The sequence below is a fragment of the Acartia tonsa genome, chromosome 15 (assembly GCF_053477335.1).
Source record: "Acartia tonsa isolate MP-2025a chromosome 15, ASM5347733v1, whole genome shotgun sequence".
Classification (NCBI taxonomy): domain Eukaryota; kingdom Metazoa; phylum Arthropoda; class Copepoda; order Calanoida; family Acartiidae; genus Acartia; species Acartia tonsa.
In genome coordinates, this window is record NC_137274.1 from 16,000,550 (window position 1) to 16,065,549 (window position 65,000).

General features: G+C 31.0%; 4 protein-coding genes and 1 long non-coding RNA gene across 5 annotated transcripts; 4 read left to right on the top strand and 1 right to left on the bottom strand.

Annotated features, from left to right (window-relative positions):
- Positions 1–3,677: 3,677 nt before the first annotated feature.
- LOC145307092 (eukaryotic translation initiation factor 4E type 3-A-like) lies at positions 3,678–5,681 on the bottom strand. The gene is made up of 5 exons (XM_080149427.1): positions 5,590–5,681; positions 5,074–5,221; positions 4,612–4,734; positions 3,946–4,081; positions 3,678–3,763 (listed from the first exon to the last, which is right to left on the bottom strand). Exons 1-5 carry the CDS (start codon positions 5,652–5,654, stop codon positions 3,747–3,749), a joined length of 489 nt encoding a protein of 162 aa, XP_080005553.1. The 5' UTR covers positions 5,655–5,681; the 3' UTR covers positions 3,678–3,746.
- A 12,389-nt stretch (positions 5,682–18,070) lies between these two features.
- LOC145306948 (uncharacterized) lies at positions 18,071–28,157 on the top strand. Its single transcript, XM_080149287.1, has 11 exons — positions 18,071–18,129; positions 18,221–18,336; positions 19,073–19,135; positions 21,271–21,533; positions 22,070–22,396; positions 22,712–22,899; positions 23,184–23,223; positions 23,489–23,526; positions 23,951–24,092; positions 25,824–25,874; positions 28,115–28,157. The coding sequence occupies exons 1-11, from the start codon at positions 18,102–18,104 to the stop codon at positions 28,155–28,157; spliced, it is 1,299 nt and encodes a 432-aa protein (XP_080005413.1). The 5' UTR covers positions 18,071–18,101.
- A 1,612-nt stretch (positions 28,158–29,769) lies between these two features.
- Positions 29,770–30,681, top strand: LOC145307641 (uncharacterized). Its single transcript, XR_013875539.1, has 3 exons — positions 29,770–29,861; positions 30,438–30,530; positions 30,655–30,681. It is a non-coding gene; the product is annotated as an uncharacterized LOC145307641 (long non-coding RNA).
- Positions 30,682–31,131: 450 nt separating this feature from the next.
- On the top strand, positions 31,132–56,622 carry LOC145306949 (ankyrin repeat and MYND domain-containing protein 2-like). The gene is made up of 4 exons (XM_080149289.1): positions 31,132–31,135; positions 32,416–32,508; positions 56,276–56,374; positions 56,519–56,622. The coding sequence occupies exons 1-4, from the start codon at positions 31,132–31,134 to the stop codon at positions 56,620–56,622; spliced, it is 300 nt and encodes a 99-aa protein (XP_080005415.1).
- A 162-nt stretch (positions 56,623–56,784) lies between these two features.
- Positions 56,785–59,288, top strand: LOC145307115 (protein phosphatase 1 regulatory subunit 27-like). Its single transcript, XM_080149448.1, has 5 exons — positions 56,785–56,876; positions 57,044–57,142; positions 57,781–57,849; positions 58,574–58,615; positions 59,157–59,288. The coding sequence occupies exons 1-4, from the start codon at positions 56,864–56,866 to the stop codon at positions 58,597–58,599; spliced, it is 207 nt and encodes a 68-aa protein (XP_080005574.1). The 5' UTR covers positions 56,785–56,863; the 3' UTR covers positions 58,600–58,615; positions 59,157–59,288.
- The last annotated feature ends 5,712 nt before the right edge of the window (positions 59,289–65,000 follow it).

Below are 65,000 nucleotides of genomic sequence, written 5' to 3' on the forward strand. Positions count from 1 at the left end.
CCATTAATTTGACATTTTTCACCTATTTATAGCCACCCATAGGTGGCTAACTCTCCAAGGCACTTCTACCCCTTTAATTACCTAATCGAGGAGCTTAACTCTGCGGGTCATTTATAACCTTTATAAACTAACGTTACCTAAAAGCCTAAACTGTCTAAATATTCTTAGTTATGGGCAATGTGTAACGGTCGACCGGGTCTACCAAATAGTTTTTCAAAAGTCTTAAAACAGAAAAAAAATAACAGTTTTAAATTTTATTAAACATAAATAATTGTATATACATAACAACTACAAACTTTAAAAAAGGCTATATAATTTCACAAATCATGGTGAAAACAAGGATGACAACATCCATAAAATCGAAGCTCTAAACGGCAGGTATAACAAAACTGATTTTAAGCTTTTAATTTTCATTATCTACAGAAAGCTGACTATAATACAATGCAATATATGACTATTAATATACAAAAAATACAACATTTTATACTTTATCACAATAAAAAAAAAATAATTATAAACAACATTAACTAGATTTTGAAAATTAAATAAAAAAGGGATAAAAAAGTAAAGCTTTTGATTATGTAAGGTATATTTTTTGTTTTCATCTTTGGGAACTTTTCTTTAGTTTTTTAAAATGAAAAGTTTGATTTGTCCATGTTTTCTAATTAGTTTTTATGTAAAAAAGTAAATGCAATGTTTACATACCCTGAGACAAATAGTAAAAAAGGTTTGACTGTTTTTTTAACATTTATATAAACAACTATTTCATTATGTAAAACATCAAAAATTAACTCTTTTCATATGAAAATAAGGGTAAAATGATATTTCCATTCCACTTTTTTAAACAAACAATTGAAATTGTACAAAAAAAAAACCAAAAAGATATGCATAATTTATATTTTTAGACTAGCAATTATTTTAAACAAACTGGTATATAATCTAAAAGTTCTAAAATTAATTTTATCAAGTAAGGTTACTCTTTTTTGTTTTTGTGATAATTAATCATTTATATAGTTGATATTCTATACATGAGTTTTGTGGTGTGACTTTAACGGATTGGACCAGGTTCATTAAAATTTCACTAAGGGGGGGGGGGGTTAATGCAACCATCTCGTAATCAGTGAGCAAATGGCACTTAGAATTCGAATTTCGATCTGAACTTTTGCATGAGTAATCCTTGGTAGGTATATTTTTTCCTAAATAGAACAAAAAGTTGGAAAAGTAACGGCTGGCGGCTCAGCCGTTCAGTCGTTTTTTTGCGTATTTTCAGGGTAAATCCATCATCAATTATGTAGGAATCAACTTTTTAAACATATTTTTGGTTTAATTCATGTTAAATGATAGCAATAACCATTTTTAAAACTTCTAGTACCAACAGCTACCGTCTAGAACCGTTTAATAGCGTTTTGGATTGGAAAAGAGTATTATGTGGAGATAAGTTTCATGACTAATTTGCAATATAGATATCCAAAAAATGGCAAAACGGCTATCCGCAAGCTGTTAGCCGTTACTTTTCCAACTTTTTGTTCGATTTAGGGAAAATAGACCTATCAAGGATTTGCTCATACAAAAGTTAAGATCGCAATTCGAATTCTAAGTACCATTTGCTCACTGATTACGAGATGGTTGCATTAACCCCCCTCCCCCTTATAGACGGCGGTGTTTTTAACTGTTGTCCGGTTACTAAACACTTCCGCATTTTTTCCAGCGTACTGCATGTCACAAAAACGGCTTCTAAATGCGGCGTTGAATGTTACACTGCCGCCTCCACCGTTACCACCATGACCGCTACAACATGCGCAGTTGTAGGACACTCCCACGGCCTCTGGTTGGCTTTTCTGAAAAAAAATATTAACTATTAATGAATTTTGATTGGTTGGTTCATTAAGTAGAGTTTTTAAACGTTTCAACCAATAATTGTATTCTATAAAAGTGTTAATTTTGTGTCTTAACATTTGGGATGTACATCAATTTATCCGTCATTGTCTTATCCCTTTTAGATCCCTAAGTTTTATATATTATTTATATCAACGTATTATAGACAGCTTTCCTCGGATATTATGCAGATAGTATGACTGAAAACTGGTTCTAATCCAGCGGATATACCATCTCCTTCCTCAACCTTAAATCATATCCTTATAATAAAGTAACAAGATGTCTGTCTGATTATACCAAAGGATCTCGCTAACCCCTGAACTGATATGGTTCTCTTTTACAGGATAGCATCTAAGGACCTAAGGTTCTTTTTTTAGGGGAGGGAAAAGAAAGTAGAAAGGAAAGAGAAAGCGCCCCTAGGACCCGCCCCCCCCCAAAAAAAAAAAAAAAATATTAGGTCATTAGGCTGTTTATTACACTAGTCCCCAATATTTTATAATTACGTTTTCTTATTTCATGGTATAACAAAGGGGGGAGAGAGAAAGAATATTTACCCCCATCCACTTACAGTTTTAATTTCTTTTAAACTTTCGACGGAAATTTTTGGAGAGTGAATTAACAGGTATCTAGAGGGATGAGACAATGGATGAAAAATTGATGTACAACCCCAATAATATTATAATGATACTCAAAATTTCCCCTTCTTTAGATTAAAATTACTTGTTAAAATGTTTGATCACTCAACTTAATGAATCAATGAATCAAATTGACTAACATCCTCAAAGTTTTTAAGTCAACAAATAAGAAAACTTCGGGGACTAGTGTAATAAACAGCTCATTGTCCCCTATTTCTTACTGATTTTTACTGGTACCCAAACTTTTATATAGATATACACAGACAGTCATTTACCCTGTTACTTTTATATGAAGTGAAACTTGTAGCTGGCTGAAATAACAATTCTCCCCATCCCCTCCCCTCCAACTGGAAAAATTAACTAATAAAGTAAAACTTGTAGCTGGATTAAATAACAATTCTCCCCATTCCTCCCCTCCAACTGGATAAATGAACTAATAAAGTGAAAATTGTAGCTGGCTAAAATAAAATCCCATCCCATCCCACTGGATGAACGAACTTACTAATAAAAGATGTTCATGTTAGCAAACTAATTTTCTCCTGTCATAATATCCACTTATATCCTATTATCATAATCAGGGATCCTAAGGGATAAGACAATAAAGGATTAATTGATATACGCCTTTTATTTATTGATTTACAGCTTGCACACGCTGCTATTTTGTACTACCCTATCAAGAATTATTTAAACGAGATGGTTCCATTAAACCCCCCCCCTTACTTCAGATTTTTTTTACGTTTTTTATGTAAAATTTGCTTTAAAATATTATTAGATCCTTGTCTTGGAGTAAATAGAGGTTTAATTTGTAAAGGGGTAGTTTCACGAAGGGCATATGAAATTAATTTAGTGAACCGCATATTTGTTCCTGGTTAATTAGTTAAACTACATTTATATGGCATATATTTGAAAGAATTTCAATTTTCTACCACGTAGTTTTTAAGATATCAAGACTTGAAAATCGTCTTTTTAAATTGCATATTATGAAAAGAAGATTTTTAAGTTTTAATATTTTCAAAACTACGTGGTACAAAATTGAAATTCTTTCAAACATATGCCATACAAATAAAGTTTAACAAATTAACTAGTAAAAAATATGCTGTTAGCTAAATTAAATTCAAATGTTTAGACACCCCCCCCCTCCTCAGGAAGGTTTATAACTGACCTAACCTGAAACTGGATCCCTAACTGGCTTCTCAGGGAACCAATGGTCTCTGTACCTCTGGCGCAACACATCGATCAGGGCATCGTGGAACCTGTAAGTTAAACACAATTTTTTCATGGGACACGGAATAAATAACAATTAAATAACATTAACAAATGAACGGTGTCTTAATCTAAGAAATATACTTGAAATAGAATGCATATGATGTTATGGAGGAACAACGGAATATTAATGAAGTTTGTGCACTAGGTACTATACAAGCTTCTTCCATACCTGTGTCCATTTGTTGTGGTTGTGATGTCAACATGGTGGGTTGTGGTAGGCCAACAAAATTGCCAGCTTCGGTGGTTTTTGATAAGGCTGTGGCAGCGTTGTTTAGGGATTCCATAATGGCCGCACTTAACCCATCCTAAAATTGAATAAAAAGATTTTTAAGAATACATACAAGTTTAATTGTCATTTTTTGGAATTAATGTCAATTTGACATTTACTTAAGTATAGCTTTAAAATTTATCCGGTGGATTAGAACCGGTTCTAAGCAATACTAAAATTTATGTAGACAATTTTCTATAAATAATGAAATAAAATCATAATTGGAATTAATCTTATAAATTTTCATTTTAGTATCCGCGGAAAGATGTCTCAAATTCTAGACCAATATGCTCGCAATTTATTTTTTGGCTATATTAATCATATTCTATGAATAATAAAATAAAATCATAATTGGAAATAATCTTACAAATTTTCATTTTATTATCTGTGGAAAGATGTCTCAAATAACTAGACCAATATTCTTCGCCAAATATTTTTACGCAAATGTGTCAAAACTTCCCCCCCCCCCCTTGACCCAAAGTGTTTTATTTTATGTTTTTATACTATACAATTGTTAGCAATTCAAATTTTTTCAGGGGTATAAAGAACCCTAATAGTTTATCAGACCTGTATAAGATCATCCCTGGGGCGAGGGGAAACAGAGAGCCCCGCAATATTGTCTCCAGGGGCCAGGGAGGAGTCAAATTGTTCTCCAATGGCGGCCAATAGAAGCTCCTTCCAGACACGAACCTAAAAATGCAACAGGGTGATTTTTTCTGTAAAACGTATCTATTTCTTTTATTTGGATTCGTTGATAACACATAGAATGACTATTTGTTTTAACAACAACTTGATGAAAATCATGTGAAAAGCGCTTAATTTTGGCAGATTAATGCAAAAAAAAAGAAAAAGATCCAAAGGGTAGGTATGTATAACGTTGATCTAAAATATTAAAATTTTTCCTTGTCTATTATGTTCTCCAACAATTTACAGGAGGCCTACATCGTTATTTGTCCCCGGCGAAAATTACTCAGCTTGTCAAAAATTCGCCAACATCACCCTATTCATAATGACAAACATCTAACTTACAGTGTCCTTCTTGTAGCACTTGAGCCTCCAGGTGCCACCCTTGGAGATGACGGGGTCCTCCCACAGGGGCTGTCTCTCCTCCCTCATCAGGTGATAATAACTTCTGATTGGAAGATCATGACATGCGGGGATATGATTAAACACAGACCTAAAGTAAAGAAAAGTCTAATTTAGAATAAACTAAAATGCTAGTATGTATAATAATCCCCCTTTGTCTGGTCGATTTAGTTTTAAAAATTAGTAATACAGACCAATCTTTTTTTCATTAAACTATTATAAAGCCCATGTAAAATATCCTTGTAAAGGACAATTATTATACTATAGACGCTCAGTATACTGATTGAAAAAAAAATATTAAAAATCAACATTCAACCAAAAAAATAAAAAAATATGAGAATGAATAAAACTCTCGGTTTTTCTTTTGACTTCAAAATCAAATAACCTAACTTATTTGTCTTCGAATATTTTTATTTTGCCCAAAAATTTATTATGTTGCAATGCTTAACAAATACTTACCAAAAACCCTGTGCAGTAGAGAATGTATAAATTTTCTTGAGACTAGCAGTATACTCGGCAGCCATAGACCCCTTGTTTGCTCTAAATATTATATAATAATATAATATAGGAATAAAAATAATGTTTTTTCTTGATGTAAACACAATAATTGGCATAAAATCTATCATCCTAAATGTAAAAATCAGATATAGACTCCTTTTTAGAGCGAATATAGAGCAAAAAGTAACCAAGACATTTTTGCAAAGTTTGAAAATCTAAAGAAAATAGTTCTTTTTGCTTTTGATATACATATCAGATAAATGTTTAAAAAATTAGTGATCAAAAACTATAAAACAAGTTATAACTTTTTTCAACCCTATCATTGATTAAAATGCACTTTTAGGTTTACTCATTACCAAAGTTGCACATAAAAACTCTTTTTTTAAAAGTTATTAAACAAAATAAATTCAAATCAACAATAAGGCGTTTTTTGTAATGCAGTAGGCCATTTTGTAGTTGTTGTTTTGGCATTTATTTTGTTTAATTACTACATAAAAAGAGTTTTTATGCACTACTTTGGCAATTCTTAAACCTAAAAGTGCAATTTAATCAATGACAGTGTTGAAAAAACTTATAACATGTTTTATAGTTTTTGATCACTAATTTTATATACATTTATCTGATATGTATATCAAAAGAAAAAAGAACTATTTTCTTTAGATTTTCATACTATGAAAAAATGTCTTGGTTACTTTTTGCACTATATTGACAATAAAAATGATTCTATATCTGATTTTTACATTTAGGATAATATATTTTATGCTAATTATTGTGTTTACTTAAAAAAAACATATACCTATAACTTTTTTTATCACTAGCGGCTTCGCCCCTAGCCTCTAGGGGCTTTGCCCTATATAGTTTTGGGAAGTCAACCCTCCTTAATAGAAATATTCAAAAAAATATTCTTTGTTTAATTACTCTGTGGTAAAATTAAACCCAGGTTGTGCGCTTTATGCACAAAAATTTTAATTTGTACAAATTAAACCCAGGTTGTTTGCCGTATACACAAAAATTTCAATTCGTAAAAATTAGACCTAAGTTGTTCACATACACAAAAATTAAAATTCAAAAAAAAATATTTAGATTTTTTTTTTGGGGGGGGGGGGATTCATGGGGGCTTCACCCCATGTTGCAGTGGGGTTCCCCCACCCCAATTACTGGTTTTTGTTTTAAAAAAATTTAAAAAAAAAATTGGGAAGTGGGGATTTTTTTATTTTTGGGGGGGTTGGGGTGTCCCACCCCCCAAGAAAATAGCTTAAAACCACCAGAGGACCAGTAGGTATATTCCTAGAAGGGTAGAGCCCAATTTGATCATGCAGCAGTTACTGAGATTTTACAAAAAAATGTAAAAAAAAATTTTGGGGGTTGGATTTTTTTTATTTTTTGGGGGGTTAGGGGTGTCCCACCCCCCAAGAAAATAGCCTAAAACCTCCACAGGACCAGTAGGTATATTCCCTGAAGAGTAGAATCCGATCGGTTCAGTGGTTACTGAGATCTTAAGGGACAGACAGACAGACGGACAGACAGACGGACAGACGGACAGACATCAAGCTACTTTGTATTATAGATAAATAAATTGTGAGAAACTGCTTTTTTCCTATATAAGGTGAAAAAAGTAACACTAAAGAAATTTTTTTGCCTTAATTATGTTCTAAACTTATAGATAAACATGTTTCATAAAAAGATTTTATTCTAAATCTGTCATTTAAGGCAAATATGGCGGTTCCACGGCTACTGGCTCCACAATGCTATATTTATGAAATCGCCCAGATGGGAGGAGGGAGGGGGGGGGGGTTGGTTGGCAACTTTACTGTAAATATAAATGTTGATTGCAGTATCTAAACTTTTCAACAAATATTTCTAATCAAGAGATTTTGTATTTTGGTTTTCATCATAGGTGATGATATACATCCATTATATCTCTAATGTTACCTGTATTTTGGATTGAAGCTTGTTCTGGAGTTTTGAACTTTGCAGCAAGTTCCTAATATAGTTTATAAGTTTATAAGCATCTTCAAAAAAATACAGAAGATAATTTAACCTTCCCCTCCCCCTCCCCCACACAAAATTTTTATTATGGGTGGAGGGGGATGTTATAAAATCTCAGCAGGAAGGATGAATAACCCCATTAAAAAAATTAGGGGGGTGGGGGAGATAAAACAATCATTTTGAAATAAATTACTAAAAATTTACCTAATATGTAAAACTGATTTTAAATATTTCTTTAGTGTATGACATTAAGCATGACAACATCTGTAAGAGCAAAGCACAAAAAATCATGAATAAGAATACAGACAAGAAGATTTCAAGAGCATTTGTTGAAATAAATATATTTTTAGGAAGAAAAAGTCACAAATCCTTTTTCATATGTGTTGTGTGATGACAGTCAAGTAAATTAAAAACTGGATGCTCGGAACAATGAGAAATTTTATTTTTTTGATATTATAATCAACTACAAAAATTTCGTACCATAAAAAACAAAGATATAAAGAACTATGTTAAAATAAAAAAAATACTTGTCCTTTCATCTACAGATATAAAAATCTCTTAGAAATATGCTAGACTTCAGGGTATAGTCTCTTTTGTGGCAACGCCTCTTAAGGGGCATTTTGTCGTATTTTCACAGTAGCTTTTAATAGATTATTAAAGCTTAAATTAGATTAGGTTATTTCCTCGCAAGGTTAGGCTATTGGCCCCGCAGTGGCTATAAACAGGGGAAAGGCTACTGTGAAAATACGACAAAACGCCCCTTAAGAGGCATTGTCACGAAAGGGACTGTATCCAAAATTTGATTTTGATACCCGTATCTAAAAAAATTTTGTAAAGTGGACCAAACAATGGGGGAATTGTGAAAGATACAAAAATAGCACAAAAACGTCCTGAAAAGTAGTCCGACCTCCATGAATTTTTAAAAGCCAAGCTTTTCTATAATTAGGGTCGGTCTGTCCGTATGTCCGTCCGTCCATAATGGATAGCTTTTTCCGTTAATTTAGGCATGTTAGAATTGTCCTATCAATTTCAAACTTTGCACGGTGATTCCTGTAGTAGTTAGGTACGATTTGGAAAGCGTAGCAACTCTATAATCATTACCAAAATGTCTGTACATTCATTTTAAACATGTTGTTTTTTTTTACTTTTTTAACAAATTTTTATATGATTTAATTATCCGATCGATCTGATTTTTTGTATACTGATTCCTGGGACATCAAAGTACAATATTATAAGCGAAGCAACTCTACAATTAATTCCTAAAAATGTAAGTATGTCCATAAACATTATTCTGTATCAAGCAGTTTTTAAACAAATTTACTTACGATTTTGCATCGACTCTTATGCATTTATATTCTGATTATTCAGTTCTGACATTATACAAGTGTTAATGTCCGTTTGTCCTACCGTTTCAGTGCTTCGCTTTAATGGATGTTGTCATCCTTGTTAATAGTTAATTATACTCCATAATGATGGGAATGTTAACATTAAGTTTTAGCTTTCTATCTTTAATTGCAGTTGAGAAAATCATATTTCCCCCCTTACAAACAGACAGCCATATTGAGATATATCAACGTATCCTACCCTCTTCAAATGGCACTTTAAAATCTGTCAATGTTTCATAAAGTGGTATTTCCAAGGATTTATTAGGGCAGTGCGCAAAGCGCACTTAAAAATATTCACTCCCCCTTTGAACTAAAAACAATTAAAGACAACAAGAGTGGCGTATTTTATCAAGAAATATAGAGATGAGTTAGTTTCAAGGGTTTTTAATGAAAATTGCCAGAAACAAAACATGTTTTTTTTTGTAAGGACAAGTACACAAAAAAAGATAAACTTCTCCTGAATATCATTTAACATCATATACAGCATGACCCTCGAAAAAGTATTTTTAAGCATCTGCAGCCCTTATTTCTCAATGAATTATAAAAAAAATGCTTATGTCCTTGTTCTCCATAGTATTCCACATAAGTAGATATAAAAATATTTTTTTTACCTCCATTAACACCAGAGATTTTTAGAGCTAAAGTTTTGAAAAAGAATTTTTTTTTGTTTCTCTTATTTTTTGGATGGTTATATTATGTTTTTCTGGCAACTGAATAATGATACACAAAGAAAAACAAGTTATCTAATTATTTCTTTTTTATTCCACCAAAAAATATAAATTTTTAATGGCAAAAAATACTACTGAATGAATTGATTATTTGCAAATTTTAGGTTATTTACTAACCCTTATTTGAGAAAAGGATTAATTATGACAGTTTTCTGACATCTCAATAATTTAATAGGGGGTTAATAAAGCTTTTTAGACAAAAAAATCATTATGTTTTAATTTTATTTTCTTTATAACTTTTTTGTTATTAAAGTTAGGATTGTGAAACAAAAACAATTTTCGTGCTATATTCATAAAGATTTATTTGGTTTTTTAATCTTAAACAATTTTGCCTAATAAGTAAGTTTTTCAAAATATCATTAAACTAAAAAGACTCCAGAAATATGTGTAAAAAATGCTTTTTACTCAAAAACTAAATTTTTTATTTCATTTTTGTATAAAGTTTCTGCTAGTAACAAAAATAAAAGGATTTCTACCTTAATTTTGCTAAAAAAGTCGTTTCATGTTAAAAGTTACTTTTTCCTCAGTCACTTTTTCAAAACTTTAGCTCTAAAAATCTCCGGTGTTAATGAAGGTAAAAAATAATATTTTTATATCTACTTATGTGGAATACTATGGAGAACAAGGACATATGCACTTTTTTATAATTCATTGAGAAATAAGGGCTGCAGATGCTTAAAAAATACTTTTTCGAGGGTCATGCTGTATAGTTATTCAATTAGACAGACATACAGTGTTGAGAAAAAGGCTAAGTTAAATATCAATGCTGTATTTTTTTATATAGAATAACTTTTTGATTAAATATTTGATGTTTAACAAGGATCACAACATCCATAAAAGCCAAGCGCTGAAACGGTAGGACAAACGGACATTAACACTTGTATAGTGTCAGAACTGAATAATCAAAATATAAATGTATAAAAGTCAATGCAAAATTGTAAGTAAATTTGTTGAAAAACTGCTTGATACAGAATAATGTTTATGGACATACTTACATTTTTAGACTTAATTATAGAGTTGCTTTGCTTATAATATTGTACTTTGATGTACCAGGAACCAGTATACAAAAAATCAAAGTGCAAAGCGTAGCAAATTTTTTTGGGGTATTTCTTGATCTTTTGGAAACTGTGATAAATTTGCTTTCTGGAGGGTAGGGGGCAAAAAGGGGCATTTTTGTTTACCAGAGGGGGACAAAACAGGACATTTTTCAACATTTAGTGGGGGCATGGGGGACAGTGGCTAGGGGGGGGGCAGGGGGGCGTTTTGGTCGCTAGTGGGGGCGATTGCCCCAAATGCCCCCTTCAGTTCGTCACACTTCATTAGTATTATTTTAAAATCCTTAATATGTTTGAACATAAGTTTAGGCTATTATCTTGGAAGACTTTAAAAAAGTTAAAGGGATAGTTCTACGAAGTGTATTTAAAGAGTTAAGGTACTTAGAGTAGTGAACTTTTTATATGTCTTAGTTGAATATATTAGGCATTGGATAGATATGATTAAAGAATTTTTAACATTGACCAGTCCAAACTTTTTTTATTTGACAATATCTAAAAAAGTTAAAGTGATTTGCCACATAAATTACATGAGAATGGTCTATTTTTTTCCAAATATGTATAGCCAAAACACCAATATCAGAGAATTTTTTTCCACATATTTCACAAGAGTTATAAAAAAAATTGAACAGGGGTTCCCCTTGGGACAAGTTACTTAAAAAACATAAAAAATAACGTCCGGTTAATTATAGGACAGGTTTTCTATAGATTCTTTTTAAAAAAATAAAGAAAACCGTCCGGTTTACAATATACACATTATCTCACGTGGAAATACCAACTAATCATACAACATATATATATATATATGGTGCATTATTTGCCAAATGTACCACTTTTCTGCACTACCTCTCCGATTTTGTTAATACTCTATATTTTGGTCTGTTGGGTCATTCAAGGATGCTGGATGGCGAAAAAAAAGTTTCAGAGTCCCTGGATGTCTAGATATCTAGCTATTTCTTCATTTTTGTAGAACTTTTCACGACACATTATTTGTTATTTATGCAAAAACCGCAAAAACCGAACCGTTTTGCCGTTATTCACCGCCAAAGGCAGAATTTTTTACGTTTTTTGCCGTTCCCGAGGTTCTAATGGGCATTTGTGGTAAGAAGACGTTGATTTATCAAGATAACTGTGAAATACTTTTATTTAGGCATTTTAATTTACTAAATTTCATGTGAAGTAAATTTTTTTGTAAATCCAACCGATTTTTGTCAAAAGGAATTTCAAATGCACATGATTTATGTTTCTTTTATCACTTATGTTATAGCAATTATTTATGTTATATTCACTTCATTTTCTTGTTTTAACAATTGAAATTTATCTCGACGAAAAACGGTTAGCTGCACAAAAAATTTTACTTAATATGAAATTTAGTAAATTATATTACCTAAATAAAAGTATTTAAGAGGGATCTCGATAAATCAACGTTTTCTTACCACAAATGCCCATTACAACCTCCAGAACGGCAAAAACGTAAAAAAATTCCGCCTTTGGCAGTGAATAACGGCAAAACGGTTCGGTTTTTGCGGTTTTGTATAAATAACAAATGATGAGTCGTGAAAAGTTCTACAAAAATGAAGAAATAGTCTATGGCCCTAAAACGACTCCTACCCCCAAAAAATGGGCAAAAACCATCATTTTTCAAAAACATGCAGAGGGTGTCCCAAAAGTGTAAAAATTTGTAAAATAGGCAAATATTATTGTTATTAGTCAAAATCTGTATCTATATGACAGTTTTAAGTAACTTAAAAATAGAAAAAAAATTTAAAAAAAAAAAAATTTTTCTCTTTTTTTGAAAATACAGGGTGTCCAAAAAATATGAAAATATTGATCTGGTCAGAAAACACTATGGCCAAACATACTAAGACACATATTAGAGTAATTTGAAAAAAATAGCCAATTTGGACCAAGTTTTAGCTCTACAGATACAAAAATCACATTTACAGGGTGTCCCAAAGTGAAATTTGACAACCTTATAGTCCTGGGTGGTCCGAATTATTATATACCACATATGCACACAGATAAAACACAGGATTTAAGCAAAAAAAAAAAATGATTTTTTTCGGACAGGTATTTTGGGTATTACGCTAGATATCCAAAATACACTTTTTGTTGGACACCCTGTAAAATTAGAGTTTTGGCCAAAATAGCATTATGTGCGCTTTTTACATGAATAAAAGATCATTTTGATGTATAGAATGTATAGATTGGATGTAAGATTGATGAAAAAATTAATTTTTAAAATTGTGGAAAAATGGGTGTTTTTTTACATTTTTGTTACCTACCTTCATAGATAGCTAGATATCTAGACATCCAGGGACTCTGAAACTTTTTTTTCGCCATCCAGCATCCTTGAATGACCCAACAGACCAAAATATAGAGTATTAACAAAATGGGAGAGGAAGTGCAGAAAAGTGGTACATTTGGCAAATAATGCACCATATATATATATAATAAGACCATTCTCATGTAATTTATGTTGCAAATCACTAACTTTTTTTGGATATTGTCAAATAAAAAAAGTTTGGTCTGGTTAATGTTAGAATTCTTTATCACAATCATATCTATCTAATGCCTAATATATTTAATATATATTTTAAGACATATAAAAAGATCACTACTCCAAGTACTATACTAAATATTTTATTGGTCATTCTTTGTTGTTATGTGTATTTCGTTGTATAAAAAGTTTGAAGTTCTATTAACTAGTTAATGCTATCTAAAGTTGTAATTATGACAAAAAAGTTTTTGCCATATAACATGCAACGAAGTTAAAAATAAAAATGAAAAACTCATTTTTTAAGGAAAATCCCTGGTCAAATCTTTTAATTTTAATCAATAACTTTATATTATGCACTACTACGTTATTTAAAATAGAAAAAACTTACAGTTCACTATTTTGTTTTAAATGCACTTTGTGAAACTATCCCTTTAATCCTAACATACCATGAAGAGTAAGTTTCCTTCTTTCTCTCTTCTTTTTAGCTCAAGCACTTTATTTATCAATGAATATTTTACCATTGTTCTAAGTTCTGCAATAAGATATTTTATGCTGATACTGTAATTAATTTCTGTACACTAGGCACGTAATGGGAATCCCCCTTCCCTTTAATACTTTAAACTAGGGGGAAAGGTCATCCCCTCTCATCCAATACCCCACCATTTATTTTTGGCCGCAGAAAACACATTAAGAGATAAAGGCTTTCAGTAACCCCCTTCCCCGACGCTCTGCTCACTTGACCTTCCCCCGTACACTGGAGAGAGTACCTCTTGTGTACAATGGTTTTCACCAAAAGCCCCGCCAATTTATGGGTTCTTTCCCTTATTTCCGCTGTCAAAAACTAATCGTTACAAACAGACAGACGGCAAGACCATATGATTAAATAATTATGAGAACAATCACTTTTCTTAAAACTAGCGTTTACGCCCCTAGCATCTAGGGCCTAGGGGCTCTATATTCGAAGTGATATGGAAGGGGAGAAAAATAGCTTAAAACCATACCCAGGCTTATTTATAAAAATAAAATAGTCAAAAACCACCTCAGGGCCTATAAGAAGCTTCCCTCTAAAGGAGAACCATATCGGTTCAGTGTTAAGCGAGATCCTTCGCTACAAACAAAAAAGCTTAGTACTTTATAATATAGGACTAGCGGCTACGCCCCTAGAGGCCTCTAGTGGCGTAGTTTGTTAAAGGTAATTTTTTATGTACGATACCACCTTATTTGACGCTGAAGTCACCCAGATTTTAAGAAATTTTTAAATTTTTTTGTCATTTCTTTTGGGAGGTTGGTAGTACCCTCCCCCAAAATAGTTAAAAACCTTCCAAGGACATATGAGAATCTACCCTGTTAAGGAGAACCCGATCGGTTTAGCGGTTAGCGAGATCCTTTGGTACACACAGACAGACACACAGACAGACAAACATCCTGTTACTTTAGTATTAAAATATCTAAATAATGCATTTCTAAAATAATTTTAATATTTACAACAAATTTTAAAATTGTTATGAAAATTATAACACGCCCCTTTAACTATAAAAACAAAAATAAAAATAAAGATCAGCTGTTGATCTTTGATCAGCAATGAAAATTGAAGATTTAATTTATTTAAAAAGTAGCAAAAAAAATAATTTTGTTACAAACGAAGGAAGCAAATACATTTTTTTTAAATTATTGATTGTTTTTATGATTTTTAAAGTTTTTTAAAGCATTAAAATTGGTAATTTTAAAATAAGTTGTTAATTTTATTACTATCAACTCTTACTATTTATATGACGTAATTAGAACTTGTTCCACAAAAATTATACAAAATTGTGACAGTTTCCTTCTCGTCGGAAAGTTGAATGGTAGATTACGTTTTTTAGAGGGTCATAACCGTAATCATAGATTATATTTCTGCTTCTATAAAAATGGATTCAACTCCCTAACTGTTCAACCCTTTATTTCAGCTGACTTTTTTGTTTGTTTTGTATTGGTTAGGCCTACTATTAAAAATGTAGCGCAAGTGTAAATATGTTTAAAATGTCAAAAAATTGTATAGGTATGTGTTTTTACTATTATAAATTATAAAGATTTAATTTTAATCAGCAGTTTTACCTACCCAACATTTTATAATGATGCGATGCATCTCTACGATTCATTAAATCAAAGAAAAAAAGAAATATTAACCCTTAACAGTAGGGCCCCTTGCCGCACCTTAATCAGTTGGGGGGGGGGGGGCCGTTCAACGCCCCCCCATATTATCTCAGTTCCTATTAGAGCTAGAGGGCTAATTTTTTTTGTACAAATCCCCTGTGTTATGATAAATTTCCGACCTTAAGTAAGTCAAAGTCAATTTTCGCTTCCTTCACCCTTTTATTTAACAACCTTTGTTTTTAGGTCCTTTTTTACTTAAAAATTTCACACGGCTGTAATTTTCTTATTTTTGAAGCTTAGAAGAACAATTTTTTTGCAGAAAATGTTTATCTTTATGTAAATTTTATATTTGAAATGTCAAAATATAAATTTCAGCGGCCGCAGCTGTACTTGGCAGCTGCCAGCCACCGCAGTCGGCGGTCGGCGGGAAAACGGCGGTGGATCTTTATGAAATTTTAAAACGTTATGTAGAAGATTTCTGGAGACCTGGAGGATCAGGACCTGCAGGATCATACCTGGAACCTGTAATTGACTTGAACACCTGTATTTCATATAAGGATGTACTACTAGAGGATATTTTAGTATTTTGGCAAGATAAAATACTTTGTTTAAGTCAAAAAAATATTTTTGCTCTTTACCTGGATGAAATGTCAAAATATAAATTTCAGCGGCCGCAGCTGTTCTTGGCAGCTGCCAGCCGCCGCAGTCGGCGGTCGGCGGGAAAACGGCGGTGATCTTTATGAAATTTTAAAACGTCATGTAGACATGAAAGAAAAGCTTAAGTTTAAAATTTGAAGTCTCTAAGTCAAAAATTGAGGCTACAGGAGCCTTTTAAAGATTTCTGGAGACCTGGAGGATCAGGACCTGCAGGATCATACCTGGAACCTGAAATTGACTTGAACACCTGTATTTCATATAAGGATGTACTACTAGAGGATATTTTAGTATTTTGGCAAGATAAAATGCTTTGTTTTAGTCAAAAAAATATTTTTGCTCTTGGATGACCCTGCCAGGTTTGCTGGCATCCTGTGCCCACCAGGATGGAGATATTCAAAAAATTCCAACTCTCAGTTATGTGTCATACCCAAACTTAAAAAGTCACGCAGTTTGGGCTCTTTATCTTTCACACACAGAAAATGAGATAGAAAAAACCGGATGGGGGGGCGTTCAACGCCCCCCCCCCCCCTCCGACCGTTAAGGGTTAAATATCTGATTCAGATTTTTCAAAAATATACTTTTTTCCTTTACAGGACGATTGAGAATGAAAACTTTTGTTTTTGAAATATATATTTGGCCTGTACAAAGATGTTAGTTTGATAAGGTATTCTTGGGTTAAGATGGATTAATAGATTTTAAAACTATTCTAAAGGAATAATGCATTGGGACGATACATTGATATACAATTATATCTCCAATGATGATAAACAGTATTACTGATTTGGTAATTTAAAAATAATGGTTTAAAAGTTTATACACAACTCTTTTGGAAACAACAAACCAAAATGCAATAAAAATACCCACAGGTATACACTTTTGGGTACCAGTGTAATTTACAGCCCATGTCCCCTCCCTCCCTGTTAGTTATAGAGTCGCTGCGCATATAGAGAATGCCCAAAATTCATGGCGAATTTAACCAATTTTTACGTACCCTAAAAATATTTAATATCCTTTTGGGGGCATATTAAGCCCTCCCCCCCACCATTCTGTAAAGGTTAAGCTTTAAAATTTTGCTATAATTAGGGTTGGTCTGTCCGTCCGTCTGGGACAGTTAACTCTTTTCTTTAATTTAAACAGGTTAGAATTGAATACTGATTCCTATTACCACAAGGAATAATGTTATTAGCAAAGCATCTCTATATTCAAGTCCTGAAAATGTAAGTATGTCCTTATACAGTATCCTGTATTTAAGAAGTTTGAACAAATTTGCTTCCAATTTTGTTTAGACTTATATATTAATTTTCTGCTTATTCAGTTATGACACTCTACAAGTGTTAATTTTTGTTTGCCTTACTATTTCAAGGTTTCGCTTTTATGGATGATGTTATCCCTAAATGAAAATTGATTAGAAATGAAGCAGCTTATTTTTTGTTCTACTTTATACATACCCCCCCCCCCCCCCAATGTGTGATCAAGATGCCTCTGGAGATATATATAAGCCAACTTATCTTAGCATAATATTCCCCTTCCCCCACCTCCCCCATCCCCTGAATAATTATGGTTTATTTGTGCAATTGTGTTTCAATTTTTAGTGTCATGCAGTAGTGTTCAATCCGAATCGTGCAGTACTGAACAAAAAAAAAACTTTTTTGTCTTACATATTATCAAAAAACTTATTTTGAGACTTGTTTAAGTTTGATAAAAACTAAGAAACCCTGAAAATTTCACAAAAATCGGATCACGGGAAGTAGAATTGTCACTAATGGGTTAAATACCCTAAAAATTTTCAGAATCTTATATATAATATTTATTTTGATACTGACAATAGTCAATTTATACTTACATTATAAAATTATGTTTATAGATAAAACCCTCAATAAATAAAACCATAGAGTAATGCAGGAGCAAATAAGTTGATTAAACAAAAGTGACACAACAAAATAAGATTTCTTAATTATCTTGATTGTTAACTTGACATACAGCTGTAGCCAACTACACATACAGATATACAAAGTTTGGACAAGAACAGATGAATTCCATTGGATTTATTGCATCAGGTGCTAGATAAATTGGCGTATTTTTTTATGAAGTATATTTGTCCAAGTTAAAACTTTTTTTGACAATTTTTTGATTTGTATCTATTTTTAGTGATCATACTACTTCTCCCAAGTATATCACTCATTCTGGACCTTGTGTTGGAGAAAACATGGAATAGCAAGAAGCTTCTGATGGCATTTGCTTATCAGCCAGTGATGGTGTACAAGGTAAATATGTAAAAATGGATTGTATTTATATAGCAAGAACCCCAAAAAAGTATCTATTAGGGTGATAAAAAATTTAGGTTTTAAGTTAAAATCTTTTTGTAACATGGTGCTCATTTTAACTGGCTGCCAGAATTTGAACTTTTGGCTGAACTTTTATAACTAGAAAACATCCATACAAAATAATCATGAAAGTCCATTAACAGATTAAGTTTTTGTTTTGGCCCAGGGCAATCAAATTACATGTTGTAAAAATTGTTTACATTTCAGCCGTGCATATATCGTAACTTGATATAAACAACATAAAATATCCATCAAAAAATTATGAGAAACAAAAAAAATATTTTTCTCTGTCAATTTTTCAAATTAAAATTTTTATTTATGCTTGTGTGGAAATGTACAGAGAACACGGATATATGTTAATTTTGATGATACATTAGGAAATGAGGGCTCTAAACCTTAAAAATACTTCTTTGAGGGTCTTACTGCATAAAGGTACCAGGATGATTGTCTGTCTTTGTGTTCCTAATGACTCACAAACAGCTGAACCAATAAACTGTACTTACAAATTTTTTCAACAAATTTACTTATAATTTGTTTCAATTATATACATTTATATTCTGATTATTCAGTTCTTTCACTCTACAAGTATTAAAGTTTGTTTGTCCTCCCATTTCAGTGCTTCGCTTTTATGGATGTTGTCATCCTTGTTTCATTCTAATAATATTTAATTACTAAGGGATTATGTTGTTTCTTGAATCCACATGATGATGACCAGAAGAAAAGATATCAAGAGCGAAAAGTGAGATTTTGAAGCTTTTAGAATAATCTATGAAATTTCTTCCTGTGAACAAAATAATTCTAAATAGGAGATTAGCTCTTCCAAGTACTAGAATTATATCAGTTCTACATAAAATGAAAATATAATTTCTTGACTTTGGAGGATAAAATTGAAGAAAAAAATTCCTAAGAGGATAATGCCAACAAGTTAAATATACCTAGATACATTTTAATACATAAAAATGTTTAGATTTTTCTTGTTTTTTTTTCAGTTTTCCCTCCCAAAATACCACAAAATCAAGGCATAAATACTCAATATTTTGGTTGATGTTTTTTGTTGATTATTATAGTGAAAGGTGCTTAGTTAATATGATGAGATTTTTACATACACACTCCTTTAAAAAAAAAAAAAAACTCTGATTATAAGATTAAGGGCTATTAACCCTTAACGGTCGGGGGGGGGGGGCGTTGAACGCCCCCCCATCCGGTTTTTTCTATCTCATTTTCTGTGTGTGAAAGATAAAGAGCCCAAACTGCTTGACTTTTTAAGTATGGGTATGACACACAACTGAGAGTTGGAATTTTTTGAATATCTCCATCCTGGCGGGCACAGGATGCCAGCAAACCTGGCATGGTCATCCAGGTAAAGAGCAAAAATATTTTTTTGACTAAAACAAAGCATTTTATCATACCAAAATACTAAAAAATCCTCTAGTAGTACATCTTTATATAAAATACAGGTGTTCAAGTCACTTTCAGGTTCAAGGTATGATCCTGCAGGTCCTGATCCTCCAGGTCTCCAGAAATCTTTAAAAGGCTCCTGTGGCCTCAATTTTTGACTTAGAGACTTCAAATTTTAAACTTAAGCTTTTCTTACATGTCTACATAACGTATTAAAATTTCATGAAGATCCGTATGTAAAATTTACATAAAAAAAACATTTTCTGGGAAAAAATTTTTCTTCTAGCTTCAAAAATAAGAAAATTACAGCCGTTTGAAATTTTTAAATAAAAAAAGACCTAAAAACAAAGGTTGTTAAATAAAAGGGTGAAGGAAGCGAAAATTGACTTAGACTTATAAAAGGTCGGAAATTCATTATCAAACAGGGGACTTGCACAAAAAATTTAGCCCTCTAGCTCTAATAGGAACTGAGATAATTAGGGGGGGCGTTGAACGCCCCCCCCCCCCCCCCCCACCGATTAAGGTGCGGCAAGGGGCCCGACTGTAAAGGGTTAAAATGTGTTTTTATGGCGATGGTCCTTATAACCCTTTACAGTCTGGCCCCTTGCCGCACCTTAATCAGTTGGGGGGGGGGGGGCATTCAACGCCCCCCCTTATTATCTCAGTTCTTATTAGAGCTAGAGGGCTAATTTTTTTGTGCAAGTCCCCTGTTTGATAATGAAATTCCGACCTTTTATAAGTCTAAGTCAATTTTTGCTTCCTTCACCCTTTTATTTAACAACCTTTGTTTTTAGGTCTTTTTTTACTTAACAATTTCAAACGGCTGTAATTTTCTTATTTTTGAAGCTAGAAGAAATTTTTTTTCCAGAAAATGTTCATCTTTATGTAAATTTTACATGAGAAATATCAAAATATAAATTTCATCGGCCGCAGCTGTACTTGGCAGCTGCCAGCCGCCGCAGTCAGCGGGAAAACGGCGGCAGATCTTCATTAAATTTTATTACGTTATGTAGACATGTAAGAAAAGCTTAAGTTTAAAATTTGAAGTCTCTAAGTCAAAAAATGCGGCCACAGGAGCCTTTTAAAGATTTCTGGAGACCTGGAGGATCAGGACCTGCAGGATCATACCTGGAACCTGAAAGTGACTTAAGTATTTCATATAAGGATGTACTACTAGAGGATTTTTTAGTATTTTGCTATGATAAAATGCTTTGTTTTAGTCAAAAAAATATTTTTGCTCTTTACCTGGATGACCCTGCCAGGTTTGCTGGCATCCTGTGCCCGCCAGAATGGATATATTCAAAAAATTTCAACTCTTTGTTATGTGTCATACCCATACTTAAAAAGTCAAGCAGTTTGGGCTCTTTATCTTTCACACACAGAAAATGAGATAGAAAAAACCGGATGGGGGGGCGTTCGACGCCCCCCCCCCTCCCCCAACTATGATAATTTTTCATTTATTTTCATAAATTGTAGGTGTATGAAACTAGTACTGAGGCAACTTTACAGTTTTTCCTTCAGTCTGGAGTTCTACTGTACAAGTTCTTCTACACTGCACCATCACAATTTGAATTCATGAAAGACGATGATTACACAGTGGAGCTGGTGAGTATAACAACCTCCTTCATCAGCATCTTGTGGGGCCTTAGCAGTTTCAAGATAAATGTGACTCAGAGAGAGCCTAAGTTGTTGGACAAGCTTGTCTTGATGGTGAGAAGCTCTGTTGATATCATTGCAAGGTCAGATCTATTATTTTATTGTATTTAAATGTTTTTAAAGGTTTCAAAAAGTTTTTTCCCCTTGCTTATAATTACCTATATAAAAGTCCAATGGATATTTTATCACTATCATTTTTAATATTTATAAAAATTCTCAGCTTTCAAAGCATTTTGCTGTAAAATAAAATAAGTATTTGATTTCATTGATTATTTGTAATAAAGAAAAATATCTATAAACAAATTAAATGTAAGACAAAAACAATTATTGAAATAAATAAAATTATGTGGATAATTTGCAATCTTTTAATTATGGTTATATATACCATTTTATTATTTTGTAGAAATATGCTTTTACAAAAAATTGATCATATTGAAACAAATAAATACCACTTCTTCACATTTAGTGTTTAATAAAATTTTTCTTTTTCTTCAAGAATGCAAGTAGGTTTAATAATAATCTAAGTTTGAATTGAAAATGAATCTGGTTCAACAAAGAGTACTTCTGGAAATTATTATGGGAGAAATTACAATAGCATTATATCTTGTTCTTTATTTAGATTGGCTATGTTGATTAGCATCATAGTATTCAGTCTCAGTTGGAAGTATGGGGTTCTTATATCAACATCCTGTATATGCTTGTTTGTGTTCACCATTCCTTCACTGGCTCTGTGGTACAATAAACACTCTAGACACCAAACTTCTCTTTCTGACCGTTCAACTGTTTTCATGCCTGTTCCTACATTCAAGTTGGCTGAAGATCCTAACAACATCGTCCTGTCCAGAATGTACAACAAATTTGTTGTTTTCATTCTGATTGTAGTAGTTGTGGTCCTGCAAATCCTGAATTGGCAAGAAGTTTTTCCTTTTGTTGAACCTGATTTGTGGTAAGCTTCTAAAATTTTATTATAAATGGCCTTACATGTATATATATGTTGACATACATCATGACTCATAGATGATATCAAAATGTGTATCCTGACCTCATACAGTTAAAATTTATTATTTAACTATTAGATTACTTTACTTTTAATTTTAAATTAAGGATAGAAATATATATCTTGCAAAAGGGCTTACTTTTCTAGTATATAAATGTATAGAAGATTACCTAAATTTACCTGGACATTTAGTTGATTAAATACATTTGATTTATTTTACCTTTTCTAATATCCTAAATTTAGAATTAGATTTTTTGTTGATAGGTGGAACTGTGCAGAGAGAGCCAGAAAGTTACTGTCTTTTCAGAAGATTGTATTGGTGACAATTGCCACATGTCTTGGGATATCAAGTGTTGAATTTATTCAATACTTGATGTTCAAGACATGTTGGATCAATTTCTTGTTTCTTGAAAGAAATGAAAATACTCTGGAACCACTAGAAAGAACTACAGGTTAGTTCGAAAACTAATCTGCTTTTTCAGCAAAGAACCTACAATGTCAAGAAAAAATGCCTTATCTTGCATAGCTACCAAATAGCCATTCTTACCTAACCTTACTTATGTCAATAATACTTTTTTCTGAAAAAAATATTCTTCTAGCTTCAAAAGTCTTAAGGGTGTGAGTCTTGCTAAATTCTTATGCTAAAATTTCTTGTTTTGTAACTCTAGATCTTTGAATATTGTTGCTATCTATTTCTCTTAGGAATCAAATCATTTCACATTTTTTTCCTATTTAGAAGAAAATATTGTCACCTCTAGAATGGAAAATCTGAAAAGGTATATATTTGTTTTAACACCCTCCAAAACTTCATATCATTTCAACCTTTCCAAGTAATACTTTTTTTGGCAACTACATCAAGTGCAAGCAAAACCCCCTAACCATTCCAGTTTGGGAAGTTAGAGCAAATTTAAGATTACTACCAGTTTGATATTTTGAGATATGTTAATTGTAAATTTTATGCCTCTCATTCTAATTGCGTAAAAAATAGTGTGCGACTTGTGTTAAAATTTTATGAATAATCTTCAGAGTTATCTTGCTTAGATTTCTTGAAAAAAGAAGAATTGTTGACATAGCCGCAGGTAGGATAAATGGCTGTTGGTTGGCACAACAAGAAATGCAAGATTTAAAAAAAAAATTGTTTTGGTGGGGGAGGGGAATTTATTAAGGTGAGGTTAAAATTCTTACAGTAACAATATAATCAAAGCAAAACACTCTTTAAGCTGAAAATTTAAAAATATATAAAAGTATTGTGATAAATAAATATTTGAATATAAGAAATAATTTTTTTTTCACTAAAAAATGATGGAGAATTCAATTCTTATTGTTACTTCCTAATGTCGATTAAAATTAAATTAAAATTTATGCTTATTTTAACTCATCTTTAAACTATTTTGAAACAGTAGAAGTATAAAGTTACAACGAATATCTATTCATTTTTGTTATATTTTTGACAAAATAACTTAGTGCTAGCCCTTTCAGTATGAAGCTTATTTCCATGTTTAGGTCTTCTTCTTTTTGGTTTCATCATTTCAGCTATTTCGCTGGCAATTGTTCAAACTCACAGGGAAACAGGATTTGTTGAAGTCCAAGAAAACATGAATAAAACAGAAATTGCCCACCTCACAGAAAAAATTGAAAAATCAGGGTAATCATTTTCTGTAATATTCACACATTTGAAAAATTGTCATCAAAAAGTTTTATTACTGAGCTGCCAAAATATTTGCTGTATAATTTCTAGATCAAATATAATCTATGATTCCAATTTGTACATTTCATTTATAATGTACACATTTAATGTCATAATTATGGCTAACCCAAAAATGGGGTATATGTATATCTTTTTCTGAACTACAAAAAAAAAACTTCAGATTGCAATTGACTAAAAATAAAAAGATTTTTCTATTTTATAAGGAAGATTTGTTTTTAATTTTTAATATTTTTGGTTGCAATAGAATTTTATTCACTTTATCAAAATTTTCCAAAAACTATTTTGCATACTTGTTTTATCTTTAACGTATTAACCAACATCCAGAAAACTAGAAGGTAGAAGATGTCATTTAGAGTGATATGAGTAAAATTTCTTATTTAAAAAATCATTAATTTTTACCTAATATTATACCTATTTCTTAAAAATTAGTAAATTGAACAGAACCAACTTTAAAATGGTAAAAAAATATGGAGAATTATTATTATTTTTGATTTTATGGTATTTGAATAACACTCGAGTATTATTAACCCATTAGTGACGAGCACCACTTTTATGGGCCGATCGAGCTGTAAGTTTCAGGGAAGCTTTATAATGGTCAAAACGGAATTTGTATTTTTTTGTTTTGCTCTAGTGGCGTGCACAGGAAAGTTGCAAAAAAACACGGTTCGGCTTGGCCATAAATACCAACCAGGCATTAACACCCGTTTTTGGTGCTTTCCCCCAGTTTTAAAACCCGGTTGACCTGTATAAACCCGGTTATTTTGACCAAAAATCGAAAAATGTAATTTTTGAACGCCAAAAGTGAGATGAACACTTTTTAGAACTTTGATACGATCCGTAATTGAAAACTACACAACCTCATGTAATCTAAAGAGCTACAAGTATAATACGAAGCAATTTATTTCAAATTTCGTGTTTAGCCGGCGATTTCGGGTAAAAAAACCCTGTTTTGTTGTTGTTGTCAAAAAAGATCTATTAGTGAAACCGGGTAATAAAAATTTCAGACTCAAAATGGAAATGCCGAACCGGGCCTATATAGGGCGTAAAAAAACGATAAAAAAATCATATAAAAATAATAATTTAAATAAAACAAATTCATAAATAGATGTACTTGTCAATAAACTTTAGATTTAACGAAAAAAATCAGCAACTTTACTATAAAAACAAAAAAGTTAGATGGGGTATTTTGAATTGTCATTATTTTCAAACTTTGTTGATCTATACCGGCAAACGGAGGTAAGCAAAACTGCCTGCTCCAGGGGGAAATGAAAGCCAGGGTAGTAGAGGGGGGATTCATACTGAGAATGATGCAATTATGAAGCTGGAAACCGTTTTTTTTACATTTTCTGGCACCGGGTTTTAAAACCCGGTTCGGCACTAATGGGTTAAGTATATTCAAAGTTTTACTTTAATCAGAAAGATATTTTAAAACTAGTTTCTTTAAGTATTATTAATTTATTATTATATTGACCCCAACCAAAAGCAAAAATCCCACATTTTTTTTATAGACAATAACATTATAAATTAAATAATTTTCTTTGAACATATCCAACTTTTTAAATAGGGTAGAGTCAGTGTAGCTGTAGCTGTAATATATATATATATATAATATTGGATATACAGAACAGACAACATATATTTTACTTCACTATAAAATTTATTATTTAGAAATGACAGTGTATGTAATCTTTTGGAAAACAAACCAGAGTCACTAGGAAAGTATTCTTATTTACAGCTACAGCTAAAAAATAAAATAACATCTGAATGTTTAATTTGGAAATCATTCCCTGATATAAATTAAAATATAAATTTACCACACAAAATGTTTGCATCCTTTAGGGTGGTATTGAAAATAATTAAATGGATTGTTTGCCATATCCTTTAGAGTTTCTTGTAATTTATATTATATTTATGGTGAAAACTACAAGGTGTTTTAAAAAAACCCTGCATTTTCCGGTTTTGGGAAACAACCAGTAGGAGTATGAAAAAAATGATTATACAGGGTGCGCCACATATAACCAGACTTTTTCTAAATTGCAAACAAATGAACATAAAATCGTCAATTTTAAAGATTTTATTAAATTTTAAAAACTGGGAAGCAAAATAGGTATATGACTATTAGATCATTGAATAAAATCACCGCCAGCATCAATCACCGCCTCTACCCGCCTCCTCAACTGCTGGCATGCCCAGGTCAAAATGTACCTGTCCAAGCTGACAAAGTTCTCCTTGATAGTGGCAATGAGGGAGGTCTTTGTGGCATGGGCACATGTATCAATGCATGCTTCAAAGTAGCCCCAGGCCCAAAAGTCCATTGAATGAAGATCGGCTGCCGGGAGGCCCCATTTCCTTAGAAACGTGAGTAACCACAGGATCAAAATTCATCCAACTTTCAAGCTACCCTTTGACACGGAGGCCTTTAATTGGACCACAGTTGGGCTAAAACGATGTTTTATACCTTTTTAGAAATGGCATGAAGATTCAGCCTGGGTTTTCAGTCCATAGTCTATAGTCCAAAATGAGTTTTTAAGTTTCATATGGATCTCTAACGTCAAGAAACAAGAAATTTTCATGATTTTACATGATTTTTGACGTTTTTGACATCTCTAAATCTGTCACGCTTTACTTTGCCGGAGTACTAAAGCCAAGCCACAGATTTAAGATCATCATTTTAACCATACATTTACCTTTCACTACAGCCGCATTTTTAGAGATATCTAAAAAAAACTCAGGTAAATGGTATGTACATTTTTACAGAGAATATGGAGCTATAATTATTTTTTTCATGCTCCTTCTGGTTCATTTCAAAATCTGGAAAACGCAGTTTATTGAAACACCTTGTAGATTTGAGGAAAAACACCTTGTATCGATTTAAAATTTATGTGTGCAAACAGGGGAATTCCAAGATTTATATATTTGACTAGCTGCTCTGTATGATATCTTAAAATATAAATCTATCTTGACTTTGTAAACTAACATTAGCCAAATATAAAGCTTGAAAATGTAAAATTTCATTACAAAAAAGCTTTTCCATTTTACGTCTACAAAAATACTCATATTATTAGTTGTATCTACTCTCCATGAAATTATCAACAGTGCCAGCACCAATTATGAGAAACCAGATAACAAATTTGATTGGGCAGAGAAAATTATTTCAAGATGCAGACCAAAACACAAAATGTGGACAAAAACAGGGCAAGTTTATATTTTTTTTTAGCAAAGCTACTCAATCTATCATTTTGAAAATTAACATCCAATTTAAACATTATTTAGTCCATTTATTTGTCAGTAAAGCTATGACAGTCATTTTACAGGGAAAATATGATTTACACAGCTAATTATATATAATAAAATATTGCAAGCAGTTATTGCACAGAAAATAAATTTTAAATTAGAAAACTGCCAATAAAAAACTTTGAATCATTATAAAATTATTTAGGAATGATGTGAAAATTTTGACAGCTTTTCATACAACAATTGATGTATGCAGATCAATTAGAGATTGTAATCGTATACATCCTATTGTTCGAGGTAATAGTTGATTTAAATTTGCTACATTGTGGATTTGTTACCTACATGCTTCCCTCATAGTTCATGGAAAGTCCAACTCCTATAAATATAGAATCGATCTTAAAGCCCAGTTCTACCTTTTTTTCCACATGTCAACCTAAACATGTACAATAACAAGTACATTTATAAAATTGGTTGACCTCAAGCTTCTAAAGATCACCAAAGTCTTTTGTGAAATATGTATTTGAGATTTTATCTAAAAATTTATCTAAAATTTCTCAAATTCGCCCCATAGTGATGTAATTAATTGTTCTTGTATACAAGAAAATAGCTTAAAATCACTACAGGACCAGTAAGTATATTCCCTGTAGAGTAGAACCTAATCAGCTCAGTGGTTACCAAGATACCAAGCTTCTGATTAACAGCTATTGTTCTATTATGTATTATAGAATATTAGATGCGCTTTTAGATTCTATGCAGGAAATGGCTTAAAACACTCCCATGAATTAACTCTAAAACCATCACAACTGTGATTGGTTTTTGAGCAGATATAGCCTTTTGATTAACGGAATTCTAACAGAAGTAAGAGCGGTGTATTTCTTGCAGCCTCACTTTAAGTAACATTCAGTAGACAATAAACCCTCAACTAATTATTCATGTCATTCAGTTGACAAATCAGCGGTATGTACCATTTTCATGTATCTTTATAACCCCTTTTACTCATCCAGGATAAAATTAGGTTACCAGTGCATCACAATGTAGAAAACTTTCTTTAATTAATCAATAGAAAAATCGCCCTTAGAACTTTGTCATCCCTTCCCCTATAGTATTATCTGCCACCTAGATTCAAGTTAACAGATTAGGGTCCTTAGATTGTTTATTACATAAATATCACAGTAGAGTTTCAATACATGAAATGATATTTTCTTGGAAAAAATATTTTTAGAACCAGCCATAATAATTTTATTAGACATAAATAATTTTGTCTGCTAGAAATTGTGTTTATTATTTTTATAGATTTTTGTCTGCTAGGATCATAACAATTTCAGTATTAAATGCAAAAGTAGCCTAAGTCTCCAAAATCTTGCTAAATCTTTCATGATCACTTTCAACTGGCCCCTTTTATTTGATCCATTGTAGCCTCCCTTACTACCTGGAAAAATGCACTAATAAATATAGGTTGGTTGGCCAACCAAATGATGCAGATTACAACATTTAAGCATGCTTAACCCTTACAGATCGGGCCCCAATTTCCCCCTCTATCTCGGCTTTTGTTACAGATAGAGACGTAAAATTTTTTTTCTGGTGGTTCATGTGTATTTTTAGAGAAAATTTCTTTTTCTTGTCATAACAGTCAGGTCGCTCCTTAGCCGCTTTTTAGCCGCCAGCCGCTAAATTTTAGAACAGCTGTAGAGCGGCCAATTTTGTAGCTAGGATGACCAAATTTTAGGACGAAGTTTAATTTTTCATAACAAAAAAATTACTTTTTCTGATCATCGCCGAAAAACGGCAAACAACAGAAACCGCTATTTTCGGCGGTTACGGCAGTAAAACGTCGGTTGGCGGTGCCAATTAATATTTTATCTGTTTATTATTGCTCAAGGATTTACCAAAAAAAATTATAGGTCTCTAGCTGTAATAGAAGCCACGATATTCATGCTATATGTCTGTAGGAAAAGCCGGACAAAAATCGGTTATAAAGTCGGTCAGGGTGCGGTCAAACGGTCATAACACCACTTTTCTCATTAGATCATTAATATCTCAGTATTCACCAAAAAAAATTTTAGGTTTCTACCTTATTCACAAAAGTCATAATGTATAAATTAAGATTTATTTAGAATTTTTTTTAAATTTTGGTGCTACCCAACTGACTTTGACCGGACACCACGACCAACAGAGACCAGATATCCTAATAAAATCAACTCTTGCCAACGTATAATTACTAAACTTAAAAAGTCATGAAGTCACAACTCTCTATCTTAACTACAAAAAAAATGACATTGAAAAAACTAGAGGGGGGGGTCAATATAACCCCCCTACCCCCTCCCCTATCTGTAAGGGTTAAAATGTAAAAACTATAAAATTTTCTATAATATATTTCAGAGGATTGTAGAAAGTATCTTTCCCAATGTATCAACTTATTTGATACTGTGGTAATGGTTTACAAAGAAGATATAAACATACAAGATGAAGAAGGTGAAATTTATTAATACAATAATATTTATTTCTCGTATCGTATTATAAACGGCTTTCCGCGGATATAGAATGTACAATTATAAGATTAAAACTAGTTTTTTTAGCCCCAAGGTGCCGGAGGCACCGGCTAAAAAACTGGTTTTAATCTTATGATTGTACATTTCTATATTAGTAGAAAACTGGATATAATATGATGCTAGACATAGTTTTTTTGTATTCATGAGAACCGGTTCCTGTCCACCGGATTCGAATGAATACGAGAATAGTTATTTCTCGTATCGTATTATAAACGGCTTTCTGTGGATTTAGAATGTACAATTATAAGATTAAAACTAGTTTTTTAGCCCCAAGGTGCCGAAGGCGCCGGCTAAAAAAACTAGTTTTAATCTTATGATTGTACATTTCTATATTCGTAGAAAACTGGATATAATACGATTCTAGACATAGTTTTTTCGTATTGATGAGAACCGGTTTCTATCCACTGGATTCGAATGAATACGAGAAATGATTTTATATACATTTTAAATTTGGTAAAAATCACAAGATTCATTATTAAAATAAAATGTTTATAATCAGGAAGAACACCTCTTGAGAAGGCTGGTGGTGATTCTCATTTTATGTTGAAAATTAAACAGAATGGTGGTGATTTTGGACAAAGTCAATGTGGAGGTATATGACTATTTTTATAAAAAAAATATTTTATTTGAAATTATTTTAAAGCACACACATATAAGAAAAAGCAATCTTAATAGATTTTGAAGCAAAATTAAATAATTAATTATTTATTTCTTAGCATCTGAAGTAAACTACAAGACAGGAGGTAAACATTCAATAATAAAACTTTGATAAATAAACCTTTTTCTTGATAAATTTGATAAATTTTTCTTAATAAATATGGACGGAAAATAAAAATATACCAGCACACCCCACCCGAAGGCGTGTTAGGTTAGAAACCCCCCCCCCCCCGTAAAGTATTGTTGTATTGTTGTAAAGTATTGTTGTAAAATGATCTTTTACACAGCAAAAAGTTGAAATAAAAAATTAGCTATTTTAGAGAAAATTACAAGTATCTTAATGCAAATCTTTCTAATTTTGCTCCAAATTGACTAAATTGGACAGTTAAAACTATCTACATTCAATAGACAATCCAAATCCACACTTTTTGAGACTTTATAAGTCAACAGGAGAAGGCTAAAATGTAATATCAAAGAAACAAATGTAATTTAAGTTTAATTATAAATCACTTTTAAGGCATTTTTAATAATGTAAAATGTGTTTTAAGGTACAAGAAACTCATAATTGATTATGACTTATTATTTTTAAAAATCTCAGTATTAGTTTAGAGTACCTAATAGTGTATATTAACAAAAAAAAATGTGGCTTAAGAATAAATTGTTTCTTTTATTATATATAAGATCATCCATGAAAGTCTTTAAAATACTATGATTTCTTATTTAAATTGGCAAAAACTAATTTTGTTTCATAAGGTTATAAAAAATTTAAAAGGCCAATCAACTATTCTTAGAAAAAATTACTAGAATTAGTAGATTACATTTGTAACCTGCTTGGAAATGCTTAAAATTCTAACAATTTTTTTGTTTATTTTCAATGATTATGTCTATTTTTCTTAAGATATGTTTCTATTGGTTCAAAATATCATATGATTGTGTTTTATTGGCTTTCTCATTACAAAGTGACAACTTTATACACCATAACTTATCTTAAAATCCTTGCTAAAGTCAATTAAATTTAATTTATTTAAATTAACTGCAAATATTTTTTCCTTTAGCATTTTTAAAATTCACTTCATCATGCTCCTGTTGACTTATAAAGTCTTTAAAAGTGTGGAATTGGATTGTCCATTGAATGTAGATAGTTTTAGGCACCTTAACTGTCCAATTTGGTCAATTTGGAGCAATATTAGAGAGATTTACATGAAGATACTTGAAATTTTCTCTAAAATAACTAATTTTTTATTTCAACTTTTTGCTGTGTAAAAGATGTTTTTACAACAATACTTTGAAATAAGATATCTCAAAAAGTATTAGAGATAGAAAAATGTTAGAGACCTTTTTAGAAAACTCCAATATCTGTCATTTCAACTGTAATGTGAGCGAATTTGCATGATAAACATGAAAGGGAAAATAAGACAATAAAGCAGGTTAGGTGAAGGTGGTCTAAAAATAAAAGTAAAATTTGATCACCAAAAGTAATTTTAAAATTTTCTACTATGGGAAGGTACTAACTCAATTTAGAGAAAGCATGTTCTGAACTCACCATAAGGTCCCAGTACATCCTGTGTAAACCGTTTCTGCAGGTTTTTTTTCTAACCTAACACGCCTTCGGGTGGGGTGTGCCAGGATGCAACAAATGAACATTGACATATTTAAAGTAATAATGTATAAATTAACATTCAACAATATTTAGAAATCTGTTCCAATTCATGTTTTCCTCCTTAATTTCATAAAGATTGTAATGTACTAAAGACTGATGTAACTTTAAATAAAGCATTCCTTATTACAGCCTGGCTATTAATATAATAATTTTTTTACAGCTTTGTTTGCAGCATCAGAACTTGGAGACATTATTGCAGTAGAGAATATATTGAAATCTGGTAATTTCTCTGTTAATCAAACTGACGATGAAGGTAATATTTATTAGACAGAGTAAAGAAATTGCAGTCACAGAAGCTGTTACATTAAGATTAGTTAAAATCATATTCATTATCTATTAAATAATGTGACAATTTAAATTTGTTTATCTACCTATCTATCCATCTACCTTTCAATTATTATCTATCTATCTACAGGGTGTGAAAAAAAAATGCGGACATTTTAAAAATAAAAATTGCGCAGCTTGTGATAATAGTGTTAAGCATACCGTTAGAACCGCTATGAAATTACATAAATATTAGAGAATATTATCAAAAAAAAAAAAATTGCGCAAGTTGTGTTAACAGTAGAAAAATGTTACGCATACTGTTAGATCTGCTATAAAATCTATTTTTTGAAATATAAAAACGGTTCCTATGTACAAATAATCTAGATAATACACAGTGGGATCCAGTGGGACATCCAAAAAATTTAAAATCGACTTTTATCTATCCTAGGAATTAATAATGGCTGTAAGTAGACAGCTAGAAAAGAAATTTTTAAAAAATATTCATTTTTGGCGGATTTATGCCATTTTTAAAAAGGTAGTGAAAAATTTCTTTTCAGTTTTGATGATTTTCCAGATTTTTTTACACAATTTTTTCAAAGAAACAAAAAATACATTTATGTTCATCTTATGAAAATAATTTTTGATTGAGGTACTTTTCAGATACCTGTACCAATGTCTAATTAAAGAAAAATTTTAAAAAAATATTTTTTTGGTGGTGTAAATTGACATTTTGTGAGAAAATTTCACCAAAAATATTAAGATTTTTAACCCCAAAAAATCAGTTTTCTCCATTTTACCCAAAAACGGCCAGGATGCCCCGGGTTTTGCAATTATAATATTAATATGCAACATGTATTGTGTTTAAAACAGTTTTCATAACCTGGGGCCTCCCGGCCGTTTTTGAGTAATTGAGCATTTTACATTGCATGGTTTGAACAATTTCGTTCTTGTTAATTTGAAATTTTCCCTCGTTAGAGGGGGAAGGAGTCATTTTAGAGCCCAAAGTCATCTCTGCAATGGTTTCTAACTTTTTGAGGTGAAACTTTCTTTACCTATGCATTATTTGTCTCCGGCCAACCGTTTCGCCGTTATTTGCCGCCGTAGGTGTGATTTTTAACGATTTTTGCCGTTCTCGCGGTTTTAATGGACATTTAAGGGAACAAGGAGTCCTTAAAAAAAGATGACTTATAAATACTTTTATTTTAGCAATTAAATTTGCTAAATTTCATGTGTTCTGAAAAAAATTGTATTTCTAACTGGTTTTGGTTCAGCAGAAATTCAAATTCTGGGATTAATTATAATATTGCAAAAACATTATATATGCGTCTGAGAGAGAGAGAGAGAAATATACATTTGAGAGAGAATATAATATGAGCAATTATGTTTATATTCTTATACAAACTTTAAATGAAGATAGCTAGACTTAGAATAAAGGTATTAACACAAAATCAAAAGTGTTTTGAAAATTATGTTATTGTTGTTTATATCTGTAAAAAAAAACATTAGAAAACATGCCTTATTAGTGTCCTATTTTACTTATACTGGACCTACCTAAAAATGCCGGGACTCGAACTGGGTGCACCTGACGCTATATTCATGTTCACAAACATTGTTTGCATTGAAGAAATATTTACATAGACGTTTATTTTGTTAAAATATTCCTATCCTAACTAAAGTTATGAAGGTTTATAGATTTTTTAAAAATAGGGTAGCTTCGCTCCTCCAAAACCGCCAGACGTACTTACCAAATGCACATTAGAAGTTAACAGGAGCAAAATTTATGTTATTTTTGAGTTAAAGCAAAAGAAATTACATCATTTCGTCAAATACAAGCTTTTTTATTGATGTTTACTTTTGTCTACCCTTAATGTCCTGTTTTTTGACAAAAGATCCCACTGTGATAGGTGGTAAAATGTCCCAAAATTTACTCTCAAGTCAAGTTTTAAGTCAATTAGGGCATTTCAACACATAGCTCCCTAACTAAACGTAGCATCTATCTATCTATTTTCTATCTATCTATCTATCTATCTATCTATATATCTATCTATCTATCTATCTATCTATATATCTATCTATCTATCTATCTATCTATCTATCTATCTATCTATCTATATATCTATCTATCTATCTATCTATCTATCTATCTATCTATCTATCTATCTATCTATCTATCTATCTATCTATCTATCTATCTATCTATCTATCTATCTATCTATCTATCTATCTATCTATCTATCTATCTATCTATCTATCTATATCGATCTCTCAACATTTTCTCTGTGTATAACTATAACTATCCCTAGTAATCTCTGTCTCAGCAATTTACCTTTTTTTGTGCTTATATAAGCATTTTTGTCAGATTTAAGTAGGACGTGCTCACATCGGGAAAGTCCGCACTTTACAACAAAAGTGGCTTACTTAAATCGGAAATGTCGGACTAACGAGCCATTTTGTAGGTTAATTGCTTACTTGAAGAACTATTATTGCCCTATAAACCCCTGAAAATCCCCAAAAATAAGGGTGGCTGATAAGAATCAGCCAAATCGGACGCTTTTGATGTAAATGTCTTACAGATTAAGATTTTAATCTGGATTATTTTTCCTCAAAATTTAATCCCTTCTCAGCCATTTAGGCTATATTTGTAGTTGATTGCTTACTTATATCTTCCATTTTTGCTACAAAATCCTTACTTAAACAAGCCATTTTTGTGATTGATGTCCTACTTATATCTTCCATTATTGCTACAAAATCCTTACTTAAACAAGCCATTTTGTGATTAATGTCCTACTTATATCTTCCATTTTTGCTACAAAATCCTTACTTAAACAAGCCATTTTTGTGATTAATGTCCTACTTATATCGTCCTTTTTCGCTACAAAATCCTTACTTAAACAAGCCATTTTTGGGGTTGATTGCTTACTAAAATCCTCCATTTTTGCTGCAAAACCCTTACTTAAATAAGCCATTTTTGGGGTTGATTACTTACTTAAATCATCCATTTTTGATGCAAAATCCTTACTTAAATAAGTCATTTTTGGGGTTGATTGCTTACTTAAATCATCCATTTTTGCTACAAAATCCTTACTTAAATAAGCCATTTTTGGGGTTGATTACTTACTTAAATCATCCATTTTTGTTGCAAAATCCTTACTTAATTAAGCCATTTTTGGGGTTGATTACTTACTTAAATCATCCATTTTTGCTACAAAATTCTTACTTAAATAAGCCATTTTTAGGGTTGAGCACTTACTTAAATCATCCATTTTTGTTGCAAAATCCTTACTTAAATAAGCCATTTTTGGGGTTGATTGCTTACTTAAATCATCCATTTTTGTTGCAAAATCCTTACTTAAATAAGACATTTTTGGGGTTGAGTACTTACTTAAATCATCCATTTTTGTTGCAAAATCCTTACTTAAATAAGCCATTTTTGAGGTTGATTGCTTACTTAAATCATCCTTTTTTGTTGCAAAACCCTTACTTACATAAGCCATTTTTGGGGTTGAGTGCTTACTTAAATCATCCATTTTTGTTGCAAAATCCTTACTTAAATAAGCCATTTTTAGGGTTGATTGCTTACTTAAATCATCCATTTTTGCTACAAAATCCTTACTTAAATAAGCCATTTTTGAGGTTGAGTACTAACTTAAATCATCCATTTTTGTTGCAAAACCCTTACTTAAATAAGCCATTTTTGGGGTTGATTGCTTACTTAAGTCATCCATTTATTTATTTTATGCTTTTTTTAATTCAACCTTTTTACTGTGAAATATGTGCTTGAAAACCAGCTATCTTATGTTTACTTACCTTTCTTTTGAGCTACTAAAACCTCACATAAACTTGCTCAAACATTTTTAAAAATTATTTTATATATTTATTTATAATACAAAAGACTCTGATGAAAATGTATTCAAGTTGATACAAATTAATTTGATGTTTCTGATTAAATGAAGTCTATAGGAGTTCCAGCAAAACCACTCTAACAACAGACTGAATAAAAAAACAACAATCTATTTTTAAAGTGATTCTAAATGCACCCTATTATTTTTTCAGGTGATAAGTTTATGTTCTTCACTGAAGTAATCTAATGAAAAATAATTACAGACAAACAAAATATATTCAAATGTACTAAATAGGATTACATAAAAATATTTCTTAACAATTTCCAATTAAACAATTAAAAAATTTTTATCAACATTTAATAACAATAAATACTAATAAAATATATCAAATATAGAGACAAATAATATTCCAATGCCTGTTTGTTAATAAACCTGAATAAATTTCAAAAAAAGTATTTTAATTTAGGGTAGAACTTTTATAAGGAAACTTTTAAACATTTTGATTATTATTGTGCCTTGAATATCAGTTTTTTCAGCTATTTGTAGTTTAGGAGCTATATTGAAAATGTGAGAAAAAAGTTGAAAAGTTTTAAGTAAGGTGGAACATTTTACCATATAGCTCCTATACTAAACTTAGCTCAGGAATAGTTCTTACGTATCCAAAAACTAGAGCTTATGGCAATTCACAAATAGCTATTCAATTGAATGTGTGGTAACCAACAGTTTTTAGACTTAAAATGACTTAAGATGAATAAAAAAAATCCAGAGGTGTATTGTAGTTATAAAAATCAAGTTCTAGTTCCTGCTTTGGTGTCAGATAAATTGCCAATATGAACCCACCCTAATAAACATAATGAACAAACTAACAAATAAACAGACAGACAAATGTCCCAAAAACCAGACAAAATAACATGAAAGCATTGAAAAAATATTTTGAATTGGTGGAATTGAAAACTTGATGCCTTTTTTTCTAAAAATTAAAAAAAGGATTTATTTACCTTACACAGAAAGATAAACAGACAGATGGACAGACAGTCAAAAAGACAGATGTAAATGTAGACAGACAAATCAACAGACATTTAGATATACTTTCAAACAGATAGCAAACCCCCCCCCCCCTACCCCCAATTTATTAGGGTTAATATTCTTGTTTAAGAAGGTATTCTTGTTATGTTGCCCTACTTATATTCTAATTATTCTTGTATTGGAAGGTATAGCTTGGTATTTTTGCTCTACTTATAAAATAATTGTTCTTGTTTAAGAAAGTATAGAATGTTATTTTGTTCTACTTATTGTATACCTTGCTATTGCTGCGCTACTTATAAAATAATCATTCTTGTTAAAGAAAGTATATAATGTTATTTTGTGCTACTTATAAAATAATTATTTTTGTTTAAAAAGTATAGAATGTTTTTTTGTGCTACTTATTGATATAATTATCTTTGTTTACAAAGGTGTAAATTGTTATTGTTGCACTACTTAAAAAATAATTAATCTTAACAGAAGACTAACAGACAGACAGAAAAACAGTTTAAATACAAATAGATAGACGGACAGACAGATGGACAAATAGATAGATGGACATACAGATGGATATGCAAACAGATGGACAGTTAGAAAGACTTCAAGACAGATGGATAGACAGACAGAAAAATGGATAGAGTAAAAAATAGACAGATAGTCAGATTTTTTTTTATCAGAGATTTTTTTTTTTGGGGGGGTAATTTACCCCCCCAAAATTGTTTGGGGGAGGGGTAAATACCCTCTCCTAAATGGTTGGGGGTAAATTTTAAATGAGGGGGGGGTAAAATGAAAAAATTTTTGGGGGTGCTGTAGGCACCCCCAAAATTGTTTGGGGGGGGTAATCGCCCCATTACCCCACCCTTGGACGTCTATGCCGATCGCCATGGATGTGTAAAAGTTAATTATAATCCTTAGTGATGGGAATGTTGTCATAAAGTTTCAGCCTTCTATCTGTCATAGGAGCCGAGAAATTCATGTTTTCCCACTTTTTCTCTGACAGACAGACAGACTGACAGACAGACAAACAGACAGACGGACGGACGGACGGACGGACGGACGGATGGATGGACGGACAGACGGACGGACGGACATTTCGAATTCTAGAGTAGCTTCGCTACTAAAAAGTAATCAGCTATCAATATCCAATTTTAGGGTTAATATTCTTCTTTAAGAAGCTACTTGCCTACTTATAATCTAATCGTTCTTGTTTAAGAAGGTGTAGATTGTTATTGCTGCTCTTCTTATGAAAAAAATATAAAGATTTATAAAGGTTGAATTGTTATTGTTGCCCTACCTATGATCTTGTTTGCTTATTTTTTAAATGTTAGTATTTGAAATATATAACAAAGGAAAGGGTTATTTTGTCTTTCTTTATGATAATTAACTAGCGGCTACACCCCTAGAAGCATCTAGGGGTAGGAGGGATAAAAGTCAACCTCAGTCTATTTTAAATTTGAGTTTCAAAAGAGTAAAACAATATTTTTTGTTTGGGGGGGCGTGAAGATACCCTTCTCAAAAATAGTTTAAAACCTTCCCAGGACCTCTAAGAAGTTTCACTGTAAAGGAGACTAATATAGGTTCAGTGGTTAGCGAGATCCTTCGGGATAGACAAAAAACGCTACTACTTTATATGATAGGATAGTGCATCATCACCTCCGTCAAAATGATAGAATATTCAGAACCATAGTTTATTACTTAATCTTCCCTTTTATATTTACCTTCATCAAACAAAATTCTATTCAAATATGTATGGTCTTATACTAATTTGCAAAAATATTTGTTTTAAATATGACAATATGCAGACGTGAAGGCCCACTACAGTAAAACATTGTATGGATAGTGAAGGGATGTGACAATAGACGAAATTAAAATAACTAAATTGTTTCTTATCTATTATTGCTTTAATGCAGGGATCTAAAGGGATAAGATAAAGGCCGAGAACACAGTGGGATCTTTTGAAAACAATCGGGACATTCAAAAAATCTAAAATCGACTTTTATCTATCCTAGGAATTAATAATGGCTGTAAGTAGACAGCTAGAAAAGAAATTTTTAAAAAATATTAATTTTTGGCGGATTTATGCCATTTTTAAAAAAGGTAGTGAAAAATTTCTTTTCAGTTTTGATGATTTTCCAGATTTTTTTACACAATTTTTTCAAAGCAACAAAAAATACATTTATGTTCATCTTATGAAAAAAAAATGTATTGAGGTACTTTTCAGATACCTGTACCAATGTCTAATTAAAGAAAAAATTTAAAAAAAAAATTTTTTGGTGGTGTAAATTGACATTTTGTGAGAAAATTTCACCAAAAATATTAAGATTTTTAACCCCAAAAAATCAGTTTTCTCCATTTTACCCAAAAACGGACAGGAGGCCCCGGGTTTTGCAATAATAATATTAATATACAACATGTATTGTGTATAAAACAGTTTTCACAACCTGGGGCCTCCCCCGGCCGTTTTTGAGTAATTGAGCATTTTACATTGCATGGTTTGAACAATTTCGTTCTTGTTAATTTCAAATTTGCCTTCGTTCGAGGGGGAAGGAGTCATTTTAGAGCCCAAAGTCATATCTGCAATATTTTCAAACTTTTTAAGGCGGATCTTTCTTGACTTATGCATCATTTGCCTCCGGCCAACCGTTACGCCGTTATTTTCCGCCGTTGGCGTGATTTTTAACGATTTTGCCGTTCTCGCGGTTTTAATGGACACTTAAGGGATAAAGGAGTCGTTAAATAAAGATGACTTAAAAATACTTTTATTTTAGCAATTAAATTTGCTAAATTTCATGTGTTCTGAAAAAATTTTTAGTTCTAACTGGTTTTGGCCCAGCAGAAATTCAAATTTGGAGATTAATTATAATATTGCAAAAACATTATATACGCATCAGAGAGAGAGAAAAATATACGTTTGAGAGAGAAAATATTATAAGTAATTATGTTTATATTCTTATACAAACTTTAAATGAAGATAGCTCGACTCAGAGTAAAGCTATTAACACAAAATCAAAAGTTTTTTGAAAATTATGTTATTGTTGTTTATATCTGTAAAAAAAATATTTTAAAATATGCCTTATAAGTGTCCTATTTTACTTATTCTGGGCCTACCTAAAAAAATATTATCCATTGTTAATTAAAGTGATCGCGAATTTAATTTTTCAAAATGCATTTTCGTTTACCTTTTTTTATATTTTAAGTAATTTTCAAAGAATTATGCCTTAAAAGTTCAGTTAAGTTAGAAAAAAATCAGTTTAAAATGTGGTGAGTGTTTCCACATGAAAATAATGTTAAAATCTGAGCATCAATTAAACTAAGAGAAAATAAGTTATTTCTTCGCTTGCAGATAAAAACAAAAAATTGATACTTAGAAAATATTTTTGTAATATATCTCTTTCAATATTTATCTTTGAACTTTCTCTAAAATGTAATGAAAAAGTTTGGTTTATTTTAAAAAATCATTAACCAAATACCGCTTTGTTTATGCAGGTATAGTGACAAAAGAAAAATTGATTAAATCTGTAGAAAGCATGATATTTAAGAATTAAAATGTTTAAATAGAATAAACAAATATCATTTGCTGCTCATATTCAGCATAAAATATAGCAGTCTTTCTATAGTATTTACATAAAAAAAAGCATTTTATCATCTTAAAATAATCTCGTAATGTGTCGAATTTAATTATATATCTGTCATTATATCCACACACACACACACTCATTCACTTACCTTGGGCATTCATGTTTCCCTTTTCCATTCTCCGTCCCCCTCCTTATCTTTTGTGGTACAAATGGTACCAACGGATTTTGTTAAGTTGAAGTATAGAAACCAAACATTACTAAATATTGTAAAAGTCGCAGTCCCTTCTGTGTATTTTAAGTTGTAAGTTTGGACCAGTACGGGAAAATTTCAATAGCTATAAAAAGTAAATAATTTTATTCCCATAACTGAAAAAAACATGTTATTTTATTTCAATTTTTGTATAGGTTTATTGGTAACTGACTTGATTTATTACCTCAGGAACCATCTTTACATTGTGTTTAGGATTAAGATAAAAGCCTTTGCTTTAATTAATGTACATCCATGAATAACAGATTAATATTAAAAGAATATAATTTGTGTTGTCTCTTTATCTTATTCCATGTTTTGAAGTATTAAACAATCAAGTTCTGTGGAGTCCTATGTATGTTTGTGTGTGTGTGTATTTGATTTAACCTGGCTGTGCTGTACTCAGAAAACGCTTATAGCAAATTAATTCATGTTTCAAAGATTGTTTCTTTTAAATATCTTTTATAGATTTTAGTTAATTAATCAAATATAATCTAAGCAAGAATTTTACCCCAAAATAAAAAAACCATAATAGCTAAAAACTTTCTCAATCTATAGTAAAATCCCCCAATTATGTGGGGGCCTAATCGTATTTTTAGCTCTGCAGTATGTTGAAGCTTTTTTAGCAAGTAGTAAATATTGAGATAGGATGAGGGTGCTATGTTACACAATCGACAACTATAAATCAGCTGACCTTATACCCATATTTGGTAATATCTTTTCGATTTTCGTTAAAAATTATTTAATCTCCCCGTAAAAAGAAATTACAATTTTTTTTGGTTAGTTTAATATGTATGTAACAAAAGAATTTATTCTACTCTAAATTTGCAAGTAAACTTCAACAAAAAGATTGTTATTTGTCGATTTTGATAGGTTTTAAGATATGTATAATAAAACTCAAAATACAACGATGTTTTCAAGGGAATAAATTCGTTTTTTTAAAGTTTGATTTATTTTTAAATGGGAAGTATTTAAGACTTAATTCTCAAAAAAGTACTCTTAAAAAACATTAATCAGTGACATATATCAACTTTTTCCCAGCTTTGTGAACACTTTAATTTACTTGCAATGTGCAAACGTTTTACTCAATAAAATTACAATTAATGAGGGGTAGTTTATAATCATTGAAGATATATATTAATGTATCATCCATTGTCCTATCCCTTTAGATCCCTTAATTCAACAGTTGAAAGCGGGGAAAAAAACGATTATTTTTAAAGTTACATAGCTCCAATAGCATTCCTCTATACGCGGAAATCTGTCTATAATGTTATTCTTGTTTTTACTTTAAACTAAATATGACTAAATACTCAATTAAAATACTGAAATTATATCAAAATATAGGGATCTTTAGAGATAAAACAATGGCTGATAAATTGATGTACATTCCCAATGATGACACACAAAATTCCCCTTCTGTAGTCCCCAAAGTTGTTAGGCCATCACATAAGAAAACGCTATTTTAACCTTTGTATTAAACAGCACAATCTTCCCTCCCTCTCTCTCTCTGCTAGTTCCCAAAGTCTTATAATAACGTTTTCTTATTCGTTAACTTAAGAACTTTGGGGATTTTTACTGAATTTTTAATTTTTAATTTTTGGTTAGGTTATTAAGTAAGTAAGGGACAATGGGCTGTTTATTACACTAGTCCCCAAAATTTTACAATGACGTTTTCTTATTCGCTGGCTTAATAACTTTGGGGGCATTTATTAGATTTTGAATGGTTAGGTTATTAAGTATGGTAGTGGTGAAACCAACCAACCAAAATTTAGCAAAAGTCAACAAAGTTGTTAAGAGAGCGAATAAAAAAACATTATCGTAAAACTTTGGGGACTAGTGTAATAAACAGCCAATTGTCCCCCCTCATTCCCGAAGTTTTATAATAATGTTTTCATTTTGTTTGCTTAACAACTTTGGGGACTTTTAATGAATTTTGTTTGGTTAGATTGGTGTATGGTGTCTAAACTTTTCAACCACTAATGGTAAATTACAGAAGGTGTACTTCAATTTATCGGCTATCGTCTTATCCCTTTAGATCCCTAGGGGTGATAAACATAAATTTTAGTCTCACTTAAAACCGTTTTTTATCCCGCAGAAATCAATTGAATTCGAAGCCATACTGGAAAAATATGTTTAGTTTCGCTTCGAAACCGATAAATATCTGTTGGATTAGAACCAGTTCTCAGCCATACTGAAAAATTATTATAGTCAGTTTTCTATGAATATAAAATGTACAATCAAAAGATTAAACATAAAAAAATGGTGGTAATAATTGTACATATTTATATCCGCAGAAAGCTGACTATAATACGATGTTATAAAAAAAATATTATTTATTTGATCATAGATTGTATAACCCTGCTCTATATCCTTTTTTTTAATAAAGTAACAGGATCTATGTGTGTCTCTCTGTCTGTCTGTTACTAAGGATCCTACTATCCGCCCCCAATAATTGTTATAAAACTTTGGGTACCAGTGTAATTTATGGTCTAATGACACCTCCCATGCTCAAAGATATTCATCACATAAATAAAAAAAAAGTTTTGATTATTATTTAAGTTTCTAATCCAAACACTTCTATATAAAACCCCCGCCCATTTCCTATATTTGTTAAGTATTATAACAAGAAAATGTTAATAACAAAATTTTTAGCTTATAAAAAATGTAAAAAGGTTTGTGTCAAATCGTTTTCAAAAATATACAAATAACGGACAGATTGACGGACTATATGAAGAAAGATACAATTTATAAACTTTGAAATAAATACATTCAACCCCGAGATGACTATATAAAACTGTTTTTAATATTACATTTTACATTTTTAAATTCATATAAAACTGGATATATTACAATATGATACATGATTTTTCAGTATAGCTTAGAACCGGTTCTAATCCAGCGGATATTAATCTGTTTCGAAGCCATACCGGAAAATCAATTAAGTTACAAACTCATGACAGACAAAGACGTGAATTGTAAAGTAGCTTCGCTCTTAACTATTGTTTTAGTTATTATTTGTTACTAGAGAGAAAAGAGAGGGGACTATGTACCCAAAGTTTTTAAATTGACCAAAGGGCGACGTGGTTATTACGGAGGGAAGGGTCAATAGGCTGTATATATTACACTAGTCCCCAAAGTTATATAATAACGTTTTCTAATTCGTCGACTTAACAACTTTTATGACTTTTACTTAATTTTGATTAGTTTATTAAGTTCAAACGTTTCAACCACCAATTTACAGAAGGAGTAATTTTGTAAGTCATTATTAGAGATATACATCAATTTATCGGCCATTGTGCTATCCCTTTTCAATCCTAATATTTCATAATTTTTATTTGTTTGCTTTGTTTTTGTAAATGCATCTATCCTTGTTTTCTTTTCCCGACGACAAATGTTTTTTTTTTACAAAACCTCATGTATGTGAAAAAATATAATATGTGTTAAACTTTCTCTGGGAAGGAGGGGACAAAGTTACGTTATAACAATACCTATTTTACATAAAACATAGTGCAACATTTGCTTGGTTAATGATAATTAATATTTCATTGTCCTTCGCCATTTTTCCATAGTTAATCTAATCTATAGCTCTTTGGGGAATAGTCCCTTTCGTGGCAACGCCCCTTAAGGGGCGATGCGTCGTATTTAAAAAATGGCTCTTTAAAGGATATTTTAGGTAAGGTTAGGTTATAATTGGTTAGGTGATTGCCCCACAGGTTTAGGCAATTGGCCCCGCAGGGTTAGAGTCCCCGCAGGAGCTAGAAATAGGAGTAAAGCTACTGTGAAAAATTACGAAGAATTGCCCCTTAAGGTGCATTGCCTCGAAAGGGACTATACCCGCTCTTTGCAATAATGCAATAGTATGATTAATCTTTCATTGTGCTAGCACTACCAACTTTGGTTTTACAAAGAATTTTATGTTTTCAGAGAGAGATAGGACAATAAAAGTCAATTGAATCTAATATTAAACTATATCAAAATATAACATTTAGATCAAATTTTACAGTTTTAAAGTTTTTAGCTGACCAATGAACGAGTTTTTTTTCAGGGAGGGATGGGACATTTAGCTGTTTATTACACCAGTTCCCAAAGTTTCATAATTTCTTTTTTTTCGCCTAACAACCCAAGATGATTACTTAAAAATTGAAGGAGAATCCCATTTTTAAGAGTAGTGTATAATTCAGGGATCTTAAGAGATTAGACAATGATGATAAATAAAATTACCCCTTATGTGGATTTAAATCGTTAATTGAATTGATTGAAGTTTGGGCAAAATAAGTTTGAAACCAACTAATCAAAATCCTTAAAGTTATCAAAATTTATGTACATCAATTTATCGGCCATTGTCTTATCCCATTGGATCCCTGATAAATATCAAAGAAACATGGATGACAAACCTATAAAATCAAAGCTATGAAAGGAGCATGATACTATTTAAGGACACTAGCGACTTCGCACCTAGCCTCTAGGGGTTTTGCCCCAAGAGGTGATAAAAAAAATTTGGACGAAATACGTAAAAGGACCAAGGAAATCCCCTACAAAAAAAGGACCAAGGAAATCCCCTACAAAAAAAATGGGGGGGATTTTTTGTTTTTTGGGGGGTTGGGGGTGTCCCACTCCCCAAGAAAATAGCCTAAAACCACTACAGGACCAGTAGGTATATTCCCTGAAGAGTAGAATCCGATCGGTTCAGTGGTTACCGAGATCTTAAGGAACGGACAGACGGACGGACAGACGGACGGACAGACAGACAGACAGACATCGTTCTACTTTGTATTGTAGATTCTTACATTTTTGGGACTTGATTGTAGTGTTACAGTGCATAGTTTTAGATCGACAGGACAATTCTAACAAGTTTAAATTAACAAAAAGAGCTAACCAATATGGACGTACGAACCAAACCTAATTGTAGAGAAGCTTTGCTTTTAAATATTAATAAATCCATTTTCAGTATGGCTTCGAAACCGATTAATATCCGCTGGATTAGAACCGGTTATTAGATATACTAAAAAAATATGTAAAGCAGTGTATTACAGACAATTTTTCATGAATATTAAAAAATCATATTACTACCAGTATACTGTAAAGTTTCCATGTAAGTGTAAAAGAAAGAATATAATTATTTATTGCATCGTATTATAGACAGCTTTCCGCAGATATCAGAATGAAAAATTAAGATTAAAACCAGTTTTCTTCAACCCGCGGTGCCCAAGCTTAGAAAATTGGTTTTAGGTATATGAGTTTTATTTTAAGATACGTGGAAAACTGTCTGTAATACGATCCTATACATAATTTTTCAGTGTGGCTGAGAACCGGTTCTAATCCAGCAAATATTAATCGATTTCAAAGCCATACTGGAAATTTCGTTTTAACTAGGAAATTGGGTATAGCCCCTTTCGTGGCAACGCCCCTTAAGGGGCGTTTCTTCGTATTTTTTTAGTAGCTATTCTCCTACTTCTATCCCCTGTGGGGGGCTCTAACGCTGCAGGGCTAATTGTCTAACCCTGCGGGGCAATCACCTAACCTAAACTAAAATAACTTATTAAGTGCTATTTAAAAAATACGACGAATCGCCCCTTAAGGGGCGTTGCCACGAAATTATCTACATAATAATATATATTTTTCCGTATGCATAAGAGTCGGTTAATTCAGAAGTAAATTTTGATTTAAAATACATACTGACATATGTTTGTTTATTTACTTCACCCTACCTTATACGTAATTCATATGGCTTGGTATTTGATGTATTGGTTTGTTTGTTTACATCGATTCTTAAAAATATGAATAATAAAATATTGCATTGTATACATATTGGAATTCAAACAATCAAATTTAATATTTGAATTTAAAAATGTTAACAGCATTATCTTAAATAATTATTAATTTGTTTGCACATACTCCAAACTTTGAATTGATGGTTATTAATACTCTAATAATTTTAACTGTTGTAACACACACACAATGTTCACTCAGTGTTAATCCTCAAACGGATACATGATTACTACCTGTTTTGACCGCAATGCTACCACATAATGCCACAGTCAAACCTAAAGGAAGCACGCTCACATGCACACACTCACACACACACATTTAACACTTAACCAATAAAAAATTACTGATTTGTTTGTAAAACCGCTAGTTGTATCCTATTATACAAAATAGTAAGGTTTTTTTTAAGAAGCTAAAGATTTCATAAATTACGGAACTTCCTTTAAAGGGAAGCTTCATATAGGTCCTGGGTTGGTTTTATGCTATTTCATGTTTAGATTTGAGCCCCTAGATGGTATGGGTTATTTTTCTGCCTCCTTCTTACACTAAAAGAGGCGCAACCGCAAGTAAATAATCCTATTATATAAAGTAGTAAGCATTTTTTGTTTGTCCCGAAGGATCTTGCTAACCGCTAAACCGATATTGTTCTGCTTTACAGTAAAGCTTTTTATAGGTCATGGGAAGGTTTTAAACTATTTTTGGGGAGGGTGTCTTCAACCCCCTCCCACCAAAAAATATTTTTTTTATTCTTTTGAACTCAAATTTAAAATGGGATGAGGTCGACTTTCCCCCTCCTACCTTAAGTGCCCCTAGAGGCTTCTAAGGGCGTAGCCGCTAGTAAAAATATAAAACATAGAGCAATATAAAAAAAGAATAGATATTATCGATATACAAAATAGAAAGTTTTTTTTTCTGTAGCAAAGGAGTTCTTTTACCGCTGAACCGATATGGTTCTCTGTATGTATGTCTGTCTGTCTATACCAAAGGATCTTGCTAACCACTGAACCAATGAAGTTCTCCTTTACAGTGAAGCTTCCTAAAGGTCCTGAGATGGTTTTAGGCTATTTTATTTTTATTACTTATAATAAAATAACAAGGTCTTTATCTGTATGTATGTCTGTCTGTCTGTCTATACTGAAGGATCTCGGTAACCGTTACCATTATAGTTCACCTTTACAGGGTAGTTTCCTATCGGTCCTGATATGGTTTTAGGCTACTGTATTTGTATTCCTTATAATAAAGTAACAGGAATTCTGTCTGTATGTATGTATGTCTCTAAGGATCTTGATAACCGCTGAATCAATATGGTTCTCCTTTACTTTGGAGATTCCTATAGATCCTGAGGTGGTTTTAGGCCATTTTTTTTATTCCTTATGATAAAGTAACATGATCATTGTCTGTATGTATGTATGTCAGTCGATCTGTCTGTACTGAAGGATCTCGCTAACCGCTAAAACAATATGGTTCTCACAGTGGGATCTTTTGCCAAAAAACGGGACATTAAGGGTAGACAAAAGTAAACATCAATAAAAAAGCTTGTATTTGACGAAATGATGTAATTTCTTTTGCTTTAACTCAAAAATAACATAAATTTTGCTCCTGTTAACTTCTACTGTGCATTTGGTAAGTACGTCTGGCGGTTTTGGAGGAGCGAAGCTACCCTATTTTTAAAAAATCTATAAACCTTCATAACTTTAGTTAGGATAGGAATATTTTAACAAAATAAACGTCTATGTAAATATTTCTTCAATGCAAACAATGTTTGTGAACATGAATATAGCGTCAGGTGCACCCAGTTCGAGTCCCGGCATTTTTAGGTAGGTCCAGTATAAGTAAAATAGGACACTAATAAGCCATGTTTTCTAATGTTTTTTTTTTTACAGATATAAACAACAATAACATAATTTTCAAAACACTTTTGATTTTGTGTTAATACCTTTATTCTAAGTCTAGCTATCTTCATTTAAAGTTTGTATAAGAATATAAACATAATTGCTTATATTATATTCTCTCTCAAACGTATATTTCTCTATCTCTCTCAGACGCATATATAATGTTTTTGCAATATTACAATTAATCCCCGAATTTGAATTTCTGCTGAACCAAAACCAGTTAGAAATGCAATTTTTTTCAGAACACATGAAATTTAGCAAATTTAATTGCTAAAATAAAAGTATTTATAAGTCATCTTTTTTTAAGGACTCCTTGTTCCCTTAAATGTCCATTAAAACCGCGAGAACGGCAAAAATCGTTAAAAATCACACCTACGGCAGCAAATAACGGCGAAACGGTTGGCCGGAGGCAAATAATGCATAAGTAAAGAAAGTTTCGCCTCAAAAAGTTAGAAAACATTGCAGAGATGACTTTGGGCTCTAAAATGACTCCTTCCCCCTCTAACGAGGAAAAATTTCAAATTAACAAGAACAAAATTGTTCAAACCATGCAATGTAAAATGCTCAATTACTCAAAAACGGCCGGGAGGCCCCAGGTTATGAAAACTGTTTTAAACACAATACATGTTGCATATTAATATTATCATTGCAAAACCCGGGGCATCCTGGCCGTTTTTGGGTAAAATGGAGAAAACTGATTTTTTGGGGTTAAAAATCTTGATATTTTTGGTGAAATTTTCTCACAAAATGTCAATTTACACCACCAAAAAAATATTTTTTTTTAATTTTTCTTTAATTAGACATTGGTACAGGTATCTGAAAAGTACCTCAATCAAAAATTATTTTCATAAGATGAACATAAATGTATTTTTTGTTGCTTTGAAAAAATTGTGTAAAAAAATCTGGAAAATCATCAAAACTGAAAAGAAATTTTTCACTACCTTTTTTAAAAATGGCATAAATCCGCCAAAAATGAATATTTTTTAAAAATTTCTTTTCTAGCTGTCTACTTACAGCCATTATTAATTCCTAGGATAGATAAAAGTCAATTTTAAATTTTTTGGATGTCCCACTGGATCCCACTGTGGTTCTCCTTTACAGGGTAGCTTCTCATAGAAATCCATCCAAGAGAAATCGCCCCTAGAAATTTTTTTTTAATTTTCAAAAAACTAATTGGGGACAATTAGGGGTCATAAATAAAGTAACAGGATCTTTGTCTGTCTTTCTGTAGCAAAGGATCTCGCTAACATCTGAACTGATATGGTTCTCCTTTACCGTGAAGCTTCTTATTGAACTGTAAATTGCCCTAGTACCCAAAGTTTTTAACCACGTTCGTTGGCCTAAACACTCTAGGTATTTTATTGAAATTTGATTGGTATGTTCAAAACTTTTCAACCTATAATTTGAATTTTCCAAAAGTGTTATTTTTTTCATTATTGGGATTGTATATCTATTTATCGTCCAATGCCTTATCCCTTGATATCCGTGATTTAATGGAATACAGGGCAATGCCAATTTCAAATAAATACAATGGCACACAAAGGGTACAGGTCAATAAAAGATAAATAATAAATAAGATATAAAAATATAAGATAATGATAATCTAAGAAATTGTTAGATGAAGGCAAAGGTCCTAGCTGAGGCACAGCCGCTAGTTATAAATATAGTAAATTGGAAGTAAAATGCAGGAATATACCGATTACATAACCAATTTAATATTCATTCGTCTGTAATGTAACAAGATGCTATACATTGCTGAGAACCGGTTCCAATCCAGCGGATATTAATCGGTTACGAAGCCATACTGGAAACAACTGGTGTCCAATATAAAAAAACTGATTTTGAATATATATTGGTATATACATATATCTACAGGGATGGAACAATGGACGAAAAATGTTATGAACTAAATTCTGACTTTAATAAAATGGGACAGATAATGGACTTTTATTAAACTTTGATTGGTTGGTTTATTAAGTTGAGAGTCCAGAAGTTTCAACTTCTTATTGTAATCTACAGAAGTCATAATTTTGTGAATTATCAATGGAGATGTACATCAACTTATCGGCCATTGTTTTATCCCATCAGGTACCTGATAATATCAGAGAAACAACATCCATAAAATCGAAGCTCTGAAATGAATATTAACAATTGTATAAGAGTGGCATAACTGAATAAACATGATACTGCTCCAGGACATCTTACATTGTTAGGACATGTTTATAAAGATGCTTATAACATTGTACCTAGTTGTAACAGGAATTAGTATTCCAAAAAAATGAACAGGATGAATAATTTTTTTTTGTCGAAAAGGTTAAAAAATCAACATTGATGTATGAACAATCATTCTGGTACCTTATAATAATCCAAAGTTTTAAATCGATATCGGTGTAAGAACGGACGTACCGACACAAATTATAGAAAAGCTTTGTTTAAAAAAATTCACAATTTCCAGTATGGCTTCGAAACCGATTAGTATTGGCTGGATTAGAACCGGTTCTCAGCAATATTAAAAAAAATAAGGATAGCATCGTAAAGAAAATTTTCCACCACCATATTAAAAAATCATAAAATCATTAAACCAGTTTTAATCTTATTATTAGTAGTAGAGCAAAGCTACTCTATAATTCTTAGTAGAGCGAAGCTACTCTATAATTCGAAATGTTCGTCCGTCTGTCAGTCACAAAGTGGGGGAAACGTGATTTTCTCAGCTCCTATAAAAGGTAAAAGGCTGAAACTTTTTGACAACATTCCCATAATTAACCCTTTACGGTTGGGGGGGGGGGGGGTTCTATCTCATTTTCTGTGTGTTAAAGATAAAGAGCCCAAACTGGGTGACTTTTTAAGTATGGGTATGACACATAACTGAGAGTTGGAATTTTTTGAATGTCTCCATCCTGGCAGGCACAGATGCCAGCAAACCTGGCAGGGTCATCAAGGTAAAGAGCAAAAATATTTTTTTGACTTAAACAAAGCATTTTATCTTACCAAAATACTAAGTATTCTCTAGTAATACATCCTCATATTAGATACAGGTGTCAATTTCAGGTTCCAGGTATAATCCCGCAGGTCCTGATTCTCCAGTTCTCTAGAAATCTTTAAAAGGCTCCTGTGGCCGCAATTTTTGACTTAGAGACTTTAAATTTTAAACTTAAGCTTTTCTTACATGTCTACATAATGTATTAAAATTTCATAAAGATCCGCCACCGTTTTCCCGCCGACGGCGGCGGCTGGCAGCTGCCAAGTACAGCTGCGGCCTCTGAAATTTTTACTTTGATATTTCAAATATAAAATTTACATAAAGAAAAACATTTTCTGCAAAATCATTTTCTTCTAGCTTCAAAATAAAAAAATTACAGCTGTTTGAAATTTTTAAGTAAACAAAGACCTAAAAACAAAGGTTGTTGAATAAAAGGGTGAAGGAAGCAAAAATTGACTTTGACTTAGTTAAGTTCGGAAATTCATCATAACACAGGGGACATGCACAAAAAAATTTATCCCTCTAGCTCAAATAGGTACTGAGATAATAGGGGACGGGCGTTGAACGATGCATAGCAGTGTAAAAAATGAATTGTAAACTTTTTTATCTAAAATTTATTTCCTTCTGGTGATGTTATGAATAATATACCATAAGTCAAATTTTAGTGGATGTTATATGAATATATAAAGCTTTTTTACAGCCAAAAATTTTGGGGAAAAAATATACTTTTGGAGTTACAACAAAAGTGCTTTTATCACAAAACCTCGATTTTTTAGTCAACTGTTCTAAAACAACCAAATTATTATCTGTATATTATAAAGCAATTAAAGGCGATTAAAATGAAGTATTTAGCACTTTCTAGCTACAAAAAATGATTCTTAAACAGTAAGACCCACGAAAAAGTATCTTAAATTGCTTAAAATTGCTTTATCTAAAAATAGTATGATTGATATGTAAGCCAAATAAGCAATAACTTTCATTAATTGCTTACAAGTAATTTATCAAAAGAATAGCATGATTTGGTATATAAGCTAGATAAGCAATGATGGTCATTGATTACTTACAAGTAATTTATCAAAAAAATAGCATAATTTGGTGGTAAATTACTGATAAGCCATAAAAATACTAATTGCTTACTTATATCAGCATTCAACAACAATTTGGTCTTACTTGTGAGATAAAAGAGGGCGGAGTAAATAAATACTATGAAAAAAAGAGAAGATTTGGCTGATATAAGCCAAATAAGCAACAAATGTGATTGATTGCTTAAAAGTAATTTATCAAAAAATTGCATGATTTGGTATATAAGCCAAAAAAGCATTAAATGTTATTGATTGCTAGAAAGTAATTTATGAAAAAATAGCATGATTTGGTATATAAGCCAATTAAGTAATAATTTTCATTGATTGCTTACAAGTAATTTATAAAAAAAATAGTATGATTTGGTATGTAAGCCAAATAAGCAATAATTTTCATTTATTGCTTACAGGTAATTTATCAAAAAATAGCACGATTTGGTATGTAAGCCAAATAAGCAATAATTTTCATTGATTGCTTACAAGTAATTTATAAAAAAATAGTATGATTTGGTATGTAAGCCAAATAAGCAATAATTTTCATTAATTGCTTACAAGTAATTTATCAAAAATAGCATGATTTGGTATATAAGTCAAATAAGCAATGATTTTCATTTATTGCTTACAAGTAATTTATCAAAAATAGTATGCTTCGGTATTTAAGCAAAATAAACAAAATTTTTGAGTGTTTGCTTGCAAGTAATTTATTAAAAAAAAATTTTATTTGGTATATAAACCAAATCCTTATAAGTAAAAGGATATTTATGTATGTGTGTGTCTGTTTGTTTTATAGGATCTTGCTAATCCCTGAACCAATATACTTCTCCTTTTCATGGTAACTTATCATAGGTCCTGGGAAGGTTTATATCTATTTGGAGGGAGGTTACCACCACCATTCTGCCCGTAGAAAAAGGGGAAGATAGTGAATCACACCCAAATTTCAGTTTTAAAAAGTAGAAACTTTTTTGAGGAGGATTCATTTTTTTCTAAGGCAATTTTTCTTTGGAGGGTTGAAGTACTCTCCCAAAATTATTACACTAGTCCCAAAATTTTTATAATAACGTTTTCTTATACGTTGGCTTAACAACTTTGGGGACTTTGTGATTTTGATTGTTTAGATCATTAAGTTGGGTGTTCAAATGTTTCAACTACTAATCCACTGAAAGGGTAATTTTGTGTATCATCATTGGGGATATACATAAATTTATCAACCATCATCTTATCCCTATAGTTCCCTGTTTTAATATATCTATCTATCCAGCTAGCTATCAGTTTACCATATCTCATTGTTTTGAAGAAATTAAACAAAAGCAGTATTAAGAATGTTAATAGGCGTGATGTAAATATTTGGTGGATGTTTCTTCATTCACGATAATTTAGGCTTGCTATTACCTTATTTTAAAAGTAACAGGATGTCTGTATGTCTGTATCTAATGAAGGATCTTGCTAACCGCTGAACAAATATGGTTCTTCTTAATTGTGATGGTTCGTATAGGTACAGAGAATGTTTCAGGAAGGGTATCTACATTATCATAAATGGAGGGTTAATGACCACCCCCCCTCCCATATACTCGAGTACCCTTTTAGGCTTCTAGGGCATAAGAACAAGTTCAGAAGGATCTCACTAATCACTGAACCAATCAGTTTCTCCTTAACAAGGTAGTTTCTCATAGGTCACAGAAAGGTTAATAACTATTTGAGGGAGGGTACCACCCACCTCCGAAGAGAAATAAAAAAAAATAAACTAATATAAAACATTTTATGGTTTTGAGATTCAACTCCTCTTCTCAAGTGCCCCTAGATGCCTCTAGGAGCATAGCCACTAGTAAACAATAACTTCATTGATTGCTTACAAGTAAATTGGTAAATTAGTTATAAGCAATCAATGAAAATGATTGCTTTTTTGGCTTATATACCGAATCATTCTATTTTATGATAAATTACGTGTAAGCAATCAATAAAAGTTATTGCTTATTTGGCTTACATACCTAATCATGCTATTTTTTGATAAATTACCAGTAAGCAATCAATGAAAATTATTGCTTATTTGGCTTACATACCAAATCATGCTATTTTAGATAAATTACCTGTAAGCAATCAATGAAAATTATTGCTTATTTGGCTTACACACCAAAAAATACTATTTTTTGGTAAATTACTTATAAGCAATCAATGAAAATAATTGCTTATTTGGCTTATATACCAAATCATGCAATCTTTTGATAAATTACTTATAAGTAATCAATGAAAATTATTGCTTATTTGGCTTATATACCAAATAATGCTATTTTTTCATAAATTACTTATAAGCAATCAATCACAATAAATGCTTATTTGGCTTAAATACCAAATCATGCAATTTTTTGATAAATTACTTATAAGTAATCAATGAAAATTATTGCTTATTTGGCTTAAATACCAAATCATGCTATTTTTTGGTAAATTACTTTTAAGCAATTAACTAAAATAAATGCTTATTTGTTTTGTGTACCAAATCATGCTATTTTTTCATAAATCACTTACAAGCAATCAATCACAATAAATGCTTATTTGGCTTATATACCAAATCATACAATTTTTCTTATAAATTACTTACAAGCAATCAATGAAAATTATTGCCTATTTGGCTTATATACTAAATCATGCAATTTTTTGATAAATTACTTAATAGCAATCAATCACAATAAATGCTTATTTGGCTTATATACGAAATTATGCAATTTTTTGATAAATTACTTATAAGCAATCAATCACAATAAATGCTAATTTGGCTTATATACCAAATCATGCAATTTTTTGATAAATTACTTATAAGCAATCAATCACAATAAATGCTTATATGGCTTATATACCAAATCATGCAATTTTTTGATAAATTACTTATAAGCAATTAATTACATTTATTGCTTATTTGGCTTATATACCAAATCATCCAATTTTTTGATAAATTACTTATAAGCAATCAATCACATTCGTTGCTTATTTGGCTTATATCAGCCAAAGCTTCTCTTTTTTTCATAAACTGCTTACAGGAAGGAAGGGATTAGTTATTACTCCTCCTTCTTTTTCTTCACTTTAACTTATATAAGCCACTTTTACTGTAAATGACTGAGTATTTATTTACTCCACCCTCTTTTATCACACAAGTAAGACCAAATTGTTGTTGAATGCTGATATAAGTAAGCAATTAGTATTTTTATGGCTTATCAGTAATTTACCACAAAAATGGCACAATGGCACATTTAAGTAAGCCAAAAAAAATGTTAATTGCTTACTTACACGTTTTGAGATTACTAGGGTATACTCTGAACTAAAGAATATATAATGTAACTAATATGTTTATATCTAGGTGAGACAAGTCTTATTTATGCAGCACGGAAAGGAAACACAGATTTAACCACACTACTTCTACAACATGGAGCCAATGTCGACCATAAAGATATTCATGGTTAGTTACATAATATTATCATATTATATTTGTAACTTTTTATTATTTTATCTGTTTATCTGTATATCCATTTATCTCTCTGTATATCTATAACTGTACTCTGAACTAAAGAATACATAATGTAACTAATATATTTATATCTAGGAAGTACAAGTCTTATGGTTGCAGCACAGTATGGAAACACAGATATAGTCACACTTCTTCAAGAACATGGAGCTGATGTCAATCATAAAGATAAATATGGTTAGTTACATAATATTATTATACTATATAGTGTATATTTAGTATATTCTATCTATCTATCTAGAGTCTAAATATTGATCTCTGTACACCATTCTCTGTATATCTATAGCTGTACTCTGAGCTAAAGAATATATAATGTAACTAATATATTTATATCTAGGATGGACAAGTCTTTATTATGCAGCATGGTATGGAAAGACAGAAACAGTCAGACTGCTTTTAAAATATGGAGCCAATGTGAACCATATGAATAAAGATGGTTAGTTACATAATTTAATTATACTATATTTGTATCTTTAGTTTATTCTATCTATCTATCTATGTATATATAGTCTAAACATATATCTCTGTACACCAATCTCTGTAAATCTATAACTCTACTCTGAGATAAAGAATATATAATATAACTAATATATTTATATCTAGGAATGACAAGTCTTATGGTTGCAGCAAGAAATGGAAACACAGAAGTAGTCAAACTACTTCTAGAATATGGAGCCGATGTCAACATTAAAGATAATGAAGGTTAGTTACATAATATTATTATACCATATATTGTATCTATAATATATTTCATGTAAATATTGACGTTGCAATAAGTATTATCATCTTATTTAGTTCATTAATAGTTCTAATTGCTATTTAACTGTTTAATTATCTATCCATTTATCTTATTATCTTTCTGTATATTATATCTCTCTATCCATTTATTTTTCTTTATAATGAACTAGCGGCTCCGCCCCTAGCCTCTATGGGCTTTGCCACAAGAGATGATTTAAAAAAAAAGAAAAAAAGTGGTGGTGCAGCACCAATGCCTTTATCACATGCATCAGCAAAAGGATGGAAGGGGATTTTTTTTGTTTTTTTGGGGGTTTGGGGTGTCCCGGCCACACTCAAGAAAATAGCCTGAAACCATCACAGGACCATCAATCTATCTCTCTCTTTCTCTTTCTCTCTCTCTCTATTTACCTCTATCTATCTCTCTCTCTCTCTCTCTCTCTCTCTCTCTCTCTCTCTCTCTCTCTCTCTCTCTCTCTCTCTAAAACTATGCAATATCATGATATATTAACAATATTCTAATGACATTATGACTGTACGCACATATGATAAACAAAGTTTGACAGGGTAATCATCTATACATTAAATAATAATAAATATCATAGGTTGGACACCTCTAGATTGGGCTCTAGCTATAAAACATGAAGAAACAGCAGAAATACTTAGAGAACATGGTAAGCTTAATTAATAATTCTATATTTATAAGTGTAGTTATTCTAACATTTCATTTGGCTTTTAATGAATTCTTTCTATTGGTCAATTATATCAAGTAAATCTTTGGATTAGAGTCAAAACCAATATAAAAATTTTGATATTAAATATATATATACTATAGTCTTTATTCTTGTATTAAAGTCTGGTAGTTTTTAAATGTTCGATTAGAACATTACATGAATTTGGCTATAACTCTGTCAAAAAAAAACAGACCTTTTTTGACATCAGCTGCTGAAACGGTTTTTTCACAAGCCCAATTAATCAGTTTTGAAATATCTTTCTATTTCATGGAAAATTTATGCAAATATAGTTTTCTATATATGGAAACCATAAAATTGAGAGTTATGTAAAACTAACAGACTTTTTACATTAAAAAACATCTAATACCCTTGAGTAATATATATTTCTGTATAAATCAGAATGAAAATCATTATTGTCATTAACTAATTTCTTCCTATTATTATATAAAGTTGTAAGGTGTTTTGGTTCGTCCCAAAACTACTAAATAAGTTTAGTTACAAAATTTAGGAAAACTTAACATTAGGATGGTTTTAGGCTATTACAGTTTATCATTTAAGTCTTGCTTTGTTTTTTTATGTCCTCTCCCATAAAAAAAATAACTTTTATGCATAAATCTTGGGAGTCAATAAAAAAAATCAAATGATTTAAAATTAATTTTTTCAGGAGGAAAGTGTAACCGTAATTGTTAGTCTTACTTACAACAAGGTAAAACAATTAAATAAATCATTGTAATAATAAGGTTTATTAACAAAACTAAAGAGTCAGATATATTTGCTTTCTCTTGGGAGCACAGATGCACTCCTTATTTGTGAAATAAATTTTAAAAAAGAAGTCAATTAATTTTTTATACCAACATACCTGTATATCTATCTATCTATTTATATCTTATCTGTATATACATCTAGTAATTGCTATTTGTATTGCTTATTATCTCATAAACTATTCAGAATATAATCCTTAATTCTAAATCTATAACTATTAAAATGTATAAAGCAGAAGATGTTTATCTTTCTATCTATAAATATATTTATTCATCTTAACATATCTTTATATATATATATTTGCTTATCTGCCTCAAATATCAAAATATCTAATCAAAAAATCTCAATAAACAGACAAAAAAAATCTTTCTAATTTTTAGCTTCTTTTTATCTATGAATGAATATTTCCAGTCTATCTGTTTATATCTTATATCTGTTATTAATTCAAATAAAATTTTGATTTATTAATATAACAATTATTTCAGAACAGAACAGCTTTGGGTTAACAGAATGATTACCTACAATGCTTTATTATTTTAAAATATTGTGCCTTTTTTTATATAAAAATTGATTATTGTATGATTCATGATTTTCAAAACAAGAATATTTAGATTTTAAAGTTTTTTACTTATCATTTTGATTTTGTTTACTAGCTTAGCTACTTTTAATTTACTTAATTTACAAGTCTTAAAGAGGTATTTTAACTTAAGTCTTAGAAAGATGTTTTTTATATTCTAAAATTTTATGGATATAATCAATCCTTGACTCATAATATGATTTGTTAGATATTGGATTGTTATATTTAGTGCTGGTACTCTAATGTTGAATTGCCATTTCTATCCTATTATAACTAGGATGACAATATCCATAAAAGCAAAGCTCTAAAGATAGAGGTTTTTTCAAATAAGCATACATACTTGAGTGTCAGAACTTAACCCTTACAGATCGGGGAGGAGGGTCATATTGACCCCCCCCCCTCTGTTTTTTCAATGTCATTTTTTTTTGTAGGTAAGATAGAGAGTTGTGACTTCATGACTTTTAAAGTTTAGTAATTATACGTCGGCAAGAGTTGATCTTATAAGGATATCTGGTCTGTGTCGGTCGTGGCATCCGGTCAAAGTTGGTTAGGTGGAACCAAATTTAGAAAAAAATTCTAAATAAATCTTAATTTCTACATTATGACTTTTGTTTATAAGGTAGAAACCTAAAATTTTTTTGGTGAATACTTAGATATCAATGACCTTCTGAGAAAAGTGGTGTTATGACCGTTTGACCGCTCCCTGACCGACTTTATGACCGATTTTTGTCCGGCTTTTACTACAGACATATATCATGAATATCGTGGCTTCTATTACAGCTAGAGGCCTAAAATTTTTTTTGGTAAATCCTAGAGCAACAGTCAACAGATAAAAATATTAATTGGTGCCGCCAACCGCCATTTTACCGCCGTAACCGCCGAAAATAGCGGTTTCCGTTATTTGCCGTTTTTCGGCGATGATCTGAAAAAGCAATTTTTTTGTTATGAAAAATAAAAGGTCGTCCTAAAATTTGGTCATCCTAGCTGCAAAATTGGCCGCTCTACAGCTGTTTTAATATTTAGGAGCGGTCTGACCGCCATGACTAGAAATAGTAATTTTCTCTAAAAATACACATAAACCACCAGAAAAAATTTTTATGTCTCTAACTGTAACAGGAGCCGAGATAGAGGGGGGGGGGTCAATATGACCGATCTATTAAGGTGGGAATAGGGGCCCGATCTGTAAGGGTTAATAAGCAGAATATTATTTTTTATGCCTAAAAAATTTTATTAAATTATTAAATACATATTTATATACTGTTTAGGGACATTTTTAGGACTTGATTATGGATATGCTTAGCTTTAGATATTATACCTTGTTGTTCTGGGAATCAATATTAAAAAATCAGATAAATTAAAAAGATCTGCATGGTTTAAATGAACTTTGGGTCTTTCTGGTAATGCTCATAGAGTTGCTATCTTTTTAAATCGTACCTAACTGTTACAAGAATCATCCTGCAAAGTTTTAAGTTGATAAGAGCTCACCCTTAGTTGTGGCCAGACTCTATTTATAGAAAATTTAAGATTTCAAAAAGTGGTAAAGTTTTTTTGTTTAATAAGGGTCCTGGATAATATACCTTAATGATGTTATATTTTAATATTCAAACATTAATATGGTTTTAGGCTTTTTTGATGTTTTAAGTGTTTATATTGATTTGATTATAAGAATCAATGAAGATTCTCAACAAACGTTGTAGTGCATACTTTATTAGTGGAATATTGTGGAATGGAAGTGCCTTGTAGAGTGGCTTTGTTCTCTCTCTCTCTTTTAACCCTTAACGGTAAGGGGGGGGGGCTTCGTACTCCGTTTTTTTTTATCTCATTTTCTGTGTGTGAAAGATAAAGAGCAATTTATTGCAAAAAAAATTGTTCTTCTAGCTTCAAAAATAAGAAAATTACTGCCATTTGAAATTTTTAAGTAAAAAACGACCTAAAAACAAAGGTTGTTAAATAAAAGGGTGAAGAAAGTGAAAATTGACTTTGACTTACTTAAGGTCGGAAATTCATTATCAAATAGGGGACTTGCACAAAAACTTTTAGCCCTCTAGCTCTAATAGGAATTGAGATAATAGTGGAGGGGGGGGGCATTGACCGATTAAGGTGCGGCAAGGGTTAAATAGATTTCAAGTGTGTACTCAACTAATGTTAGTAGTGCATACTTTATCATTGGAATATATCAATTTAAAAGATATGAAAATACTCAATGAATGTTCTCCTTATAATAAAGTAACAGGATGTCTGACTGTCTGATTGTCTGTGTGTACCAAATGATCTTGCTAACCGCTAAACCGATCGGGCGCTCCTAAACAGGGTAGCTTATTATAGGTCTCTGGAAGGTTTATAACTATTTTGGGAGAGGGTACCACCACCCTTCGAAGAGAAAACATTTTTTTAAACTAAAATTAAAAGTCTGGGGGGGGGGCAACTTCCCCCCCCCCAAAAAAAATTTATATTTTACTTTTTCTTTTAAAATCTAAAATAATAAATTGCGTTATCAAATTCAGCTCTTCCCTCTTCAAGTGCCCCTAGAGGCTTCTAGGAGGTGCCGCTAGTCAGTAATAAAGCAAAACTATAATGTTTAGCTGTGTGGCAGCAGATGATCGAGTTTTGATTATTACTGCCAGATGGGCATCTTTACATACTTGGATGTTACAGGTAAAAATCCTACTGTCAGAAGCAACTGGTAATCAAGGTCCTAATAAAGGTTTAAACATAATAATCAGAACGTTAATTTCTAAGTCTAAAAGAAATTGTTTATAAATTTGTTGCAAAACTGAGTAAATAGTGAATACACAGTAAAAAAGACATAATTTTAGCATTTAGCAGGATCTAAAGTTATATACACAGACAAACATCCTGTTAGTTTTATAATAGGATTACAATACACATTATTACACAAAATCATTATTCTGCAACCAAAAAAATCTACAATTTGAAAAATTAAACTTTGGGTGAGTTACACAACTCTCCCATAAAAAATTTCCTTTTTTAAAAACTAAAATATAAAGCAGAGTGAGTCAACTTCCTAAGAGCCACTAAAGGCTTCTAGAGGTGTAGCCTCTAGTATATTATAGAGAAGTGTGATAGAAAGAAAGTAAAATCCGTATATAAATGCAGAATAGAGTCTGTGTGTGTTTGTTTGTCTGTATCTAAGGATCTCGCTAATCACTGAACCAAAATGGTTCTCCTTTACAATGTAGCTTTTATTGGGTCCTGGGAAAGTTTATAACTTTTCTATTAGAGAATACCACCATTCTCCCATAAAAAATCGCTGTATGACTTCCAAGGACGACATGGATTTTAGTGGGTAAATATAGTGGTATAGAAAATCTTGGAGAAAATATAGATTCATATAGATATATACAAATTCAAATACAGTATGCTTAATACTTGATTACATATAAGGATGCCATTCGCCATTTCAGAAATCAAATAAATAGTACAATTATTTCAATAAGATAAAAGATTAAAATGATCACATGGACTTTCTGATAACAACTTTTTACATATTTTATTTAAATGTTTAAAAAAACAAGGTTTTAAACAAATAGGATGTTTCTTAAAATAAAATTAACTCTTATTAAGATTATAATTGTTTGTTTAAAAAAATAAACACATTGGGCTGTTCATTACACTAGTCCCCAAAGCTTTAAATAACGTTTATATTCGTTGGCTCAACAAATTTAGGGACTTTCATTAAATTTGAAATTGGTTTGTTCATAAAGTTGAGTGTCCAAACGTTGTAACCATGAATTGTAATCTACAGAAGGAGAACCTTTATATATAATCATTAATTTAACGGCCATTGTTTAATCCCTTTACCTCCCTGTTTGGTTAGTTTCAATTGTAAGCGCTGTCCATTTGGATCTAATAGGAAAATTGGCGATAAAATAAGATTGCAATGATTACAAATTAACAAAATTATCAATTCTGTGGGTTTAAATTAATGGTTGAAAAGTTTAGGCAATAATAGTTTGTACTTACAAATCAAATCCCAAAATTTTTTTAAGTCAACATAAGTGTCAAAAATTTTTGGGACCAATATAATTTACAGTCCAATGTCCCCTCCCTCCCTAGCTGTCACTCTACAATTGCTTGCAGTTCATTTGCCTGACAATTGGTTAAGTTTTTGCATCTATGGATGTTGTCATCCTTGTTTATTAAATATTTTACCTTAGTTGATGCTTATTACATTTTCATTCTTCAGATGCCAATAAAAACTAAAATATAATCTTTAAAGTTCACGGATTTTTCTCTTTTTATTAAGCGGATTTTTTTTACATGTTTAATACTTGAAATATCTTCATCAAATTATATGTTAAGGTAAAAACAAGCATGACAACATCTATAAAAGCAAAGCTCTGAAATGGTAGGACAAACGAACATTAACACTTGTAGAGTGTCAGAACTGAATAATCAGAATATAAATGTCTATAGTTGTAACTAAACTTTAAGTAAATTTGTTGAAAAACTACTTAAATACAGGATAATGTTTATGGACTTACATTTTTAGGAGCTGCGTATTATAACAATGTACTTTGTTGTAATAGGAATCAGTATTCCAGAAATCAGATCAATCAAATAATTTTATCACATAACAAGGATGACAACATCCATAAAAGCGAAGCACTGAAACGGTAGGACAAACAGACATTAACACTTGTATAGTGTCAAAACTGAATAATCATAATATAAGAGTCAAAGCAAAATTGTAAGTAAATTTGTTGAAAAACTGCTTGATTTAGGATAATGTTTATGGACATATTTACATTTTTAGGACTCGATTATAGAGTTGCTTCGCTTATTACATTATACTTTGTTGTCCCAGGAATCAATATACCAAAAATCAGATCAATCATCCATTAGATCACATAAAAATTTGTTGTTAAAAATGTAAAAAAATCAACATGTTTAAAATGGACGTACGGACATTTTGGTGATGATTATAGCTTAGCAACTCTATGATCATTTCCAAAATGTCCATAGGTCTATTTAAAATATGACAATTTTTAATTTTTTAAAAACAAGTTTTTTATATGAAATAATTATCCAATTAATCTGATTTTTGGAAAACTTATTAACAACAAAGTACAAGGTTTCAAGCAAATCATCTACTTAATCAAGTCTTAATAACATTTCCAACAGTATCCTGTATTTATTCAGCATTTCAACAAATTTACTTACAATTTTGTTTCGACTTTTATATATTTATGTTCTGATTATTTCATTCTGATACTCTACAAGTGTTAATGATCGTTTGTCCTACCGTTATGTCATCCTTGTTATGTAGCTAATAAGGAGCTCTGAAGAAAGGGAATTTCCCGATTTTATCAAAAATCCTGAATTTTTTGTCATGGATTTTTTAGAAACATAAACTGCTTAAGTATTTTTTAATAATAAAATAATATCAAATATCAATTTAAAATAAAAAATGTTGAAGTTACGAATAACACAAAACATAAGATAAAATTTTCTTTTATTCTTCAAATATATCTTAAAATTCTTATAATAAAGTAACAGGATGTCTCTCTGTTTTACTGTTTGTTTGTACTGATGGATATTGAACTGCTTAATTAATATGGTTCTTCTTTGTAATACAGCTTCTCATAAGTCATGTAAAGGTTTATAAATATTTGGGAGGAGTACCAACAACCTCCCAAGAGAAATTTCTTTACCTACAGGCCTCTAGTAACATATCCTATATATGTACATATAGGCCATTAAAATTGAAACAAAAATATTTTAATAAAAA

Coding starts and splice junctions, on each gene's coding strand:
- LOC145307092 (XM_080149427.1), bottom strand. CDS start 5,654: ATGGCTGCCGAGTATACTGCTAGTCTCAAGAAAATTTATACATTCTCT. Junction 4,735..5,073: donor AGTGCTACAAGAAGGACACT/GTAAGTTAGATG, acceptor TTGCATTTTTAG/GTTCGTGTCTGGAAGGAGCT. Junction 4,082..4,611: donor CCAGGGATGATCTTATACAG/GTCTGATAAACT, acceptor ATTCAATTTTAG/GATGGGTTAAGTGCGGCCAT.
- LOC145306948 (XM_080149287.1), top strand. CDS start 18,102: ATGAATTCCATTGGATTTATTGCATCAG. Junction 23,224..23,488: donor AGAATGGAAAATCTGAAAAG/GTATATATTTGT, acceptor TATCTTGCTTAG/ATTTCTTGAAAAAAGAAGAA. Junction 23,527..23,950: donor AATTGTTGACATAGCCGCAG/GTAGGATAAATG, acceptor TTCCATGTTTAG/GTCTTCTTCTTTTTGGTTTC.
- LOC145306949 (XM_080149289.1), top strand. Junction 32,509..56,275: donor TAATCAAACTGACGATGAAG/GTAATATTTATT, acceptor GTTTATATCTAG/GTGAGACAAGTCTTATTTAT. Junction 56,375..56,518: donor CGACCATAAAGATATTCATG/GTTAGTTACATA, acceptor ATTTATATCTAG/GAAGTACAAGTCTTATGGTT.
- LOC145307115 (XM_080149448.1), top strand. Junction 57,143..57,780: donor CAACATTAAAGATAATGAAG/GTTAGTTACATA, acceptor TAAATATCATAG/GTTGGACACCTCTAGATTGG. Junction 57,850..58,573: donor AGAAATACTTAGAGAACATG/GTAAGCTTAATT, acceptor TAATTTTTTCAG/GAGGAAAGTGTAACCGTAAT.